Source organism: Nicotiana tabacum, chromosome 1 (genome assembly GCF_000715075.1).
Source record: "Nicotiana tabacum cultivar K326 chromosome 1, ASM71507v2, whole genome shotgun sequence".
Taxonomy (NCBI): Eukaryota; Viridiplantae; Streptophyta; class Magnoliopsida; order Solanales; family Solanaceae; genus Nicotiana; species Nicotiana tabacum.
In genome coordinates, this window is record NC_134080.1 from 184987035 (window position 1) to 185059123 (window position 72089).

Sequence of the window (72089 nt, forward strand, 5' to 3'; positions counted from 1 at the left end):
AACATGTGCCTTGGGTGGCAAGACTGCAACCTCAAATAGTGCGGGTGCATTTGCTGGAGACACGAATTCAACTTCAATTGGTGCTGGTGCCTTTGCGGGTGATGTTGTTTCAAGCTCAAGTGGTACAGACTGTTAATACCCAATTTTTTCATAGGTATTTTTTTATATACCCAAATACTTTCAAAATGGCATGTGTATGCATATATGAGCATGCCCAAGAGTTTTGGTATTTTTCCCTAATTTTTAAGATTTTAAAATTAGTTTATTGTCTATTTCAGCAGTACAAAATCCAGTAATTGCTCTCAAAATTATCATTTTTTGTGAATAATTTATTTCCATTCCCATATTTACACCAAAATATAATTAAGGTGATTTTTGCATATTTTTACAAATTTATTGGGTATTTTTAAGGCCAAATTACATATAATTGCAATTATAACCTATTTTACGATTAACAATATTTTATAATTATAAAATCATTTTCAGTATTTTTATATTAATATTTATATATTATTAATTAGTTCAGTGATTTTAATTTGTTTTTAAAATTATTTTAACTATTTTATATAAAATAAAAGGGGGAAATTGGCTATTTAACACATAGCCCATTATTATTTCAATTTTAGCCCCAATTTAACCCCACCCCCATCATATTTAATTTAACCCAAGACCCAACCAAATTCGCCCCAGCCCAACTCTAAACTAACCCAGCCCAGCTCCGAACTAATCTGAGTCGCTGATCAAATACGATCAACGGCCCAGATCCCTTTTCCTTAATTAAACTCTCACTTACCCCCCCTCCCTGACCCCTCATTTTTCAAAACCGGTCTCTCTATCTATCCGTCTCTTCCTCTCCTCTTTTTTCTGTATAACCAGTTGTTCTTCCTCTCCGATGGCCTTCACCATCTCTCCGGCCACCTCCAACCTCACCTCTTTCAACCACCAGCCGCCTTGAAGCCTTACCTCATCGGTTCCTTTCATTCATGAGACTCTGTGGGTCTTCACCATGCAAGACGGTCACTGAAGACTTGCCTGGGTTTGTTTCCAGCCTTTCTCCGATGGGTTTTTGTTCGATGGTGTTGTAAACACCATTGTTCCTAAGTTTCACAGCCAGGTTTCTCTCACTTCTCCCTCTGGTTTCTTATGAAACCCTAATCACGATCCAAACCTCTTAAATCTCTGTATTTTTTAACGATTTTCAACTCATACCTTTATGTTTTGCACTATTCTCTACTCGATCTTTACGATTATTCAAGTTTTAAACGTTTTTGTTCCCTTTGGAAACTAGGGTTTCTTAACCCGTTTTCGAAAATACTTTATCTTCAGAATTTGAGTACTAAGTCATGATTCTCAGCACTATTTCTAAACATTTTGCTTAAGTCTGATGAAACTCTAGCTTTAGGGTTTATATTTGTATTATTGTCGTGTTTGCTTGTTTGTGTGTTCTTCTGGATTCTTGTCTGAGTTCCGTGCTCTTTGCTTTAATTTTGCCTCTAGTGTTTCATTCCCCTACCCTTCTGTGTTCTTTGCTTAAGATTTCTCTGATTGTTTACGTGGTGATTTTATACTGATTCTTACAAGCTCCCTTTAAGACTGTAATACTTGCCTTAAAATTGTAATTTTGCGTATTTTCCTTATAGTTTGGTACTGATTTCGAATTGCTTCCTTAATTTATGGGATACCTTCCTCAATTAATACTGAGCTCCTAGGTTTTCAATCTCGTTCATTATTTTTGAGACTATTTTCCAGAATTAAGGTAGTATTCGGCCCTATATGTGTGCACAAATATGTTGATTGATTTGTCTGACATATTTCCCTAATTAAGTATCATGTACCTAGTCTTTATTGTATACCTTATGCTATTCTGTTTCCTTATGTGATCATACTATGCTTTATGATTTCTTTCCTTTTAAACAACTGCTTATTACCGTTTGACTTTGATTCCTTAATTAAAGGGGAGTCCTTATACTGATTTGATTATGATTGATACCCAGTTCCTTAAATATGGATTTCTACCTTGTTTGTTTACTCGTCTTCAGTACTATAAGTACCCCCATTCTCTTTTGCATGGGACTCACTAACATATTGCATACCACAAACTCACACAGCAATACACATTGCTCTCTCTCTCTCTCTTGTGCTACTTCTCTCTCTTGCTCTGTTGTTGTTCCCTACTCCTGACTATTATTAGTCGGCTGGAAAGCCAAGGCTAACATTGTGCTCATATTTGGCTCTTGCATTCTGTTATGCTCTCTTATTACTGGCATGTCCTGATTAGTTTCAAAGTTCCAAACCAATGTGGTTATTACTACTTTAGTGTGTTATATTCCTAATTGTTTTCAATCTATGCTTCTGTTGTGCAACATGTAATTGACCCCTTGATTGCCTGTTGATACTTGCATACTCATGACCAGTGTGTGCTCCTAATCTTTCCTGTTATGACTATATTTTGTTACTCCTTACTATTTTGCCTAAATTCGACCATTTCTAGGTCCTTTAAAACTCTTTGATTTTGTGAACTCATGCTACTGAATTTGCACAAGTCTCTGCATCTTTTGGTGATATTATGTGATCTATTTGTCCCCTTTGCCCATTATCCTTGTGTGCAACTCTCCAATTTTTGGAAAAACTCTTTGAACTACAAATTTTCCTCTCCTTCCTGCACTTCACACTACTCCTAGAAATTAGGTCCTACCCCCTTCGTGTGAGTATTGCTTTGAGTACCCCTGAGTACTTACTGAACTTTGACACACAAGAATGGTAACTCCACACAGCACATGTCCAACATTCTGGTAAGTGTTTGGGTGCTGGTATTGGCCAGGGACCTAATTGGGGCCCTAGGGAGCTTTGCCGCACCCTGACCATGTCAAGGCTGTGAAACTTGAAAGGAGTGAGGTTGGAAGAATGGGCCTGATTGAAGGCTCCCTATAGAATAACTTCTTATTTTATTCTTTATTACTGTAATTTGGCTATCATTGGTTTGTAATAATTTGTAAACGAATGATTGGGGTTGAATAGTGAATAGGGGGGGGGTATGCATACTTAGTCTAAGTAATGGGTAGAAAACATGCTTATAGGACTCTATTTATTTATCTACACAATAGATAACCTGTATAGGACATGCATCTCACACATTAGAAATCCTGTTCTAGGTTCTTTACTTTCAGCTTGTTGTTATATTCATTTCATAACTATGATCAATTAATAATAGGCAAACAACTGTTATAATGGCTACTGCTGCATTCTCATAATCATTAGCATTTAGAAATCATGTTTTAGGAACTCCTATGTGCATTAGGCATCCTGTTGTTTAGGGTTTTATACTTGTCTGAGTTGCAATTGTTAAACGCCTCATTAGTATGCTTAATCTAATAATACAAGTATGGTTAACTGTTTGTTTATCCCTCTTACAACTAAAAAATCGATATGCGTGTTCACCCTTTAAGATAATTAGGCAACGCATACGACGCCTAGACAAACTTTAGGCCTAATAAGAATCGATTAATCATGTTACCGGTTTAAGACCAATCAGCCTCTTGTAATTTGAAATCTGTTGCTTCCATTCTTGCTGAAGTTCACTCTGTGTTTTTTTAAAAACTTCCGCTTTATCTGGAAACAAAATCTTGAAATTGTGCATCTATTTACTCTCACTGATTTTCTGATTCTTGTTCTATTATGTTTTCAAACTACTGGGTTACCATTCTCTGCCCAGAATCGTGTTATTTTGAATACTTGTCCAGCACCTCGTTAAGCTACTGTCACTACTTGATTTTCAAAAACCATGCTTTAACAATTTTTTTTATCTGTCGCTAAACTCAACTGTTGTTATCTATTCCTATTTTCTGAAGACTCCCATCTTTGAGACCTTAAATGCGTTTGAGACGTGCTGATTACATGTTCACTTGTGGAGGGATCTGTGAGCCTTTATTTGTCTTTGTATGCTCCCTTATGTGCGGTCCTATTTGTTATGTATGTCGCTTAGCATTTTATCCTTTAAACTTGAGGGTTCAGCCTACTCCTTACCCTGTAGGATTAGTAGTCTCAATGCCTCTGAGACTGATAGGATTGGGGCGGGTTATAGCATGCAATAAGTAATGATACCATTCCGCGCTTTAATACCTTAACGGGGTGGGAAGGGTAGAATATGGATATGATGACCGGTGCGCTAATATCACGTGCGACCCCTCTTCTGAGGAGTGATTGCTGGATATTGCATTGAAGTGATCCATATTAATCATAAACCTAGGACCCCCTTCCCTTTATTTGCTTTCATCTCTTCTTGTAAAACTATTCAAATCCTTTTTCATAAATTTCTGCCCTCTCTACTTGCCTTCAAAAGTTTTCAACCTAATTGCAATGTTATATGCGAGTCCTTATTTGAGCCTTGATTGTTTACTTGTAAAGTCACAATTGTAACATGGCCGGGACCACACTAGTGGATCTTGAGGGATGCCTAACACCTTCCCCTCGAGATAATTTCTAGCCCTTACCCGAACTCTGGTTTTCCAACTCAAACCTTTCTTAAAAGTGTCCTAATGCACTATAATCATTAGGTGGAGACTCTTCAACTTCTAAGACCCAATTCTCGAAAGGGAATAGAGTTGTCCTCCTAATGTCGTATACCTGATTCGACCCACGTATGGAAAAGGGGGGCGTCAACACAGACATATTCACCTCAGTGTCCTCAGACAGTTGAACCTGGACTATGATTGGATTGAGAGTAATTGTTGGTTTCTTTGGGTCATCCCCTTCTACGATCAACCCAATTGACCCCTCGGGATCCTAGTCATCTTCTATTTCAATCATGTGAATACCCCCACCCTTATGGTCTAGCAGGGGGTTGTTGCAGACGTTTGGAGTGGGTTCTTTTGCCACAATGATCTTGTTATCAATCAAAGACTGTATCTTGTCTTTCAAAGAACGATATTCATCGATGGTGTGCCCTTTCATGTTGGAGTGGTATGCACAGGATTTGTTTGGGTTAACCTACTAAGAAGGGTTCTTAGGGGTTGCAGCAGGGATGGGGGTGACATAACCAGCAGCTTTGAGTCTCTCGTACAGCTGATCAATGGGTTCGCCAATGGATGTATATTATTTTGGAGGTCTACGATCAAAATTTGGTTGAGGTCTAGAGAAGTTCTGGCGTGCAGGGGTGATTGATAATAGGACGGTTGAGCATTATAGGTCTGGTAGACATGAGCAGGTTGGGAGTATCTGGGTGAAGTAGGTTGATATGTAGGAGGTGGAGGTGATTGATAAGTTGGTGGCGGAGCTTGGTATGAGGGTGAGGGTGCTTGGTAATTCGGAGTTGGATGGTATATGAGTGGAGGTGTTGGAAAAGTTTGGTATTTGAGGGGAGATTTGGTCCTCTGTGCAACCATCACAACCCTTACGTCCCTTTTCTTGGACACACCACCGTACTGTAAAGCCTTATTTGTAGCTTGCAAGGCCTCGAAGTTTGTAACCATACCACTTTTGATACCTTCTTCAATTCTTTCACCCAATTTGATAATGTCGGAGAACTTGTGGTTCTCAACCATCATCAGACGTTCATAGTACTGTGGGTCCTGAGCCCAGACGAAGAACTTGTTCATTTTCTCTTCTTCTTTGGGAGGCCTGACCTTAGCGGCTTCGGACTTCCAGCGAGTAGCATACTTGCGAAATGTCTCCATTGGCTTCTTCTTCAAATTCTGAATATAGAACACGTCTGGTGCATTCTCTATATTAAACTTGAATATGTCCATAAAGTCAGATTCCATGTCTAGCCAGCTTGACCACTTCTTGGGATCTTGGTTGATGTACTAAGATAATGCATCTCTTTTCAAACTTCTCATGAATAGCTTCATGTGGATTCTTTCATCCTTCCCTACTCCAACCAGCTTGTCACAATATGTCCTCAGATGGACCCTTGGATCACCCGTGCCTTCAAACATCTCGAACTTAAGAGGTTTGTACCCCTCGGGCAATTCGACATCATGTTGTATATAAAGATCCTCATAGTTCAGCCCCTCGATTCCTTGCTTCCTTCAACTCCCTGAACCTCGCTGGTCAGTTTCTTAAGTTCCTCGGCCAAGTTCCTGATAAGCAGATCCTTCTCATCAGACTCAGGTGTGCATGAGATAGGCTGGGTAGAGTGTGGCATGGTTTCCACGTAGATAGGAGTCTTATGGTGGCCTGGTGTATGGGTGTGGAAATGGTCGTTTGTGTAGTTTTGAGGTTCTGGGATGAGTAGTGGAGCGTTGTTTGGGGTATGGCAAGTGTTATATTGGTTCTTTGATGGAGCAACGTGATAGTGAGGAGCGGGATGATTCTGTTGTTTTGGGATATTTTGAGGAGGTGCAGGGTTTTGAGTGTTAGGGAAGTTGATATCTGGGGTGCTAAGGGAAAATGAAAAGTTTGCCAGATTCCGAACCTGATCGAGCTCTTACTGGAACTTCAACAGTTTATGTTCAAACTGCGACACATTCTCGTTTGGAACCCGAATACCCTGGCTATCAGTGACTTCTACCCGTTCAACTATGTTCTCCTTCCTGATGTTGTACAAATCTTCCATTTTGCTTTTGTGCTTGCCTTTGATAGGACTAAGAGGAGGAGTGGGTGGAGGGCCCCTAGATCTTGTGAAATAACATGATGATGCCAGAGTGCACGAACTAACCTTTGGGAAGGGGAATAATAAAAGAAAACAAAATAAAAACAAAAAGGTAATCAAGTCAGTGAGGATTACAAAAAGTGTTGCAATATTTAAACAAATAGTGCGGGAATGTAAAGCGTGTCCTAATTTGGGAACCTCTTTGTGCCCGAGGGAGGCCTAGAAACAAATAGACTTGGAGAACTTAGAATGCTAAATGCCTCATTTTATTGATAAAAAATAGACGAATCCCAAATTACATTAAATAAGCAAGAAATAAAAGTCACTAATGGCTATTGACCTTATTACATTCATAAAGCAAAAAAGTAAACTCTTATCTACTGGGTCCCAGAAGGACCTTCCTCAGGTTGAATGTTCTCGTTGATCAAATCCTTCAGTTCGCGTAGGTTCACCAGTAAAAATGCCTTTGCCAAATGTTCTCCTTCTTTTCCCTCAGCGTTCTGGCAATCAGTGACTCCCTTCCTCACTTTTCCTTCCAATTCCGACAGGCTGTATTCTAGATATTCTAGTTTCTCGCTGGATTTGGTGGCCCTCTCTTTCCATTCGTTGATTTGGTCATTTGATGGAAGATTCTTCCACCAGTCTAGCAAGAGTGAGGGTGTGCTAACCATACCGAAACTAGGGACCTCGTTATTCATATTTCTACAAATTAAACAAGGTTAGGCCCTTACCCCCACCAGACTCGACTATTTAACATCAACAATTAGCATGAAGCATTTAGTTCTCCAAATAAATGCACAGACCGTGATGATGTCCGTTGGGCTTTAGGGAAACCCAATGGACTTTTGGACAAGGCTATCTTAAAGATCATTGTGTGGACTGTCACACCTCCTTTTTCCGTACCCTCCGGATGGGTATAAGGGATTTTTTTCCAACTTAAAGTGACAATCGAAACGGGATTGTATTTATTTATTAAAAATTCAGAGTCGCCACTTGGAATAATTTTATGGTGTCCCAAGTCACCGATTCAAATCCTGAATCGAGGAAAAGATTGACTCTGTATTACAGTCCGCGAACCAGAAATCCGGGTAAGGAATTCTGGTTACCCGGGAGAAGGTGTTAGGCATTCTCGAGTTCCGTGGTTCTAGCACGGTCGCTCAACTGTTATAGTTGGATTATTATTTGATTTTAAAACACTTTTTAACCTATGTGCATTTTAACTTTAAATCGCTTTTAATTATTTTAAGGGAGATTTCAACGCCATCTAAAACATGTCTTTGGACCGCGCCATATGAAATGCACCCGCAATCCGAAACACATTTTATTCAACGTTGTTGAGATTTGGATTTGGGTTACATGAAATTCACACCCGAGTTTAGGAAGGTAATATTATTAAAATAACGCGCCTAAAGCAACTACGAGAGTTCAAGGCATTTTCTTTCTAAGCTAATTCAAGATTATTGCGATGCTAAATGTATGAACAAGATATTATTGGGGCAACTAGGCTAGCTAACATGATCCATCGCTTGGCCCAGATTCCTTATGGTTCAAGACCCACCTCATGGTCCATTTATTTCTTGTCAAGAAAGAAACAACTCCAATTTTTCCATCTACCCAATTAAAAGCATTTATTCAAGAATCAAGACTACGTACATCACAATCGAAATAAAAAAAAAACTAAAACATGCTACTAAAACAACGTAGAATCACAAATCAACCAACACGCGTATCAAACTATCATAACACAATGAAATGAGAATGAAAATTGAGAAATAGACCTTTTATTGATGAACAAAGCCGAAAATTGCAAATCGATCGGGCTAAACAAAGCAATAATCCTTGTACCGAATCACCAAAATTGCGAACCGGAACCTCGAATCGACACCGGAAAACTCAAAACCACTCCTCAAGCTACTGTTTATTGGAAGCTCAACGTGAGAAGGAATTCACGTGGGAAGGAATTTTCTTAAAGTCTGCGAATTCTGGCAAAAATTAGTAGGGTGGTGCTACTATTTTTCTAATCCTCCACCATTTTAATTTCCCTAATCTCATTAATTTCCTGCCTTGTCCAATGTCAAATTCATCAAGAAATGATCAAGCTGTTGCCAAAGCTAATATAGGAATGAAGGATTTGTCCAATTAAATATTCGATTCAATTGATTATTCGGAAGGAAATTTGAGCAGTTAATTGGAAATGCTCCAAACTCCACTCTCATCCTCTCCCTTTTCTATGATACTGCCAATCTTCTTTATCGGGCATATGTACCGATATACTGTATCTTCTTTACCGAGCACAAGTTTTTCTGAATTAACAAAAAATCTCTTTGATTTTTGATCGTTAACAGCAAATTTGTAATCGCTCTTTCCCTTTTCGTGTACGTGGATTTGGAGCAAAATGGATATGGACTCTAAAGTCTTATGGTGTGAGATTGTTCCCCATATTTATGAGTGTGCGTGGGGCAGAGAATTCTCCAGGATGAGGGGTTCTACGCCATTTTTGTTCAAGGAGGGTGCGCCGTTTTTTTCTTAGAGTTGTAGGTCTGATTTTTTGTTGTATTTTCAGCCCTTCCTCTTAGCTCTAGGGGTCTAGGTATTTGTAGGGTTTTCTAGGTTAAGGGGTATGGGCCTAGGAATTATGGATTTGGGAATTATGGGCCTTTATGACTAGCTATGCATAAAATTAGCTTAATTAACTAAATATTTATCCACATAGAAATATTATCAAAAATATTAATTAGCTCTACTTAAGTAAAATAATTATTAAAATAAGACTGAATGTTAAAACAAAACTATTTTTTGGTATTTTTTCTAGATTAAAAAATGACTACAAAATATTAATGAGCTTATTTTTTGTAATTTTCGTTTTCTTGTAATAAAATAAAAGTAAAAGAGTAAAAATGAGTTGAAATAGCTATATTAGGCCTAAATTAAATATTTACGTGCTAAAATATGAAAAATCTTGGGGAGGGTCAAAAATCACATGTCTACAGCTGCCCTCTTTGACTGGAAACGTACAGAGTTTTCAGACAAAGACTGGCTAGACAGGTTTTTGACCCGACCCTTATTTGGAGAGACTAAAACTAAGAGAGAGAGGAATGTGACCGAGCCCTGGTATCTGAGCTGCCTACATATCCTTGGCTATAAAGGAATCAGGCCATGTGTAGTTCAGAGGCGAGTGAGATGATGGAGTACCGAGGTGGAGAGCCAGTCGAGGTGCCGTTCCGCCGAGGTTCCGGTCCGCGGTTTCTGTTATTACATCAAAAATCAAATGAAAAAGACTAACTAGGCCTTTCAACTACGAGTTACAAAATTCCTATCTATAAGTCTTCTGAAGCTTGATCTTGAGTCTTGAATGGTTCTTCATGCAGACTTTAGATTTGAACCTTGGCGCTTGTTAGCTGCAGGTGCTAGCTCGTTCTTCTTCAGCTTTTGGATCAAGACCAGACCTGTAGTGCTTGTGACTTCCACCATGTCTTAAGCAGTTCACATCCTCCATCAACTTCTGCATTTGGATTAACTTCTTGCCTTTCTCTCTTTTTTTCTTTATTGTGACTAACTTCTGTTGATCACCTCAGACTGTTGACTCGCATTCTTGCCGCGAGCTTCTTTGGTTGTTGACTTGAATTGCGATCTGAGATATTTTTCCTTTTCTTCAGGTGGACGCCTGATTGTTGAACTTGAATTGTATTCCCGTGCTCTCCAAGTGGGCGCCTGACTGCTGAACTTGAATTGTATTCCCGTGCTCTCCAGGTGGGCTCCTGACTGCTGAACTTGAATTATATTCCCGTGCTTTCCAGGCGGGCTCCTGATTACTAAACTTGAATGTATTCCCTGCTCTCCAGGTGGGCTCCTGACTACTAACTTGAAATGTATTCCCTGCTCTCCAGGCGGGCTCCTGACTGCTGACTAAATGTATTCCCTGCTCTCCAGGCGGGCTCATGACTACTGACTTGAAATGTATTCCCCGCTCTGCAGGCGGGCTCCTGACTACTGACTCGAAATGTATTCTCTGCTCTCCAGGCGGGCTCCTGACTGCTGAGCTTGAACGTATTCCCTTGCTCTCCAGGTGGGCGCCTGATTACATGAACTTGAATTGTATTCCCTTGCTCTCCAGGTGGGCGACTGACTTCAACAAAATAGACAAAACAAAGAAAAATTTTCGGCCCTAGTTTGGGTATCTGGACACATATGTAAGTGTAAAACGAATCACATTACCAAATATCAATAAGAACTTGAAAGCTAAAACTTGAATTGTACTCCCTTGTTCTCCAGGTGGGCTCCTGATTGCTGAACTTGAATGTATTCCCTGCTCTCCAGGAGGGCTCCTGACTGCTGACTTGAAATGTATTCCCTTCTCTCTAGGAGGGCTCCTGACTGCTGACTTGAAATGTATTCCCTGCTCTCCAGGCGGGCTCCTGATTGCTGACTTGAAATGTATTCCCTGCTCTCCAGGCGGGCTCCTGACTGCTGAACTTGAAATGTATTCCCTACTCTCCAGACGGGCTCCTGACTGCTGAACTTGAAATGCATTCTCTGCTCTCCAGGCGGTCTCTTGACTTCAACAAAATAGACAAAAACAAAAATAAACTTTCTGCCCCAGTTTGGGTATCTGGGCACATAGGTGAGTGTTAAACTGAATCATTCTACCAACTATTATTAAGAATCTGAAAGTTAAGTCCTGTTATCCAGAGAGGTCCTGACAACTCTTAATTAAATGACAATTATAGATCTAAGTTGTATCTTCTAAAGGTATTACTTCCGCTAGGTCCTGTTATCTAAAAGGGTCTTAAACTACATCCTATTCTCCAGGAAGGTCCTAATACTCAAAATCAAGTCTTGACCCAAAAAAAACACTTTTACGATTGAATTATACTACCCTACGACAGAATTTACGACACATCTTGTGATCTAATGGAAATCTTAAAACTAGGTCCCATTTTAACTAAGCCACATTTTCCAAGAAGCTCCTGAGAGTTTACGGTCAAACCTGTCTGGTGCTTGCTTTTCCTTGCGGAGGGTTTCTCCGAAACAAACGAAATTTTCTGCCCCTATTTCAATCAAAGAAAAATCTTGTCAGTTTAAAATGCGGTGGTTGGTTTGTGGACTTAACTTTGAGGGCAATTGCTCCTCCACTTCTCATGATAACTTTGACTTCCACTCGAAGACCTTGCTAACCACTTTCTCTGTCATTCTTATCACAGAAAATACCTCTTCTCTGTTCAGACCCAATACTCTCTATCTGTTGCATTGCTCATGAACTGACATTTACCAAACCTTTGTGTCACACATGAATCCCAAAGTACGTCAATTGCCACCCACTCAGTATGTATGTTGTTCTTTCTTGCTTAAATCACTAGCCTTGGCCTTGAGGTCTATTGCTCCTTCACTTGCCATGATAACTTTGATTTCTTCTTGGAAGACCTTGCTTGTCACTAGTTAACCACTTCCCTTATCAATCTTATCACAGAAAATACCTTTGATCCGTTCACCCTACACCCTCCATTTGTTGCACTGTTAACGAATTGAAATATACCAAACCTTTGTATTTCTCATGGGCCCCAAAGCATGTTGATTGCTACCAACTCAGTGCGCTTGTTGTTCTTTCCTAACTTATGTCACTTTGATGTGCTGGCCAGATCCCGTTTTGTGCAATTGGAAAGCTGGTGGCAAATTTTGAAGTCATTTCTCACTTGTTCTGACCAAACAGACTCAGAAAGAGGAAGCAAACAAGACAAAAGGAACAGAGTAAAGGACAAAGGAAGGAGATGATTCCTAACAACAAAACTACAAAGTAGAAACCTATCAGATGTGGATACCAACTCTAATGACCAATGACATGCACCTATGGCCTATTCTATTGAGCAAGTCTGATGTTCAACTCCTGTTATACCTCTAAACCGTGAAACTGGGCTTCAATGCTCTGATTATCCAATTTGATTCACAATCCTTATTCGACTTGTAGTGCCTGAAGGGTTTTCACCATCAAGCCTCTCTCATTTTGTTCTTTCTCTCAACTTACCTTCGCCTTACGGTGCCCGCGAGGGTTTTCACCAATAAGACTCTCTTATTTTTGACTTCTCTCAGCTTCCGTCGCCTTACGGTGCCCGCGAAGGTTTTCACCAATAAGACTCTCTCATTTTCATTATTTTTCTGGTTGGACTAGAGTGTTGCCCCTGATATGAATTACCTCTCCTTGCTTGACTTGACACCTCTCGAAGACTGATCGAAATGTCTTTCTTTGGACTGTAGCATGGGCTTTTGGATAGGGTTAAAAAAGAAAGGATATCAAAGGCTCAAAACAATTCACATGGGTGCAAAATTACAACTTTCGGAACCAAATTTTCTATAACAACCACAACTTCTGCCCTAGTTTCTTGCTTGGGGACTTTTGGATTTTTAATTTGATGAGACCGAACTGTGAGGCTGCCTACATATCCTTAAAAGAAATCAGGTCGAACGTAGTTCATGACATAGGGATTACTTTGTTGTTGTGATTTTCTCTTTTCTCTTTCTTTTCTTTCTCTTTTTTTTTTGCTTTCTTTTTCTCTTTTTCGTTTTTTCATTCTTTTCTTTCTCTTTCCATTTTTCTCTCTCTTTTTCTTTTTTTTTCTTCTTCCTTTACTTATCTTTTGCGCTCGCGTTTCTAAACTTTACTACTGATTCCAAAAGAGGGGTATGAAAGAAAACAAATGAGGCTCAAAGGGGTAACGAAGGATAAGGTGTTTAGATAGCAGAATAAAATGCCTTCGTCATTCCAATCTTCAAAACATACTAAGTACAAATAACACAATTAAACAAACCAAGGAAAACATTCGTAACATCTTTTGATTGCGCCAGACTTGAGGATCATATTTACATATTTGCCTTCTACATCTGTTACATACAAAGCACCATTGGACAACACTCTCACTCTCACGAACGGCCCCCTACAAATTTGGGGCAAACTTGCCGTTATCTTTACCCGATATAGCATGATGCATATTAATAGTGTATTTTTATGTTCTATCTGCCCCAGTTTCACACAATTCGGACTTGAAGTGATCTCAAAATGTCTTCACTTATTTCCCTCAAATGTCCCTACATCTTCAACATTGTTTCATTGCTTCGTGACTAAACTGACTTTTAAAACCAGGCTGAGAATTATGTGTGCATGTCATGTCACTAAAGTCAATAGGAAAAGAACTATAAAAAGAAAAGAGAACTAAACAAAAATGACTAGAAATTACAGAAAACAGAAAATTGCATTAGACAGATGGTGAAAGGGTTTGGACAACAAAACAAACAAACTAAACTGGGGTTACAAACCTAGACAACACTAGTCAGGCTACTATGACTAAACAAACTAGGCAAAATAAAAGGATAGAAGGGTTTGAGTCACAAGACAATATCCGGATTACAACCCTGAAATAACCCGGACAACAGAAATGACAACAAAATAAACCACCAAAACTCTTCCCTGGCTAACTAAGAAAGGAGCGTCTTTCCAATTGCCAAGCTCGGCATCTTAGCCACTGAATTCCGCATCAACATTACTAGGACATTCACAAACTTCCATCACATTGTTCTTAACAAATTGCTTTTGGGTTCCCTTTGCCGACTCATTCTTAAGATCAACCTCTGATAGCACTGAAAACTTTGCAGCGCATGGACCTTCAAGGATCTCAGAAGAATTCTCATATTCCTTTTCAAAATAAATCATACCCACCATATGCATCTCATTACGAACAGGCGATGGATTTTGGCTAGTGTCTGTTGCATCTGGATTTTGCACGACAATGTCACCTGTATCAATAAGCTTCTGAATTGCTTTCTTCAGATTCCAACACTTCTTTATGTCATGCCCCGGAGCATCTGAGAAATATGCACACCTTGAGAAAAATCAAACTTCTTTGACAGAGGGTTTGGCATTTTTATATGAATTGGCTTCAACATGTCCAATTGCTTCAACTTTTGGAACAAATTGGCATATGATTCTCCAATAGGTGTGAAAGACTTTTCTTTTTTCAGCAACCTCTCATTCTTAAATGCTTGATTGGGCCAGAAACCTGATCCAGAGGGTTTTCGGTAAGCTCGTGGGGGTGGATAGGCATTTTGTGGAGTTGGGTACTGGGAAAGTGATGTACGATTTTGGGAGTTCCGTGGAGAGAAGTGGCATTGGGAGGATCATCTGGTGCACAAGGATATCCACGGGGAGGATGTCGAGGCTGGAAGTATTGATCGGGAAAGCCCATCGGATCATCTTTTCTGTTTCTCTTTCTTCCACCCAAGCTTACTGGGGTGTTCTGAATGTCTTTCGAACAACTCATGATTTTGCCTGACTTGATTCCCTCTTCTACTAGCTCCCCCATTTTTAACACATCTTTGAAAGGCCTTCCCAAGGTCGGGATCAAATGACTGAAGTAGGTGGGCCCCTAGGCTTGTAGGAAAAGCTCAACCATTTCTTCTTCACCAATCGGGGTATTGACTCGAGCAACTTGCTCCCTCCACCTGAGCCCAAACTCCCTAAAGCTTTCATCCAGCTTCTTTTCCATTTTAGATAGGGAGGAGTGGTCTGGGGTAACACCTGATCTGTATTGAAAGTATCGAACAAAATCTTGAGCCATGTCACCCAATATAGGCCACTTACCAACATCTTGACGATTATGCCATTCCAAAGCTGCCCCAGTCAGGCTCTCACTGAAGTACGCCATCAACAAATTATCTTTCTCGCCAACACTTCTCATTTCACTGTAATAAACCTTCAGGCGGGCTACAGGATCCCCACACCCATCATACAAGTTAAATTTTGGCACTTTAAACCCTGCGGGCAGGCAAACGCCAGGGGACACAGACAGTTCTTTGTAAGTCATGCTACCCTGGTCTCTCATTCCTTGCTTGTTCTTTAAGGACTGTTCTATGCCTTTCGGCCTCCTAGGTATCCCATCTCGCCCTTTTCTTCCTGTGAACTTTTCATTTTCAATATGAGGTTCATCCCGCGGGCCCTGCTTGTATGAGTTAGGAACCTTGTGGGCAACCTTTGAGGGGTAATATTGGGCATCGTGAGCTTTGAGTGGGTGTTCATTGTTGGGGATGGTGGATAAGACCGGAGGGCAATTTTTGGGAAAGGTAATTGGAAGATGAGTGATGGAGCTACTAGGCTGGTTGGGAAAGCCATGATGAGCGGGTGCATCTGGAGAGTATGGGGATCATCTGGCACTGTGACCGGTGTTTGGGTAACGGTGGCATTTAGGAGGCTAGGTGGTGGTGGGGTGGTGCCTTCCCAGTTATCCAGGCCTGATACATGTCTTCCATGTGTTGTCTTAACATCCTCACCTCTTCAACCAACCCATTGTCCTGTTCAACCAATTATTTTTGGGCACCTGTATCAACCAACTCAGTTTTGTTGTTGTTTAACATTGCCTTTTGACTTTATGTAGTGGAGATGAGTTACCACTTTAAAAACCACAAACCAACCACCCTTCTGCTATGAGTATAACAAAATGAAGCCATCACGTTAGCATTAGGGCATTTAACATAAGATAATCTCACTTTATGTGCAATGCACCTAGCCACAGTTATCGGTTCTAAAATGACTTCGAGGGTACAAAGGTCAATTGACATCATCCCAATTTGTTCATTTCAGCCTCTCTTTTCTCCGCTTTTCTAGCACCTCTTGGCTTGCCCATTTTCCTTCATTTCTTTTTTTAATCATCACTCTTTTCTTTCTCTCATATCTCACATCCCACAATTTCACCATCTTTTTTTTTCTTCTTTTTTTTTTCTTTTAATAAATAAAAAATGATTCGATCGAACCCTATGTAGGTTGCCTACGTATCATGACCCCACATGAATCAGATCTTTGCGTAGTTCTGGCAGATCGAGAATAAAGGAAACAAACTAACATTCGCTTCTTTTTACCTTCATGACTCTGACAAGAAAAGGGAAATAAAAGAAACAAATCTCTTTTTTGTTTTTGAATTTTCTAGACTTAATGTTCTATAACCTATTGCAAACTCCAGCTTAACGAGCATATATTTTTTGTTTTTTTTCCTTTTCGAAACAAACACTCTATGGGAAATTATTAAGGAAAAACCCTAGAAGAGAAAAAAAATATTTTGATTCTTTTTTTTTAGGAAGAAGATCGAAAGAATAAACCACAGAAAAATATTTTGAATTTTCATTTGATATCCTGACGCAAGATTTCGAAGAAAGCAATGAAAAAGATAAAACAGAATGTTTTTTGGATTTCAATTTTGATTGCCTAAAGGAAATATTCCAATGATAAACAAAAGATAAAGTATGTTTTTTTTCTATGTACAATATCCTAAAGTTCTAATAAAAATAAAAAGAATTCTTTTTTCATCTTTCATTAATTTCCCAAAGAAACACCTCACAAGAAAATCTTTTTGGATTTTGGAATTAATGCCTTAAAGAAAACTTTTAAAGAGGTACTAAAAGAAAATTCCCTTTTTTTTTCTTTTTTTTTCTTGAATTTTGGTCCTAATATACTAAGGGAAGTATAAAAGCAATTTTTTTTTAAAAAAAAACAAAAAATTCTAGATACTAATTTCCTAAAATAAAACCACCTTAAACTTTCTTTCTTTTTCTTCTTGATTTCTAGGAATAGTATTTCTAAAGAAAATTCTAACAGAAATATAAAAATGCAAAATATCGTTTTTTGGATTTTTGAGTTACACCACACCTTTTCAAATACAAAATAAAAGTACAATAACAAAAAACTCGACATTGCTGTACAAAACTAGAAAGTAAAAGACGACATAAAAAACATACTCAAAACATAAAAATAAAATAAAAATAACAAATATAAAAAATCTCCTTAAGCAACTCCTGAATGCGGTGGTCTTGGGGTATCTGTCATGCTCAAACTCCGGTAAGTGGATCTACACCTGTATGAGAAAACTTAAACCAACACTATGTGAGACAATAACATTCCCTACTAGACACATGCAAGACATGATTGAGGCTATTTTTGCAAAACGACTTATTTGGCCAAAAGGTGGTTAGAAGTGCAAAATTTGACTAAGAACCCGCAAAGCAAAGAACCTAAGATTTACTAGGAAGACCGGACCCTATGTGGGTTGCCTACGTATCCCGCCTCGAAAGACGAGAATCAGGTATGCGTAGTTCGGGCAGATTGGATACGGGCGAGAATAAATAATAAAAAAAAACAACTGACATATAGAAAACACATTTTTTTCTTTTTTTTTTCGAAAAATGATGAAATATATACAATCTTTTTGGATTTTCGATTTTTAATTTTTTATTTTTGAAAAATGATAAAAAGTACAAAATCTTTTTGAAGTTTCCATGCTCTTTTTTTCTTAATAAAATGTAACAAAAATATAATTGGGCCCTACTCGCTTCATCGTCTCACATCAGCCTCTCTTTTTTTTCTTTTTTTTCTTTTTTTTTTCATTCGCCCTCAATTATCATTGGTCCGCCAAATGATCCTTTTACCCTTGAAGAAATGCAACATGTAGCACATAGGATGCATCAACATGGTCTGTTATTTTGGGTACACCTGTCCTAAACGGACCCAACCCCTGTGTTGAGTCCCCAAAGTCAAATGCACATGATGCAAACAAACGTGCCTACTAGGGATCCAACATGAGGCTGAGTTATTCTAGGTTCAAAACCTGGGTTTATTGTTCTAGACTTGGCTTACCCGAGCGGACAGCTCGAGCCGGGGGGGGCAGCGTACAGGGAATACAGAAGCTTTGCCAGCTTTGCAACTTGTCCGAACCTCGTTCTAAATTTGGGATATGATTCTAACAGAAAAGAAGTCACACAAAGTGCACACTTCTTCATGATTTAGAAGACTCATAGAGATGAGGGATTTCGCAACAGTTTATATACAGTTCACGGAATATCAAAGCGGTAAAAGCAATCAATTAGCACATTAGGCCCAAATCATGTAACAAAATCAAATAATGGATAAAGTCAACTATAACAATTATTGTAAGCTCGAATTCTTGAACCCTGAACTAGAGATTTTGGGTTCGATCCCCAGCAGAGTCGCCAGAGCTATCACACCTCCTTTTTTCCTACCCTCCGGAAGGGTATAAGGGAGTTTTTTCCAACTTAAAGTGACAATCGAAACGGGATTGTATTTATTTATTAAAAATTCAGAGTTGCCACTTGGAATAATTTTATGGTGTCCCAAGTCACCGATTCAAATCCCGAATCGAGGAAAAGATTGACTCTGTATTACAGTCCGCGAACCAGAAATCCGGGTAAGGAATTCTGTTAACCCGGGAGAAGGTGTTAGGCATTCCCAAGTTCCGTGGTTCTAGCACGGTCGCTCAACTATTATAGTTGGCTTATTATTTGATTTTAAAACAATTTTGAACTTATGTGCATTTTAACTTTAAACCGCTTTTAATTAGTTTAAGGAAGATTTCAACGCCATCTAAAACATGTCTTTGGACCGCGCCACATGAAATGCACCCACAATCCGAAACATATTTTATTCAACGTTGTTGAGATTTGGATTTGGGTCACATGAAATGCACACCCGAGTTTAGGAAGGTAATATTATTAAAATAATGCGCCTAAAGTAACTACGAGAGTTCAAGGCATTTTCTTTCTAAGCTAATTCAAGATTATTGCGATGCTAAATGTATGAACAAGATATTATTGGGGCAACTAGGCTAGCTAACATGATCCATCGCTTGGCCCAGATTCCTTATGGTTCAAGACCCACCTCATGGTCCATTTATTTCTTGTCAAGAAAGAAACAACTCCAATTTTTCAATCTACCCAATTAAAAGCATTTATTCAAGAATCAAGACTACGTACATCACAATCGAAATAAAAAAAAACTAAAACATGCTACTAAAACAACGTAGAATCACAAATCAACCAACACGCGTATCAAACTATCATAACACAATGAAATGAGAATGAAAATTGAGAAATGGACCTTTTATTGATGAACAAAGCCGAAAATTGCAAATCGATCGGGCTAAACAAAGCAATAATCCTTGTACTGAATCACCGAAATTGCGAACCGGAACCTCGAATCGACACCGGAAAACTCAAAACCACTCCTCAAGCTACTGTTTATTGGAAGCTCAACGTGAGAAGGAATTCACGTGGGAAGGAATTTTCTTAAAGTCTGCGAATTCTGGCAAAAATTAGTAGGGTGGTGCTACTATTTTTCTAATCCTCCACCATTTTAATTTCCCTAATCTCATTAATTTCCTGCCTTGTCCAATGTCAAATTCATCAAGAAATGATCAAGCTGTTGCCAAAGCTAATAAAGGAATGAAGGATTTGTCCAATTAAATATTCGATTCAATTGATTATTCGGAAGGAAATTTGAGCAGTTAATTGGAAATGCTCCAAACTCTACTCTCATCCTCTTCCTTTTCTATGATACTGCCAATTTTCTTTATTGGGCACAAGTACCGGTATACTGTATCTTCTTTACCGAGCATAAGTTTTTCTGAATTAACAAAAAATCTCTTTGATTTTTGATCGGTAACAGCAAATTTGTTATCGCTCTTTCCCTTTTCGTGTACGTGGATTTGGAGAAAAATGGATATGGACTCTAAAGTCTTATGGTGTGAGATTGTTCCCCATATTTATGAGTGTGCGTGGGGCAGAGAATTCTCCAGGATGAGGGGGTCTACGTCATTTTTGTTCAAGGAGGGTGTGCCGTTTTTTTCTTAGAGTTGTAGGTCTGATTTTTTGTTGTATTTTCAGCGCTTCCTCTTAGCTCTAGGGGTCTAGGTATTTGTAGGGTTTTCTAGGTTAAGGGGTATGGGTCTAGGAATTATGAATTTGGGAATTATGGGCCTTTATGACTAGCTATGCTTAAAATTAGCTTAATTAACTAAAAATTTATCCACATAAAAATATTATCAAAAATATTAATTAGACTTACTTAAGTAAAATAATTATTAAAATAAGACTGAATGTTAAAACAAAACTATTTTTTGGTATTTTTTCAAGATTAAAAAATGACTACAAAACATTAATGAGCTTATTTTTTGTAATTTTCGTTTTCTTGTAATAAAATAAAAGTAAAAGAGTAAAAATGAGTTGAAATAGCTATATTAGGCCTAAATTAAATATTTACGTGCTAAAATATGAAAACTTTTGGGGAGGGTCAAAAATCACATGTCTACATGGACAACATAACTGGCCCGGCTAGGTTTGACCAGGATGCATGCATAATTTAAACAGAGTAAGGTTTCTATGGGTTTTAGACTGGTACCCTTGAGCGGACAACTCAAGGGGGAAGGCACGGAACTGTCGACTGCACCGCTGATCGACTGGTTTTACCGCAAATATGCCTTTCCGAATTTAGGGGATAATGATATAGGAAGAGCACAACCACTCATCAAGCGTTGCTATAGTATTTGTTTGGCACGAGTGGAGTATAATGTTGAGCATGATTATGCAATAATTAAAAGCATATTGTCATGTATTTGCACGTTAAGAAAGCGATAAATACAGCATTTAAAGGAAGGAAACAAAAAGATGCCTCAGTTTTGCTTTTGAAGAAAAAATTAAATGCTTAAAGAAATTAAACAAGTAATTGCACATAGGGAGGTACAAATTCACAAGAACAATCTGAAGTGGTAAAAGCCTAAAAGTCCCCAGCAGAGTCGACATGCTACCGCACCCCCTTTTTTCCCTCCGCGCGGAAATCGGGTTTATGACATTTTTAGGTATGGGACAACTATTTCCTTTTGGGAAAGGGGATTGCATTTTTTGAAGAACCGCCACCTAATGATTTTTAAGGTGCGTTAGGGCACCTATGAGGTTCATCTATAACTACATTTGCTAACCAGAGATAGGGTGAGGGCTTGAAATTATACTAAGGGAAGGTGTTAGGTACCCCTCAAGATCCACTAGTGTGGTTCCCGGCCAGATAGTTTTTGTGAATTTGTGCAATTAGCAAATAGACAAGTAGGGGTCAAATAATAGGGGATTTAAGTTAAGAAACACAAGAGTTTGGAAACAGTTATTGAAAGGCGAAATTTTGAAAATAGTTACAATCTAAAGCATGCTTATGAATGTAAATGGATGTCCTAGGTTTGTTTGTAATATGGATCAAATCAATGCAATACCCGGTATGACACTCCTCAAAAGAGGGGCTATATGTGGTATTAGCGCACCGATCATCATATCCATATCTACCTTTTCCCGCCCCGTGAAGGTAATTAAGCGAAGATTGGTCTCGACTCTTATTGCATGCTATTACCCGTCCCTTCCTATCAGTCCCGGAGGAATTTAGGACTACTATTCCTGTAAGGAGGGGGTTCTAAGCAGACCCTCAGGTTTAAAGGCAAAATACTAAGGCGACATACAGAAACATATAAAACTGCAATTAGGGGGGAAACATATAAGCAAGTAGAAAGCTCAATTATACCTCCACAAAGAATGCACATAGATAGCATGACTCATACACAGTTAAGGTCTGAATTTAAAAATCCTAAAGCAGGGTATTTAAGTTGTTGAAGTAGAACAAAATTTATTACATGACTCAGATAAGAAGTCCGAATCAGGCCTGCCTACTGGTTGTAACAGTTAATAATTAAATAAAGACAGTTCCAGTTTTATTCAGGTTATTACCTAAGGCTTGCCTAGGTGTAAAAAAATGCAGTACTCAATAGTCATTCAGGATTGCTCAGACAGTCAAACAAAGAAAAAGATTTAAACATAAAGAACTCGGTCGAAACAAGTATACAAAATAAAAGACGGTTTCAGAACCCTGGATAAAACCAAAGATATTTAGGGTTTTCAACATGCTGAATCAGGTAGAAGAAAAGCATAAACAAATCGTTTGAACATAGTAAAAAGAACACTGAAAATCGAGAAGAGATCTTTTAAAAGAGGTTAAGAAAACCCTAATCGTTGAAGACGAAGAGTCGCTTTGAAAAATCGGAAAACCTTCAAGGAAAACACTTAAGAGGTTCATAACATACATAGATCTAAGACAGGTCTGAAAGAAAATCGGAAAGCCTTTAAAGCTAGGGTTTCAGAGAACCCAGAAAAATAAGAAAGACTTCGAAAACTTACCGATCCAGCCGGAAAAGCCATGGATCTGACTCGAATGCCATGGATGGCCGGGGAAAGACCATAGATAGAAGTTGAGTTAAGACTGGACTAGATCTCTTTGAGATCTGTCCATGAAATCATGAAAACAAGCAACCAGAAGATATAGGAGACCGGCACACATCTCAAACAGCCATGGGAGTCCATGGATTAGGCGAGAATCGAAGGGGATTAGGGTTGGTTTGGGTGGCGGCGGCTAGGGTTTGGGTGAGGTTGCAGAGAGAATTGGAGAGGAAGGGGATTCAAGGGCGGCGGGTTGGTGAAAATAAAGTAGGTTAAGGGGGTCGTTTGGGTTTATTTTAGGCAGGTGAAATAGTAGTCGTTGATCTGAATGATCAACGGCCTAGATTAAATAGAGTAGGTAGGGATCCGGGTTTGGGTTGGGTTTAAAGGGTTAGGGTCGGGTTTAAATCAAAACTGGGCTAGGGAATTGGGGATTCAATTTGTGCTAGATTTTAAAGCCAATTTTGGCTATAAGTTAAATAACCATTTTTTCCCTTTTAATTTTATAAAAATAATAAATAATTTCTGAAAACTAATTTAAAAGGCTAAAATGATTTATAACATATGAATAACAATTTAAAAATACAGGATCCAATTTTATGAATATAAACCTTAATTAAACCTTAAAAGGGCTAATATTGCAATTATATGCAATTTAGTTTTAAAAATACTAAATAAAATTATAAAAATGTGTAAAAATTACTTTAGCCATGTTTTGGCATAAATATAAAAATCTAATAGATGAATTATCCAAATAATAATTTTGGAAATAATTATTAGGATTTTATGGATAAAAAAAAGGAAAATAAATCAATCAAAAGACTTTTAAAAAATTATGAAAAAATAATAAAACGCTTAGTCATGCTTATATATGCATATATATGCTATTTTGAAGTTATTTTACATATTAAAAAATATATAGGGAAAAATTGGGTATCAACAAATGCGTGTCCCTTCCTGCGGTCGCGAAAACCAACCTCCAGCCTACCTCACTGCTCCACGAACGCGACACCCAAGGCGCGAAACCGAAGACCAACTAGCCACAAACCATTGCGAACAAGACCATCGGCGTACGAACGCGAAGAAAAAAGCCAACCTGCTCTGAAATCCTTCTCTATAATCGCGAGATTTTCTCCGTGATAAGCACACTAGACACCAGTAAAATCTGCTACAACAAACATGCTCTAGGTGGTCCGAAACTCACCCAAACTATCCGGGACTCCGTCCAATCACATCAACAAGTTCATAAACATAACCAGGACCTCCTCGAGGTCTCAAAACACATAAAATAATATCACAACCATGAACCGCACTCCAAACCAAACTAATCAACTCTCCAAACTTCTAACTTCTCCATATGCGTCTGAACTTTGAATCATACTTAGATATTCCGAATCATCATCAAACTTTACATATAAGTTTCAAACAATAAAATAAACCTATTTCAAGTTCCAAAATACCAGTTGGAGTTTGATAACATCAAAGTCAATTCCCGATCAAACCTATAAACTCTCTAATCCTCTAAATCGCTAACTTTCGTCAAATAGAGGCAAAACCTTTTAGGAACATTCAAATTTAAATACGAACATATGCCCTGGTCCAAAATCTCCATATGAACTTATCAAAACTATAAAATCCCGATTCCGAGGTTGCTTTCTCAAAATTTAAATCTAGGTCAACTCCTCCAACTTAAAGCTTCCAAATAGAGAATTACTCTCCCAAATCAATCTTGAACTTCTCGAACGTCAAAACCAACCATTCACGTTAGTTATAATACATCATATGAAGCTACTCAAAGTCTTAAACTGTCGAAAAGATTGCTAAAGCTTGAAATGACTGATCGGATCGTTACATTTGGGTACACTTCATGTCAATCCCTAAGGTTAGAATTTTGAATTGAAAAGTAAGATGATGGATAACATTTGGAAAACTTGATTATAAGATTTTAAGTTGGCTGGTATTTTATTTTTGTTGAGTTTGAATCATACACATTGGCTCTATTGAGGCAATTGAAAAGTTGAAGTGGATATGAATTAGACAAAATCATTTTAACTCATAGAAATCATAGATATGATTTTTGTACAAAGCGGAGGATTAAATTTTGGAAAAACTTATGGTGGATTATATCACTGAAATTGCATGGTGTGATCTCTCTAAAATTCATTTTATATTTGCTCAAGGACGAGCAAAATATTAAGTGTGGGGGAGTTTGATAGCTCTCCCAGATATATGCATTTGTATGCATAAATTCTATACTTTGGTGGTTGAATTGATTGAATCTATAGTGTTTTCTTATAATTTTGTGTTCTTTTGGTTCTGGAAAGAAGATTGATGAGTTTGAAGAAAGAAGTATCAAAATAATGTATTGCAGAACCAAAGAATGAAAATTGAAAGAAGTTGAAGATAAAAAAGATTTGTCGAGATAAGTTTTGGGCAAATTACTATAATCAGGGTTATTGTTGAATTCGTAGGTGCTATTACTCCAACAATGGGTGAAATTTCTAAAGTGTCAGTTTTTATCCTTCTTGCTGGAGCAACAATTATAGCAAGTTTCTGCTATGTTTTATTGTATTTTAGGGCTAACTCCAAGTGATGTAAATAGAAGACTTTGACTCTTTTAGAAGGACTTTTACCTCCCCTTGCCCTAAAAGAGAAGATTTAAGCTAGAAAAGATTTCACCATTTTTACCCAAGTTCAAGCTACAAGAGAAATAGAGGCTTATAGCCTATTTGGCCAAGCTTCTAAAATCTGCTTATTTTGAGAACTGTTTTTCTCAAAAATACTTTTAAAAAAATATTTTTGGTGAGAAGCAGTTTATGTTTGGCTAATTAATTTGAAAAACACTTTTGAGCAGTAATTAATGTTTGGCCAAGCTTTTGAAAACTGCATCTAAGTGTATTTTTCTCAAAAGTGCTTCTCAAAAAACTGCTTTTGGAGAAAAGCTTCTTTTTCTGCTTCTCAAAAATTGTTTCTGCTTCTCCTTAAAAGCACTTTTTTCCTTCCAAAAGTTTGACCAAACACCTCAACTTTTGGCTTAAAGTGGTTTGGGCCAAAAAAAAAAACTTTTGCCCCCTCCCCCCTAAAAAAAAGCTTGGCCAAACAGGCTATTATATTTGTGAAGCTTACTCTTAACTTTCTCTCCCTTTATTTAATTAATTAATGGCATATGTAAAGCTTGCTTGCATTTTTGACAATTTAAACTATACTGTGGAGTAGACTTTCTATTTGGGAATTTGATGAATCTTTGTACATTAATTTAAGTTTAAATTTTTTTCTACCTCATTTGTTATTCTACCATTAATACTCCCATTTGTTGCTTTTAGAATTTATTGAATCAAGCGGAAGGCCTTCTAACCTTCTTTGATGGGTGTTTATATTTATGAGTTACTGTTGATGAATTTATGCTATTTCTTAGTCGAAAGAAAGGATTAGTTATTTGAATCTACTTAGTTCTTCATATCACTTTTAATACTAGTCTTGATCTTAACCCATAGAGAAGATTTAGGTGATGTGTTAATTAGTTAGTCAAGATAATCGAAATAAGTCTTTCATATTAGTAGATTGAATCACACATGAAATAATTATATGAGTAGTTGCATAACCGAAATGAGTATTTCATGTTAGAAACGGTACAGTAGAATAGTAGATGAATGTTTCCGTGAGAAGCATTTTAACTCGTTGATGATTTGGTGAGGGATAGAATAAATCGATGTCTTAATTCAATCACCAAGCGAAGTCAAGAGTTCCAACATTATTTTAATTGAATCAAATTCGATCTTACTTGTCCTCCTTTCCTTCGCTTTTAAACAAATTTATTTTAATATCATTGTTTAGTTAACCAACTCTCACACCTTTTATGATTTCACAAATAGTAATAAAGTTAAATTAATTTGTTTAATAGAGAAATCAATCCCCAAGGATGCTAACTTTTCTATTCTATAATTTGACTTGCACGAAAGTTAACTTATAAGGTTGTTTAGTACCTGTCAGTTATTATAATCACACCTTAATCCACTTAAGTATGAATCATAAAATTCTTTCTGCTTAAAAACTTTAAAACGTCTAAAATTCATGGTTAAAGGAAACATTTAAGATTTTAAATAATAAAAGGGTCATTATTTAAATAAGGCGAGGTGAGGAGGAGAGGCGAGCGTGCATGGAGGGATATAAGGTAGCTAGAAAGGAAGCTAAACTGTCAGTCACGGAAGCTAAGACTGCGGCTTATGGTCGTATGTACAAGGAACTAGGGGAAAAGGGCGGGGAGAAGAAGTTATTCCGGCTGGCCAAGTTGAGAGAGAGGAAGGCTCGGGATTTGGACCAAGTGAGATGCATCAAGGATGAAGATGGTAAGATATTGATGGAAGATGCCCAGATTAAGAGGAGATGACAGACTTACTTCCATAAACTTCTGAATGAAAAAGGGGATCGGGATATTGTGTTAGGCGAATTGGAGCATTCCGAGAGTCACCGTGACTTCGGGCACTGCAGGCGTATCGAGGTTGAGGAGGTTGTGGGGGCTATGCGTAAGATGAGTAGGGGCAGAGCAACCGGACCAGACGAGATTCCGGTAGAATTTTGGAAGTGTGTAGGGAGAGCAGGTTTGGAGTGGTTGACTAGGTTGTTTAATGTTATTTTTAAGGCGAAGAGGATGCCGGATGAGTGGAGGTGGAGTACGGTGGTTCCCTTGTATAAGAACAAAAGTGATATCCAAAGTTGTAACAATTATAGGGGTATTAAATTACTGAGTCATATCATGGAAGTATGGGAGAGGGTCATTGAAGCGAGGGTGAGGATGATAGTGTCTGTATCCGACAACCAGTTCAGGTTCATGCCGGGTCGTTCTACCACAGAAGCTATACACCTTGTTAGGAGGTTGGTAGAACTGTACTGAGAGAGAAAGAAGGATCTGCACATGGTGTTTATTGACCTAGAGAAAGCGTATGACAAGATTCCTAGAGAAGTTCTCTGGAGATGCTTGGAGACAAAAGGTTTGTCGGTTCCCTATATTATAGCGATTAGGGACATGTATGATGGGGCTAAGACTCGGGTTAGGACAGTAGAAGGCGACTCTGAGCATTTTCCGGTTGAAATGGGGTTACACCAAGGCTCTGCGCTCAGTCCGTTCTTATTCGCCCTGGTGATGGATGCATTAACAAACCATATTCAAGGGGAGGTGCCATGGTGCATGCTATTTGCCGATGACATAGTTCTGATTGATGAGTCACGAGCCGGTGTTAACGAGAGACTAGAAGTTTGGAGACAGACACTTGAGTCTAAAGGTTTCAAGCTGAGCAGAACGAAGACGAAATACATGGAGTGTAAGTTCAACACTGAGCCGGGGGAAGTGGGCATGGATGTGAGCCTTGAATCACAGGTTATCCCAAGTAGAGGCAGCTTCAAGTACCTTGGTTCGGTTATCCACGGGGGAAGGGAGATCGATGAGGATATCGCACACCGTATTGGGGTAGGATGGATGAAGTGGAGGTTAGCATCCGGAGTTTTGTGTGACAAGAGTGTGCCAACGATACTCAGAGGTAAGTTCTATAAAGCGGTGGTTAGATCGGCCATGATGTATGAGGCTGAGTGTTGGTCTGTTAAGAACTCACATATCCAAAAGATGAAAGTAGCAGAAATGAGGATGTTGAGGTGGATGTGCAGGCACACTAGGATGTACAAGATTAGAAATGATGATATTCGGGAGAAGGTGCACGTGGCTCCCATTGATGATAAGATGCGGGAAGCGAGGCTCAGATGGTTCGGACATTTACCGAGGAGAAGCCCAGATGCTCTAGTAAGGAGGTGTGAGCGACTGGTTGTGGAGGGCACGAGAAGAGGTAGAGGGCGGCCTAAGAAGTATTGGGGAGAAGTGATCAGGCAGGATATGGCGATGCTTTAGATTTCCGAGGACATGACACCTGATAGGAAGTTATGGAGGTCGAGTATTATGGTTGTAGGTTATGAGGTAGCTGAGTCTTGCATTACCTTGTACTGTTGTGAGCCTAGTCTGGTAGGGTTTTTGTCTGAAATAGCTCGGGGCATTGTCGTGTCTTACTATTTTCTCTTTTCGGTGCAGGACCTATTTACTAGCCATCATTTTTGTTTTGCATTTTTTCTTCTGCATTTTATGTTCCTATTTTTCCTATGATCTCTGTGGTGAAACTAATATTCTTTCCTTTTTGTTTTTCTTATTATCTTGAGCCGAGGGTCTTCCGAAAATAGCGTCTACTCCTTCGGAATCGGGATAAGGTTTGCGTACATACTACCCTCTCCAGACCCCACTTGTAAAATTTTACTGGGTTGTTGTTGTTATTACTTTTTGGAGTGAAGAAGCACTAAAATTGATAAATAAAAAAAATGTTAAACTACATTAAATGACTCATATTAATAAATGACATTGTTCTAAAACATTGGACAATATACTTCATTTTATATGATTGTAGTTTCTTATTAGCCCGTCTAAAGAAAGTGACATACTTCTATTTGAAAACACTTTAAAATATTGTTCATTCTATTCTTGGTGAGAAGTTTATATAACTATATAAATATTATGACATATTTAAAATTATAAGTCTCAAAAGTCTTATAACTAAAAAAATATTAATTTCAAAACTCTTCTTTTACCCCCACATAAATTAAAACTGATCTAAAAATGATCAAATGACTAAAGTACTAGTCTGTGTTCCGGGTCGGATCAGGACAAATGCCGGGAGGCACAGAATCAATAAAACGACATGATCTTACAAATAAATCAAAATGTTCAATTGAGTCCCCAAGTATTTGATCAAATTTGATTGGCGGGTGTTAAACTCATCCCACAGGTTTAGCCACAGGCGCAGGGTGACCGAGCCTTGTTTGGATTGGGATATTAGATGGAGGATTTGTACGCCTTAGATTTTGACGGAGTTCTCTGTGACAGTTGTGGAGAGAGCTCTCTTTCTGCTGTTAAGGTCATATATCTTTTTACTTGCAAACTCATTGCCTGTTTTGCTTCCCATTATTCAATTCATTGCCCCCTTTTGCCCTTATTTTTTGAAATTTTGTTGGTTTTGCAGGCTGCTAAAGTGAGATGGCCCAGTCTATTCAATGGAGTGGACTCTTCTTTGGAAGATTGGATTGTGGATCAAATGCATGTGGTAAGTTTAAATTTTTCTTTCTTTCTTTCTTTCTTTCTTTCTTTCTTTCTTTCTTTCTTTTCTCTATAGCTCCTATGCTTTTTAGGAGTGGTTTAGCCTTTCAGAGATTTATAACGTTTAGAAATATACATAACCTTTTTTACTTTTTATTTGTATTTGCATAATATTGGCTTGAGATAAGTTTAAATGGAGTAACGTGATCAGGATTCACATAGCCGATCCAAACTCTTGTTTGGGACCGAAGCTTAAGTAGTAGCTGTTGTTGTTGTTGTCGTCGTCTTTCTTTTCTCTTTTTGTGTTAACTTGTCAAAATATTATTCTTTCTTTGTTCATTTCCTTTTTGAGGTACATTGGAACGAGTCTAGTTCATGTTTGTACTTGATCTGGTTTCCATATCTAATTTTGAGACTTAGCTACGTAAGTACTTCTTAGAAAGTCAAAGTATAAGTAAAGTAGCAGAAAGAAAGCTGTTCGTGCAGACGAAGGAGATACATTTCTGGTACTGGTGGTATTGGGCAAGCTCTTTACATTAATTTAGTCTAGACGCGACTATAATGTTGTTACGCTATAGATTGAGTTAAGCATGCTTCTTTGACAGAAAAACAAACTCTCTTTCCATGAGAACTGTCACTAATATAAAGAGCTAAAAAGCGCAAGAATCACACATTGAATATAATGTCATCGCCAGTTCAGTTCACACTTCACATGAGTTTGCCTTTGTCGTAAGTCTATTGTTAAATATTCTCAGCATATCCATCTGGGATGAATGCCTTGGCTAGTAGTTTTGCTGTGTTGGTTTGTCGTGTGTGTGTTTAATCATGTGAACTGTTGAAATCAGTGATGTCGTCAATGGACCGATGATCACTCTGGGTGCTATGTAATAGCAAAAACCAGGTGAAATGCGCATTTCAAACTCATAAGTGTCTCGTCCTTGGAAATGCTGATGGTGCTCCGAATTTTCATGCTTTTGACTCTCAGCAATGGATTTTCCTTTGATTTATTATTTATTTATCTTTTAGTTGGGGGTACCTTGTGAATTAGGGGAGGTAACAGAAGTAGTGAGGAGAAATTAGGTAATATTTGAATTGTCCAAGGGTACTATTTTCTACTAAAGTACCAATCATATTTCAGATCCATATACTGGTGCCAATTGTGTTCAATTTACAGTAATATAGAAGTGATAACCTTCAAACTTTCTGCAGGTTAGGCCTGTGGTGGAAACTGGATATGAAAATCTTTTACTTGTGAGGCTGCTCTTAGAGACGAGAATCCCTTCAATCCGCAAGTCTTCGGTGGGTACGCAAGGAAAAAAAATTTAAAGTGTCTTGGATTTGATAATGCAAATCTATTCATTACAGTTGATGTATCTTAAAATTTGTCGAGGTAATACCTGTCTTAACGTTATAGGTTGCAGAGGGACTAACAGTTGAGGGAATACTTGAGAACTGGGCAAAGATAAAACCCATTATAGTGGCAGAATGGAATGAAGACAGGGATTCTCTTATAGATCTTTTTGGTAAGGTTAGAGATGAATGGATGGACAATGATTTGGCTACTTGGATTGGTACAAACAGGTAAGTCATATCAACCACTTGAATGTCCTGATTAGCCCTAATCTTTTTGCTAATTTATGATCCGTTAATGAACATAAAGAATACAGAATGACAAATGCTATATCAGTTACTTTGAACACGAAACTATAAGTTGGTTGGTGCTCATTTTGTTGTCATTTTTAGAATCACCTATATCATGGCAAAGTTTTTACTGCGTTGAAAAATACTAAATTTTTTGCTGCTTTCTCTACAGGTTTTATCCTGGAGTTCCTGATGCACTGAAATTTGCAAGTTCAAAGCTCTATATAGTAACAACGAAGCAGGTTTGCTAGAATGTGAAGAAAATATATTTCAAACTAATTTATCCTGAAATGTTCACCATGCATAAAAGATATTTATTTTTTAAATCTTTAGCTAGTTCTTGAGGAATGAGGAATTGGGATCATAGGGCGTTGAGTTAAACTGTTGAATCTAATATTTATACTCTGAATCTGACATTGATTCTCCACTTCCATTTGCAGAGCCGCTTTGCAGATGCATTACTTAGAGAGCTTGCTGGGATAACTATTCCAGTTGAAAGGATATATGGTCTGGGCACAGGGTAAGTTTACTTTACGCATGTGAGGTTGGATTAAGTTAATTGCAATAGCAAGAGACATTATCATCCGTGTTGCTTATCTCAAGCATATACTCGTGCTCAGATGATACTTCTTTTTTATCAGCCCTAAAGTGAAAGTGCTTAAGCAACTTCAGGAAATGCCAGAACACCAGGGTCTGACCCTACAGTAAGATTTTTCTAGCATCGGAACTACTTAAACTTCTTTTGGATAGATAGCCATATGGGTTCTACTGCGTGAAATTAAGTGCGTCCACTTTTCTCAATATTGATCAGCTTTGTGGAAGACCGACTTGCTACTTTAAAGAACGTGATTAAAGAGTCCGAGTTGGATGGATGGAACTTGTATTTAGGTGACTTACCATACTCTCTTTGTTTCTTATAGATGCATCGTACTAATTCATTTTTTTTCCTCTTGGGATTCACTTTTATTGGCTAATTGCTATGTTGTACTGATTGCTGGTCTGATTTTCTGGAAGCAGGGGACTGGGGTTACAATACTCAAAAGGAAAGGGAGGAAGCTGCTAGCATTCCCAGAATTCGCCTTCTTGGGCTCTCTGACTTCAGCAATAAGCTGAAATAATCTTGTATTCTTCCAATTAACTTACAATTTTTATTAAATAAGAGGGTCTGCTGCAATATCCTCCGATATCCATAATTTTCTTATAAAATTATGTATTCAGCATCTTGCCCGCTCTGGTCATCCCAATGTATACACAATTTAGTTTGTGGGATGGTTTATGTTATGTTTGAATAAAAATGATTTTATCTTCAGGATTTAGAGAATGCTCTCTCAAGGTCCAAACCCCCATTCATAAATCATACTCTCTCTGTTCCAGTTTATGTGAACCTATTTCCTTTTTGGTCCGTTCCAAAAAGAATCAACCCTTCTAAATTTGGTAACAATTTAGCTTAAAGTTACAACTTTATCTTTAATGAGAAGCTTTTATAACCACACAAATACTCTGGGCTCCATTTGGACTTGTTTAGGACCACAAATTCCAGAAGTTTTTATTTTTTTCTTAAACTCCGTGCCCAGTCAAACAGGTTCACATAAATTGAAACGGAGGGAGTAATGAGTTTCAACTTCTGTGTCACCTAAGAGATAATTATAGGTAGCTGCCTATAATAAGTAGAACTAGCTACCTAGAAAATAAGACTGCTAGAACAGGTTAAATTGCACTAGCCTCTCCTAATTAAGTTCAATCCAATCATAATTTGTGAAAAACATACAGTCCCTTATGAGCTTTCATTACTCCAACAACAGATATTTCCCAGCACAATGTTCATTGATCAAAATCAAAAGAATTCGTTGATATAAATGGACGTGTACAGCTTACTTTTCAAATAGAGCATAAAATTGGTAAGCTCACGGTATCAAATGTTAAGAGGAGGAGATTGTGTAAGATGCCAGCCATGTACACCTGCCTTCTGATAATACACGTTAGAATATAATTGATCAAAATTAGCTGTGAAGAGGTTTTTACTGGTTATTACAACTCATTATGCCTATTCTTCTCTTTTGAGCTGGTATGATCCACTTTACTTTTCTCAGTCTGGATCTTCTCAAATGCTTCTTCGAAAGGAGGATCTCCTGGTCTTCGAAATAGTTGGTCCCCTAATTTAACCTCATATGCTTCTTGTTGGCTTAACAAAAACTCTTTCAACTGCAAAATGGAGGAATACGAGATTCTCAAATTTTCTAGCACACAGAGCTTATTACTCTTTGAAATACCAACTAATGCGTCGTCCCAAAATCAAGAAGAACCGAATAATGTTAAACCGTGCAATAAAGATGCATTTAAGGGCTAAAATTTAAAGCAAAGCTAGAGACTTGATATTATGTTGAATTTGGCAAATCCCACATCGGTGGTTTAGCCATTTGGTAGGGAATTTTTCCCTATAAAAGGAGGCCTAATGTTTAGGATTTAGACACACCTCTCATTTGTCTTCTTATCTTCTTAAGGCATGTGTATCTTCTCTCTTTAGTATTATTTCACTTGTATTTTTGGAGTGGAATAAAATATTAGTTGTGTCCGAGAAAGTAGGCAAAATTGGCCGAACCTTGTAAATCCTGGTGTTCCTTTTGTTGTTGCTTTATTGTCTTATTTATTATTTGGCGGCTGCCATAATTTTTGGTATAGTAGTTGTGACTCATTCACACTATATACATTTGGCTTCCGCAACAATAGGTATTAGAGCCAAGGTACTGTCTAAGTATGCTCTGTGGTTGCAGCATAGTCTGATCTTCCACATCAGAAAAGATTTATCTTGGTAACTGAGTCAAGGTTCTGTCTGAGTATGCTCTGTGGTTGCAGCTTAGTCTGATCTTCCACACCAGAAAGGAAATAATCTTGATTTGTGTCGTCAGCTATTAAATAATATTTGTGTCAAAGATGAGAGACAATAAACAAGAAGAATCTACATCAAGTGTCAATAACACGTCATCATTGGCATCTTCGCTTATGACAAGAATTGTGTCAAATGCGAAATTTACGGTAGAAATTTTTGACAGGTTAGGACATTTTGAGATGTGGCAAGACGAGGTTCTAGATGTCTTTTTTCAACAAGGGCTAGATCTTGCCATTGAAGAAAAAAGACCAGATGTTATTGGAGAAGAAGATTGGAGAATTATCAACCGTGTTGCTTGCGGTACCATTCGATCCTACCTTGCTAGAGAGCAGAAATATCCATACACAAAGGAAACTACTGCAAGTAAATTATGAAAAGCACTGGAGGATAAATTTTTGAAGAAAAACAGTCAAAATAAATTGTACATGAAGAAGAGACTGTTTCGTTTCACCTATATTCCTGGTACCACAATGAACGAACATATCACCAGTTTCAATAAGTTGGTCACAAATTTGCAAAATATGGATGCAACTTTTGATGATGGTGACTTGACCTTGATGTTGTTGGGGTCACTTCCTGATGAGTACGAGCACCTTGAAACTACTCTACTCCACGGGAATGACAAAATTTCTCTCAGAGAAGTTTGTTCGGCTTTGTACAGCTATGAACAAAGAAAGGGAGAAAAACAAAAGGGTGGAGAAGGAGAAACACTTGTTGTGAGGGATCGTCCTCAAAATCAAATGAGGACAAAGAAAGGAAGATCCAAGTCAAGATCTAGACCCAGCAAAGATGAATGTGCCTTTTGTCGAGAAAAGGGGCACTGGAAGAAAGACTGCCCGAAGTTGAAGAATAAGGCCAAACATAACAATGGAAAGACCATTGTGGATTCAAATGTAGCTGATGGTGATGATTCTGATTTCTCATTAGTTACAATAGAGCCATCAACATCATCAGACATATGGTTGATGGACTCGGTTTGTAGCTATCATATGTGTCCCAACAGGGACTGGTTCGTGGATTTTCAAGAAGGAGAATATGGAGTTGTCCACACAGCGGATAACAGCCCTCTTACCTCATATGACATTGGTTCAATACGATTAAGGAACCATGATGGAATGATCAGAACATTAACAGATGTTCGATATGTACTGGGTTTGACGAAAAATCTCATCTCTGTGGGAGCCCTAGAATCAAAAGGGTTCAAAATCATTGCAGAAAATGGAGTGATAAGAGTATGCTCCGGTGTACTAGTGGTAATAAAGGCCAATCGGAAGAACAATAACATGTACTATTATCGCGGTAGTACAGTTATTGGGACAATGACACTAACATCCAGTGACGAAAAAAAGGCAGAAGCAACTAGGCTATGGCACATGCGCTTGGGACATGCTGGAGGAAAATCCTTGAAAACTTTATCAGATCAAGGATTGTTAAAAGGAGTAAAGGTTTGCAACTTGGAGTTTTGCGAGCATTGTGTCAAAAGAAAACAGACAAGGGTTAAATTTGGTACAACGATCCATAATACTAAAGGCATATTAGATTATGTACACTCTGATGTTTGGGGTCCTTCCAAAACACCTTCATTGGGTGGGAAGCACTATTTTGTAACCTTTGTTGATGATTTTTCCCGAAGAGTGTGGGTGTATACAATGAAGAGCAAAGATGAAGTGCTGAAATTTTTTCTCAAATGGAAAATGACGGTGGAGAATCAAACAGGCAGGAGGATCAAGTGTATTCGCACAGACAATGGAGGTGAATACAAAAATGATCATTTTAATAAGGTTTGTGAAAATGATGGCATCGTCAGACACTTCACTGTCAGACATACACCACAACATAATGGAGTGACAGAACGTATGAACCGGATCTTGCTGGAGAATGTACGGTGTATGTTGTCCAATGCTGGCTGGGGCAAAAAATTTTGGGCTGAGGCAGTTACATATGCATGCCACCTCATTAATCGCTTACCATCTGCTGCTATTGATGGCAAGACACCATTTGAAAAATGATATGAAAAGCATGCTGTAGATTATGACTCTTTGCACGTGTTTGGCTCAACTGCATATTATCATGTGACAGAGTCAAAATTGGATCCAAGGGCAAAGAAGGCTATTTTTATGGGGATTACTTCTGGAGTCAAAGGATATCACTTATGGTGTCCTATGACAAAGAAAGTAATATTCAGCAGGGATGTTACCTTTGATGAATCTGCTATGGTAAATAAGGTAACAGAAAATACCAAACAAAATGAGGGTGCTTCTAAGCAGGTGGAGTTTAAGGGAAAATTTATTTTTCCTACACAAGAAGCAGAGGAGGAAACAAATGAAGATTATCCTCTGGAAGAAGAGCCAGTAGAGAGGGAGATTCCAACTCAGGAACCTCAACAACAACTTGAATCAATTGCAACTAGCAGGCCAAAAAGGACAATAACAAAACCCGTTCGTCTTATAGAGACAGTTGCTTGTGCCGCCTCAATTGTAGCTGATGATGTTCCTACCACTTATAAAGACGCAGTCCAAAGTTCAGAAGAAGATAAGTGGAGGATTGCCATGAATGATGAAATACAATTCCTTCATCAGAATCATACATGGAGATTGGGCAATCTCCCGAAGGGAAAGAAAGCAATTGGGTGCAAATCGGTATTTGCAAAGAAAGAAGGATTTCCTAACCAAGAAGATGTTCGCTACAAAGCAAGATTGCCAAAGGATATGCTCAAAAGGAGGGAATTAATTACAATGAAGTATTTTCTCCAGTTGTAAAATATTCCTCCATTAGAATTATGTTGGCTTTAGTAGCACAGTTGGATTTGGAACTAGTTCAGATGGATGTAAAAACTGCGTTTTTACATGAAAACTTGGAGGAGGAAATCTACATGACTCAGCCAGAAGGATTCAAAGTTGCTGGAAAAGAAAATATGGTGTGCAAACTTGAAAAATCATTGTACGGATTGAAACAATCTTCTAGACAATGGTACAAGCGATTTGACGAGTTTATGTTGCGGCAAGGGTACAAGAGAAGCAAATACGATCATTGTGTGTATTTGCGCAAGCTTAAAGATGGTTCCTTTGTATATCTTCTCCTATATGTTGATGATATGTTGATAGCTTCCAAGAATTCGGAAGAAATTGATAAGTTGAAGATTCAACTGAAGAAGGAGTTCGAGATGAAGGATCTGGGTAAGGCAAAGAAAATTCTTGGCATGGAGATAATAAGAGATAGACGTTCAAAGAAACTCTGCTTATCTCAAAAGGAATATTTGAAGAGAGTACTACAACGTTTTGGCATAGATGAGAAGACTAAACCAGTTAATACTCCACTTGCTCCCCATTTTAAGCTAAGTACTACTATGTCGCCAAAAGATGAAGCTGAACGAGAGTATATGTCAAAGGTACCATACACAAATATTGTTGGTAGCTTGATGTATGCAATGGTCTGTACGAGACCTGACATTTCACAAGTTGTTGGAGTTATTAGCAGATATATGCATAATCCAGGAAAGGAGCATTAACAAACTGTGAAGTGGATTCTACGGTATATTCATAATACTGTAGATGTTGGGTTAGTTTTTGAGCAAAAAGGCAATCAGTCTGTAGTTGGATATTGTGACTCGGATTTTGCGGGTAATCTGGACAAACGAAGATCAACTACTTGTTATGTGTTTACTTTTGCAAAGGCACCAGTTAGTTGGAAGTCTACTTTGCAGTCAACAGTTGCTTTGTCTACAACAGAGGCAGAGTACATGGCTATTACAGAGGCTGTGAAAGAGGCAATTTGGCTTCAAGGGTTGCTAAAAGAGTTTGGTGTTGAACAAAAAAGTATCACAATTTTTTGTGATAGTCAAAGTGTTATTCAATTAGCGAAGAACCAAGTTTATCATGCAAGGACGAAGCACATTGATGTTCGGTATCATTTCGTACGAGAAATCATAGAAGAAGGTGGAGTCACGGTGAAGAAAATTCATACTACAGAGAATCCTGCTGATATGCTGACAAAAGTGGTGACTGCGGTCAAGTTTCAACATTGTTTGGATTTGATCAACATTGTTGAACACTGAAGATTGAAGATGAAGACACAACCAAAATTTGTTACTGAGAGAAAATTGAAGATGTGAAATTTTGCCAATGTGGAGATTTGTTGAATTTGGCAAATCTCACATCGGTGGTTTAGCCATTTGGTAGGGAATTTTTCCCTATAAAAGGAGGCCTAATTTTTAGGATTTAGACACACCTCTCATTTGCCTTCTTATCTTCTTAAGACATTTGTATCTTCACTCTTTAGTATTATTTAACTTGTATTTTTGGAGTGAAATAAAATATTAGTTGTGTCCGAGGAAGTAGGCAAAATTGGCCGAACCTCGTAAATTCTGGTGTTCCTTTTATTGTTGTTTTATTGTCTTATTTATTATTTGGTGGCTGCCATAATTTTTGGTATAGTAGTTGTGACTCATTCACACTATATACATTTGGCTTCCGCAACATATTCATCATACGAGTGTTCTGATATTGACGATCGAGTACATTTCTTCACAAAAGCCAAGTATCCATGATATTCTTTAGTCAGTTGATTTTGCAAAATGATACTAACTTCTACCTAATCCCTGATAGTTTTGAGCCATTAGAACAACTCTTTGCTTCAAGGATCAATAGGGAGTTACCAGATAAAGAAGAAGACACCAGATATGGGAGGTTAGACAAACCTCTATAGTGTCTTGACCTTTCTCCATAGTGAACATGATCGTGCTCACATCGACGCCCATGAATTTTGCCTCAATTGCTCCAGTTCTTGCTAGTTTTGTCCATTTCATGGCTATTTCAGAAACCTTCTCCTGTAAACAAGTTTGATCTCAATTAATAATACATTTACTTTGCAATCCTACCTAAGCCTCTGCAAACTAGCTGCCCTTCAGTTCAATTAATTATGCTTCAATCCAAAATAAGTTTGCTATTAATCCGAATAGATCTGAATGGGCAGAGACAGATATAAGATTTTATCTTATGGATTCAAGGTTCAAAATTCTTTAAAAAATGGGTTCTAAACATAATATATTTACCAATTTGTAGAAGTTCTCACAAATATAGCTATGGTCTAAATAGAAAATTGCTGATTGAACCCATCCCGAATACCTGGGGTCGATCCAGTGTTTTGGCATCGGTTTATCCAGACACGATATTTTCTTCAATGCTGAATATAGAATTTTAGGGTTTAGGGTTGTTGTTGTTGTTGCTGAATATAGAATTTTACATGAAAATCCACAAATTAAAATCTGGCCTCTGGAAAAATACATCAGCCACAGCAAAATGGATATAGAATATTTGGATAGTTTACTCCCACCAGCTCGGGATTGAGATGCAGTTGGTAGACAAGGCAATCTCCCTCGGGAATGACCAATATTTAAGATGTAGTTTTTCAACATATTCATATGAGAAGAATTGCAAATTATAAGTAGTATTTTTCATATAATTTTCAAATATTTAAATTTACCTAATAAGCAACCTCCACTTCCAACCAAGAGGTTGTGAGTTCGAGTCTTCCCAAAAGCAAGGTGGGAAGTTCTTGGAGGGAAGGATGTCGGGAGTCTATTTAGAAACAGTCTCTCTACCCCAGGGTAGGGGTAAGGTCTGCGTACACACTACCCTCCCCAAACCCCACTAGGTGGGACTACACTGGGTTGTTGTTGTTTAAATTTACCTAATATTGTACAAATTAACTTTAAAGATTAGTTAAATTAATTCTCGAGAAGCAAAACGTGACAAGTAATTTAGGACCGAGGGAGTATTTTACTAGATTCTATGCTCTAAGTAGGAATATCAATTTAACTCGTCATTACTCGTCACATTATTCCGTACTAATCCGAATTAACAAAAAAGTAACAATGTAGTAATTAAAATTGAGTTTAAGTTTTATGCCGACGGTGAATTAATTATGTGATATGCACAAAATTATAAATAACATGTTATCACTAAAATATTTAAATTGTCTAAGTATATAATTTAAATCCATTGAAATTTAGAGGTAAAGCAAGAGATACCGGAGTCCGAAGAGTTCCAAGTCTGAGTTTGACAAATCCAAAAACCGGACCCGACTGCCGCTTCATCATTTCCGATTGAATTTCCGACGGACTCATCGTGCTAAAATCCATCGGCGGCGGATCGAAATCGGATTCGGCCGATTTCTTTCGTCCCCATTCTCTCCAAGCTTCATCTTCCTCATCGTCAAGGACGTCGTCGAGATCGTCGGAGATTTGGATTCTCCGTTGAGCTCCATGGGCAAATCGGTAAATAATTCCAGTTTCAGTGGCAAGTAATAACAGCACCAAACAAATAACTGTTGATGAATTAATTTGTATTTGCTTTCTCATTGTGCTGATGATTTATTTTTCAGTTAGGGATTTGGTTTATTATAATGCTTTCCGCGTTGTGAATAAATAGGTTTTTGGGAAATTATGTGCTGGAAAGTGGAAGTGTGCATTATTCTGAGCATGTTAAGGCACGATTTGCATGAATGTTCTACTTCACTTTTTTCTTATTTTCTTTTGTTAGAGTGTGGTTTCTAATACTCCTCGGTCTCGTATTATCAATGGTGAATATTAAAATTAGTTGTCTCTGTTATAAATAGAATTCTATTTAAGGTGAATGTCTATATTCTAAAGAGATTCTAGGGTTTATTACTTGATGGCTAAGTTACTCTCTCCTATAAATAGAGGGTTTCATTCCATTGTAAATCATCCCAAAATCAATAAGAGTTCTCTCTTCCTACTTTTTTCTGCAATACTCTTCTTCTTCTTTTATTGTTTCATAACACGTTATCAACACGAGACTCTAACCAATTGAGTAGAAGCTTTGGGATTGAGCATAATGATTGTCAATTGTTCTTTGAACTTCCTTCATGATTAAATTCTGGATTTAAGGTAAGTATTTTACTTTTCTCTTTCAAATTCTTGACATTCTATACTTTAATTTTAAATACAAGCAAAGACGATAAATTTTGATTGCAACTCTAATGGAGTTTGAAAGATATTATAACCACCCAAAGTGGTAAAATTTCTATGTCTTGCCATGATCAAATTCATGTATGATTGTGGGCAAAGAATTGAAAACCCGTCCCATTGAATTTGCTCCATTCTCATTCCCTTTAGATAATGTGATAGCAGTATATGATAAGTCTGAAAGAAGACAAAATTATTACTATGAATGTATCAATGGATGTGGACGTGGCAATAGACGAAATTATAATCGTCATCATTGTGGCAATGAGAACAATAAGGATTATCAAAATAATTATTCACTTTGTGAAAGTAATATTTGTCATCAATTTGACATGAGATTTTATAAAGAACATATAGATGATTATGGTCCATTCATGATGTGAATATAACAACATCTAATTTATGAATACATATTCATTCTTGGAAGAATATGAACGTGCTAGTGGTAGTGAATATACCACACTCACCTCTAGAAGGAGGTTTGAGATGATATAAGAAAATAATGTCATTATTATGGCATGAATGGTCATTGATCACGTACCTATTGCACACCAAAATATTTTGGTAATGCGATTATTAAAGAATAACATTAATGCATGAAACATATCTTGCATATAATTTTGACCATAACTATAATGATATAACTTTCTCTTTAAAAGAGATTCACAATATTAATGTTGATGAATATGTGGTAGTACAAAATTAATTGAGAACTCTGCAAGAGCCAATTATACTATTTTGGAGAAACACAATTAATTACCAATAAGGTATTGTGTTGTAGTAAGTCTCAAAGAAACTTATTCAGTTTCCAAAGTACACGTGAAAGCAGTTGATTATATTGAGACTATAAATAAAGAAAAGATTTAATATCTTCTATTACTACAACTTGTAGCGGGGTAATATGTATGTGAAAAGTTATCCGCTTTATTCTTCAGTTTGTACTACACAAATAAAAGAACATCATACTAAAGTGGATATTTATTGATATAAAAACCCATATCATAATAAACTTGGAGTTTATTGATAATTGCACATGTCATGGTGTAAACTTGAACTTATCAATATTGATAATTTATTTAGTTGGCATAATTGGTTTAGCCATATCAATTTAAGAATGATGTGCAAAATAAAAGAGAGTTCATATGGGTAAATATTAAAGAACTAGAAAGTTCTTTACGAATTCTCTTATATTGCATGTTCTCATTAATTAAATTGACCAACTAAAATTGGGATTGAATCCCATGAATTCTGGAAATATCAAAGGTGAATATGGGCACATTCACCTGCCATGTATACCACATAAGATGCATCTATGAGATGACTACATGTGCGATTATCATTAACCCGCAATATGATGTTTTGCGAGGTAACTTGCTCAGTAATTTAATTTCGAGCATAATTTCCAGATTTTCTATTCAAGAAAGTTTATCTTGATAAGTTGGTTTACATCACAGTTGGTTTAGCAAAATAATTTATTGAGTGCCTCCACTTAATAGCTAAACTATTGTTTATGAGAACAAAGTTATCTATATCAGTTTGTATATTACATTCTCCCCTTACAAGTGGTTCGGGGTCAAGAACCAAATAATTCCATCTTATTATTATTGATATGCGGTGTATATTTTCATTAACACCATAATGCACAAAGATGGATTTCCAAAGTTGAGGAAGCAAGTTAGTTTTTCTAACATGAGGGGGAGACAAGATACAACAGTTGAGAAAAAAGTTACATGGAATGAATTATTATTTATACATATAGATCCTCGAATAGGATAATATGAACCTGAAGTTCATAAAAGGATAATTCATTTGCAATATATTGCAAAGCATGCCAGACGCATTTGCTGACCCAAAAAAGTAACTATATTCACATTGCAAATGCTCATATTAAGTCCTAAAAGGACAAAGTCTATGGTACACTTAAAGCGTATAGACAAATCGGTTGCAAATAGAACTTCTTGATGAAGAAGATGAGCAAATGATCATAATAAAGGAGGCAAGTGATCTAGAAGCTCACATGAAATAATACTTCATAAAATCTCAATAGAGTTTCAGGTACCTGAATATATGAATTAAGAGATCTCTATGTTATGTCTTTATGAAAAATTATTGGAACCGATATAAAATGTTCGTCGACGACATCTGTCATAGCGCTAAGTATAGATGGGGATCTTAAGGCTGTCGAGACAGTAACAAAAATATTGGCCAAATAGACGATACACAATTCAAATAGAATTGGTTTAATATGAAAGACATGTAGTTTTGGACATGTAGTTCAAATACTTGAAAGTATAAAGTCAGTGGTATGTGCAATCAGTTTCCGATATCTTAAGACAAATTAATTATTTTTTTTATTCTTATTAATAATTGTTCTTAAAAATAAATATAACACAACCTTATTACAAACAATGTTTGCTCGTCTTTAAAGAACTATTGAGTGATGTAAACAAGGAGTTTCTTTAAAAAAAAAATACTCTTATACGAAGCCTGTAAACAAACAAGGGGTATATGTACACTTAAACGGAAATGTTAAAATAAATCTTTCATCAATTATCTCCATGCATCTCAAACAGAAAAAGGACAAAGTCAAAAAGAGCCTGTTTATCAAGGAGTTTTTGGCCAGTATTGTCCCTTATTTTTTATGGTAAGTCTATTTTGGTCCCTCAAATATAACCCTGAGCATATTTAGTCCCTTAAGTATGCTAAAGTGGAGCACCTTTAGTCTCATTGACACAATGTATTCAAAAACTAACAGCATTATCTCGTGTTACTCATGTGACACTGTAAGAAGAAGATCAACAGTAAAAGAAAAAAGTCGTTCTCATTTCGGGGTTGGTTTCAGCACTCATCGTCTTTTTAATTTACTTATCGAAAATATTTTATAAACCAACACTCACTAATAGTACAGAGATGATAAATTTAAGATTTTAACGTTGAAACTTTTACTTTTAAAAATTTCGGTTGATTTTTTCCAAAAGAAAAGTTAAAATTTGAAAAAAAATAGAGCTGCCAGGATCACTTCTATGCGTATTATTGAAGCAAATGAATAACCAGGTTGTATATATATATATATATATATATATATATATATATATATATATATATAAATAAATTTTATTATTTTTTCGGCTATTATTTATTTTCCCTATTTGGGAGAATCATTGTCACGCCCCAACCTCAGGAGGCGCGCCCGGCACTCAACTGAGTGAACCCGATTGAGCAAGCATATTAGACACTTTCTAACCAACTTATTATGATCAAGAAAACAAGTTATTATTAATTATACAATAGGAAGATTTTGTAAACATTTCCAAATCGATTCATTTGTTACATGATTGGTAAGTTTTCAAAATTACATACACTTTTCAATTTGAAGTAACAAGGGTCCAAAACATAACATAATTCACTCATCCTTCCAATACCCATATACAACCCATATAGTGTCTACGGAGCCTCTAAAGATACAAAAGAGAATCATAACAATGCCGGCAATAAGGCCCCGGCTATATCTCAAAACGTGGTAAACATATAAATAAAAGGTGTACTACATGACCCCGGGAAGAAATGTGTCACGACCCAAACTGGAGGGCCATGACTAGCACCCGGCCATACTTGCCGAGCACCAACGTACATTTTATCTAACCTTTTTTTTATTATCTTTTAGGGTTGACGAGATCAATATAAATGGTAGACCTGGATCATGGACAACCATCAATAAAATATGATGGCATGAACATACATAGCAGGGGATGACCAGACAATCAAGAAACTACATATAAGGTACGAGCTACCACACTACCATGAAAGACTATACAACAAAAACTAGCCGACAAGGCATACCAAACTATACATGAGTCGACACTTGTCTATGAGCCTCTAAATGAACATAAGTGCTGCAACATAGCCGAAACAGGGCCCCGACATACCCATAATGTCTATAACAAAAATGCATACCAAGACCACGGCAAGTCCGGAGAAGGGATCTCGCCAATCACTACTGAACTGGATAACCTACTATGGTGGGGGAGCTGCACCTGCCTGTCTATTAGGGTCTGCAGCACGACATGCAGCGTCCACAAGCAAAAGGACGTCAGTACGAATAAAGTACTGAGTATGTAAGGCACGGAACCATAAATATGAACAGTAATGTAAGCAGGGATAAAGAATATACAACCTGGAACATCTGAGTACCTCTGAGGGCTACTGACATGAAATGCATGATACATATGTATGTATACATAAACTTTTAAAACATACGCCTCTGTGGGCATCATCATCATCATATCGTACCCAGCCATAATAGGCTTGGTAAAAATGTAACCGGCCATCATAAGGCTCGGTAGAATCGTACCCGGCCACGTGGAGCTCGGTAAAACTCAACTGATCAGTGGTTGCACAATATGTGCCGTACCCGTCCGACTATAGCGCGACTCGGTAGAGCAAAATAGATACATATATATAATGCATGCTCGACTCATGGAATCACATTCTAAACCTTTCGGAGTGACGTAAGGTCGGTATCCTCTGTACACGTTATTAGGACCAACTCTTCATTACGAAACTTATAAGAGTCAGGAAGTACCAACAACATTGATAACATAAGAATAATAGAAGCAACATTAACATCAATCGTTCCATAAGAGGGAAAGCAATGTAAGTACTGCTAGCTTCTAAGAGTAGAGTATCTTTGGAAGCTTGTTCATTACATTATGTACAATCGGAGTCGTGCAAAAGAAGAAAAGGGATAGACTCACATACCTTGTATATACTGCCCCAATCACTAGCTATGCAATTGTCACAACTCCTTAGTCTACAATAAGAGAAACGATATTATCGTTATCATTTAAGAGTCATAACTATTATGTATCGACCACAACCTATTTTATGTTGAAATGGACAGCACCTCCCCTATATATATGACTTCACACCATTCCAAACAATCACCAAACAGCCCAAACAACATCAATAATAAACATATTGAGCCTCCCAAAACAGTCCACGCACAACCTAATTGCATCATACATACGACGACCACCGTAGTCGTGTCAAACGACCCGAAAATGTTACGAATCACTATCAGCCCACAACCCTACATATATATGGTGTTCCTCCACACCCTTCCACCTCCAAAACTCCACAAAATAGTAGTAAAACACGCATCCCAATAGCAACACAAAACAGTACACAAAACAGTCCACTACAAGTGAATAACTCGAACTCACGGCTTCCGATCACCGCCCCATGAGTTCTTACATGTATAGAACAAATTACCATGAATTCCCAGCAGAGAAAAATGTATGGAAGATGGCAGTAACATACCTTACTTGTTGGATAACTCAGCCCTTCCCTTGGTTCTTCAAACTCTAGGTTTTACCTTCAAATAGAACTTGAAAGAGAGGGAAAATCGATTAGGGTTTGTGTGGGATTTTTTGGGGAGGAGTTGCAGGGGTTAACTTTAGTTTTGAGGGTCTGAAATATGGATGAAATAACTGAGATCATATCCCCTTAAAAGTCCTCTCTTGGCCGACTTAGGTCTTTTAATTTTGTCCAATCATTTTGGCAAGTAGGTGATGCACCTACTTGTCATCTACCAATCTGCGCAGGCTTGCGAAAATATGAATATCTCTATACTCCGAGATTGTATTGACAAATGGTTTAATGCGTTGGAAATTGAACTCGTAGATCTTTAATTTGGTGGGTAGATAACCCCGTAATTCCTTGTAAATTAGGAGAAAAGCTTAGAAAAATTTAACCTAATGTTTAAGTAAAATTATGAACCTAAGTTGCGACAACGTTTGTCGACTTTTGTTTCATAACTCGTTTGACTTCAAGACTTATGATGCGGATATTATATGATTCAAACACTTTAATACATGACCTTGAGTGTATTAAGAACCTCTAGGTTTACCTGAAAATACGAGTTACCACATCCTTGATTCGTTTAACTTCTAATACTTGTTAATCACCCTTATACACCCTTGTATCACTTAAGACCAATAAGATTAACTTCTTATCATCTCAAAGGTAATTCCTTCTTGAATTTATGTTAACTAATATATGGCATGAACTAACGCGTGTGGATATGGGTTGTAACACCCTTCCCCCTTAGGAACATTCGTCCTCGAATGCAAGGGTTCATGGGGAGTTTAAATCATCGTGGATTCCGGTCAAGTTTCTCCCATAAATAGAGGACAAACTTGCAAGCGGTTAACTCAACGTATGGCCTTACAAGAGTATGCAAAGAATTATGGACATGTACATTATCTGCATATCGCCATTTTGTATTAAGGAAGAGTATTCTCAAGTTATTGCTTACCTCATAGAGCCATTTCACCTTCCAATGTATCATGTGTTCCACCAACATCCTTGTTATCTTCATTCTGGAATAGGTACGGGTATTTAGACTTCATCTCCTCTTCTGCTTCCCATGTTATTTCTTCCATATTCTTGTTCCTCCACAATACTTTGATGGAAGCTACATCTTTTGTTCTCAACTTGCGGACTTGTCGATCTAATATAGCCACTGGCACTTCTTCATATGATAGGTCCTCTGTAACCTGTACATCTTTGATAAGGACGACTCGAGAAGGGTCTCCAATACATTTCCTCAACATAGATACATGGAATACCGGGTGGACAAATTCCAATTCGGATGGCAATTCTAACTCATAAGCAACCTGTCCAATCCGTCGAAGAATTTTATACGGCCCAATATACCTTGGACTCAGCTTACCTTTCTTCCCAAAACGCATAATACCCTTTATTGGTGAGATCCTCAGGAAAACCCAATCACTAACCTTAAACTCTAGATCTTGACGTCGGACATCAGAATAAGATTTTTGCCTGCTTTGTACCATCCTCAATCGCTCATGTATCACTTTCACCTTCTCAATAGCTTGGTGAATCAAATCTGGCCCATATAATTCTGTTTTACCGACTTCGAACCATCCAACTGGTGATCTACATCTTCTCCCGTATAGTGCCTCGTATGGGGCCATTTTAATACTGGAATGGTAGCTATTATTGTAGGCGAATTCTATGAGTGGAAGATGGTCATCCCAATTTCCCTTAAAATCTAGAACACATGCTCGTAGCATATCTTCCAGTGTCTGAATGGTACGTTCAGCCTGTCCGTCAGTCTGCGGATGAAATGCAGTGCTGAGATTCACTTGTGTGCCTAAACCCTTCTGAAAAGACCTCCAAAAGTTAGCTATAAATTGAGCTCCTCGGTCTGATATAATAGATACCGGCACACCATGAAGCCTAACAATCTCCTTGATATACAACTTCGCATAATCTTCAGCCGTGTAAGTTGTCTTAACTGGCAGAAAATGGGCACATTTTGTAAGTTGATCAATTATCACCCAGATGGAGTCAAACTTATGATAAGAGCGAGGTAATCCAATAATGAAGTTCATATTAATCACCCCCCATTCCCAGGTCGGAATCTCTATATTCTGAAGCAATCCACCGAGTTTTTGATGTTCTATTTTTACTTGTTGACAATTGGGACACTGGGATACAAATTCTGCAATAGACTTCTTCATGTTATCCCACCAATACTGCTTCTTGACATCATGATACATCTTTGTCGAGCCGGGATGGATGGAATATTGGGATTGATGAATCTCATTCATAATCTTCTCTCGCAACCCTGCCACATTAGGCACACATAATCGGCCCTAGTATCTCAGTGCCCCATCTCTTCCGATCTCAAAAGCCATACTTTTATGCTGCTGAATGCTCTCTCTTAATCGTACTAAGATAGGATCTTCATATTTCCGTGCTTTTACCTCGGCTACCAAAGATGATTCTGATGTATTTTGTACAGTAACACCTCCGTCATCAGAGTCTAACAATCTGATTCTCATAATTGCTAGCTGATGAAGCTCTTTAGTCAACCCCCATCTACCCGCCTCAATATGTACTAAGCTTCCCATTGATTTACGGCTGAGAGCGTCTGCCACAACATTGGCTTTACCGGGATGATACAATATCTCGACGTCGTAGTCTTTCAATAATTCAAGCCACCTACGCTGCCTCAAATTCAACTCTTTCTGCTTGAAGATGTATTGTAAACTTTTGTGATCTGTGTAGATGTCAACATGGACGCCGTATAAGTAGTGCCACCATATCTTCAAAGCATATATTACTGCACCCAATTCCAAATCATGGGTTGGATAATTCTTTTCATGCTTCTTCAATTGTCTTGATGCATACAATCACCTTCCCACGCTGCATCAATACGCACCCCAAACCTATACCTGAGGCATCACAATATACCACATAACCTTCTGTTCCTTCAGGAAGAGTGAGCACTGGTGCGGATGTCAATTGATTCTTCAGCTCCTGAAAACTACTTTCACAAGTATCAGACCACTGGAACTTGGTATCTTTCTGTGTTAACTTAGTCAATGGTGATGATATAGAGGAAAACCCTTCCACAAACCGCCTATAATATCCTGCTAGCCCTAGGAAGCTGCGGACTTCTGATGGTGTTGTAGGTCTCGGCCAATTCTTTACTGCATCGATCTTCTGAGTGTCGACACTAATACCCTCGTCAGATATCACATGGCCAAGGAACGCTACTGAGTTCAGCCAAAATTCACATTTGGAGAGCTTAGCATATAACTTACGATCCTGAAGCATTTGTAATACTATCCGCAAGTGGCCCGCATGTTCCGCCTCCGAACGAGAATATACTAGAATGTCATCAATGAATACAATCACGAACACATCAAGATAGGGCCTAAATATAGTATTCATGAGATCCATAAAAGCTGCTGGGGCATTTGTTAGCCCGAACGACATCACCAAGAACTCAAAGTGCCTGTATCTTGTCTGGAAAGCCGTCTTTGGAATATCCTTCTCCTTAACCCTTACCTGATGATACCCTGAACGTAAATCAATCTTGGAGAAATATTTAGCACCCTGGAGTTGGTCAAATAGGTTATATTCTTGGAAGTGGATACTTGTTCTTTATAGTAGACTTATTCAACTATCGATAGTCGATACACATCCGTAATGACCCGTCTTTCTTCCGCACGAATAGGACTGGTGCACCCCAAGGTGAAGTGCTAGGTCTAATGAAGCCCTTATCCAGCAAGTCCTTCAACTGCACCTTCAACTCTCGCAACTCTGCCGGGGCCATTCTGTATGGAGGGATACAGATCGGTTGAGTGTCAGGCAACACATCAATGCTAAACTCAATCTCCCTTTCAGGAGGAAGGCCTGGGAGTTCATCTGGGAAAACATCTGGGAATTCGTTGACCACGGGGATTGATTGTAAAGTAGGCGGTTTCGCCTCCGCATCCCTAACACGAACAAAATGATAAATGTAACCTTTTGAGATCATTTTCCTTGCCTTAAGATAGGAAATAAACCTACCTTTTGGTGTAGCAATATTCCCTTTCCATTCAATGATGGGTTCACCAGGAAATTGAAACCTAACCATATTCGTACGACAATCAGGATTTGCATAGCATGAGGCCAACCAGTCCATTCCCATTATCACATCAAAATTAACCATTTCTAACTCAAATAAATTTGCCGAGGTTTGACGACTACAAATCATCACAGTGCAACCTCTATATACCCTTCTAGCAATCACAGAATCTCCTATTAGAGTAGATACCACAAGGGGTTTACTTATCAATTCAGGTTCAATGCCAAACCTATTAGCCACAAAGGGTGTAACATATGATAATGTAGATCCCGGATCAATCAGCGCATATACATCATAAGAAAACACAGATAACATACCTGTAACAACATCTGGAGACGACTCGAGATCCTGTCGACCTACTAGAGCATAGGTTCGATTTTGACCACCCCTCGAAATCGGCACTGCACCTCTACCTCTACCACGTCCTGTCGACTGCTGAAAACCCCGTGCTGGAGGTCGAACTGATGAGGAAGAAGCAGACACAGGTCCAGTCGGCTGAGCCATACCATCACCTCCCCTGTTAGGACAATCCCGCATCATATGGCCAGGTTGTGCACAAGAATAACATGCATCAGAACCTCGACAGCACAGTCCAAAGTGGGCCTTGCCGCACTGATCACAACGTGGTGTTGTGGGTCTCGTCTGACTAGTATCCCTGTGATGTTGCGAGCCTGATGCCTGCGAACTCTAACCTGGACCAGAATGGGTAAATCGATCATATTGAGGCCTCTGAAACTGTGGGGGAGCACTAGCTATAGGTGGCGCCGAACTCCTCGAAGACTGGGGCCTGACGCTGCCTCTGAAGTCATTAGAATACCTTGCAAATCTCGCCCTCTTATGCTGGCCCCTATCCTGCGCCCTATCTTCCCTCTGCTGGCGCTTACGATCCTCTAGGGTCTGGGCATAAGCCTGAATACTGGAAATATCCATGCCCTCCACCAAGGAGGCTGTCGTGCACTCATTTATCAGATGTGGTCCCAATCCATTCACGAACAAATGCACCCTATCACTCATCTCGGCCACCATATGGGGAGCATACCTTGCTAAGAATCGAACTGCATACTGTACTCTCGCACACTCATATTACCTTGTCTAAGGTTCAAGAACTTATCAGCTCTAGCTCGTCGTATCTCAACTGGAAAGTAGTGACGAAGAAAGGCCTCTGAAAATTCCTTCCACACAGCTAGAGGAGCGTTTGAACCCCTGGATCTCTCCCAACTATCATACCAGAGAGCCGCTAAATCCCGTAGCCGATACGAAGCCAACTCTACTGCCTCTGTATCATTAACATGCATAACCCGAAGTGTACGATGAACCTGGTTAATAAAAGTCTGCGGGTCCTCTTTGGGGTCTGATCCGGTAAACACTAGAGGGTCTAAATTAATAAAATTACGAACTCTCGTACTAACTAGTTTCTCAGCAGCACCTGTATTCTACCTCTGAGCCTGAGCAGCTACCAAGCTAGTCAATAACTGCAAAGCACTCCATATATACTGGTCTGTAGTGCCAGACGGAGGAACTGGAGGTGCTGGGTGCCTCCTAATATTCTCTGGAGGAGACGGGGTAGCTGAGGTATGAGACGGCATCTCACTCTGAGCCTCACTTTGGCCTGCTCTGGCTTGGGGCACCTGACTGGTACCCTCTCCCGTAGCTGTATCAAGTCGTCTACTAATTGTTTGCTTCCTAGTCGAAGGCATCACTGGAAGAAAACAAGGTGAATATTAGAGATAAACACTTACGACTAAACTTTACGCACGATCTAGATTCAGGAAGAAGGTAACAACCCTAGATGTCATGTAGCCTCCTGATTATAAATGTGGCGCGCTACACATCCATAATCAAGACTTTACTAGACACGACTCATAGACAATCCCTAGGACAGACTTGCTCTGATACCAAGTTTGTCACGACCCAAACTGGAGGGCCATGACTAGCACCCGACCATACTTGCCGAGCACCAACGTACATTTTATCTAACCTTTTTTTATTATCTTTTAGGGTTGACGAGATCAATATAAATGGTAGACCTAGATCATGGACAACCAGCAATAAAATATGATGGCATGAACATACATAGCAGGGGATGACCAGACAATCAAGAAACTACATATAAGGTACGAGCTACCACGCTACCATGAAAGACTATACAACAAAAACCAGCCGACAAGGCATACCAAACTATACATGAGTCGACACTTGTCTATGAGCCTCTAAATGAACATAAGTGCTGCAACATAGCCGGAACAGGGCCCCGACATACCCATAATGTCTATAACAAAAATGCATACCAAGACCACGACAAGTCCGGAGAAGGGATCTCGCCAATCACTGCTGAACTGGACAACCTACTGTGGTGGGGGAGCTGCACCTGCCTGTCTATTAGGGCCTGTAGCATGACATGCAGCATCCACAAACAAAAGGACGTCAGTACGAATAAAGTACTGAGTATGTAAGGCACGGAACCATAAATATGAACAGTAATGTAAGCAGGGATAGAGAATATACAACCTGGAACATCTGAGTACCTCTGAGGGCTACTGACATGAAATGCATGATACATATATATGTATACATAAACTTTTAAAACATATGCCTCTGTGGGCATCATCATCATCATCATATCGTACCCAGCCATAATAGGCTTGGTAAAAACATACCCGGCCATCATAAGGCTCGGTAGAATTGTACCCGGCCATGTGGAGCTCGGTAAAACCCAACTGATCAGTGGTTGCACAATATGTGTCGTACCCGGCCGACTATAGTGCGGCTCGCTAGAGCAAAATAGATACATATATATAATGCATGCTCGACTCATGGAATCACATTATAAACCTTTCGGAGTGACGTAAGGTCGGTATCCTCTGTACACGTTATTAGGACCAACTCTTCATTACGAACCTTATAAGAGTGAGGAAGTACCAACAACATTGATAACATAAGAATAAGAGAAGCAACATTAACATCAATCGTTCCATAAGAGGGAAAGCAATGTAAGTACTGCTAGTTTCTAAGAGTAGAGTATCTTTGGAAGCTTGTTCATTACATTATGTACAATCAGAGTCGTGCAAAAGAAGAAAAGGGATAGACTCACATACCTTGTATATACTGCCCCAATCAGAAGCTATGCAATTGTCACAACTCCTTAGTCTACAATAAGAGAAACGATACTATCGTTATTATTTAAGAGTCATAACTATTATGTATCGACCACAACCTATTTTATGTTGAAACGGACAGCACCTCCCCTATATATATGACTTCACACCATTCCAAACAATCACCAAACAGCCCAAACAACATCAATAATAAACATATTGAGCCTCCCAAAATAGTCCACGCACAACCTAATTACATCATACATACGCCGACCACCGTAGACGTGTCAAACGACCCGGAAATGTTACGAATCACTATCAGCCCACAACCCTACATATATATGGTGTTCCTCCACACCCTTCCACCTCCAAAACTCCACAAAATAGTAGTAAAACACGCAGCCCAATAGCAACACAAAACAGTCCACAAAACAGTCCGCTACAAGTGAATAACTCGAACTCACGGCTTCTGATCACCGTCCCGTGAGTTCTTACATGTATAGAACGAATTACCATGAATTCACAGCAGAGAAAAATGTGCAAAAGATGGCAGTTGTAGGGGGAGCACTAGCTACAGGTGGCGCCGAACTCCTCGAAGACTGGGTCCTGACGCTACCTCTGAAGTCATTAGAATACCTTGCAAATCTCGCCCTCTTATGCTGGCCCCTATCATGCTCCCTATCTACCCTCTGCTGGCGCTTACGATCCTCTAGGGTCTGGGCATAAGCCTGAATACGGGAAATATCCATGCCCTCCACCAAGGAGGCTATCGTGCACTCATTTATCAGATGTGGTCCCAATCCGTTCACGAACAAATGCACCCTATCACTCATCTCGGCCACCATATGGGGAGCATACCTTGCTAAAGAATCGAATTGCATATTGTACTTTCGCACACTCATATTACCTTGTCTAAGGTTCAAGAACTTATCAGCTCTAGCTCGTCGTATCTCAACTGGCAAGTAATGACGAAGAAAGGGCTCAGAAAATTCCTTCCATACAGCTGGTGGAGCGTTCGAACCCCTAGATCTCTCCCAACTATCATACCAGAAAACCGCTAAATCCCGTAGCCGATACGAAGCCAACTCTACTGCCTCTGTATCACTAACATGCATAACCCGAAGTGTACGATGAACCTGGTCAATAAAAGTCTGCGGGTCCTCTTCGGGGTCTGATCCGGTAAACACTGGAGGGTCTAAATTAATAAAATCACGAACTCTCGTACTAACTGGTTTCTCAGCAGCACCTGTATTCTGCCTCTGAGCCTGTGCAGCTACCAAGCTAGTCAATAACTGCAAAACACTCTGCATATACTGGTCTGTAGTGCCAGACGGAGGAACTGGAGGTGCTGGGTGCCTCCTAATATTCTCTGGAGGAGACGGGGTAGCTGAGGTATGAGACGGCATCTCACTCTGAGCCTCACTTTGGCCTGCTCTGGCTTGGGGCACCTGACTGGTACCCTCTCCCGTAGCTGTATCAAGTCGTCTACTAATTGTTTGCTTCCTAGTCGAAGGCATCACTGAAAGAAAACAAGGTGAATATTAGAGACAAACACTTATGACTAAACTTTACGCACGATCTAGATTCAGGAAGAAGGTAACAACCCTAGATGTCATGTAGCCTCCTGATTATAAATGTGGCGCGCTACACATCCATAATCAAGACTCTACTAGACACGGCTCATAGACAATCCCTAGGACAAACTTGCTCTGATACCAAGTTTGTCACGACCCAAACTGGAGGGCCATGACTAGCACCCGACCATACTTGCCGAGCACCAACGTACATTTTATCTAACCTTTTTTTTAATTATCTTTTAGGGTTGACGAGATCAATATAAATGGTAGACCTGGATCATGGACAACCAGCAATAAAATATGATGGCATGAACATACATAGCAGGGGATGACCAGACAATCAAGAAACTACATATAAGGTACGAGCTACCACGCTACCATGAAAGACTATACAACAAAAACCAGCCGACAAGGCATACCAAACTATACATGAGTCGACACTTGTCTATGAGCCTCTAAATGAACATAAGTGCTGCAACATAGCCGGAACAGGGCCCCGACATACCCATAATGTCTATAACAACTATGCATACCAAGACCACGGCAAGTCCGAAGAAGGGATCTCGCCAATCACAGCTGAACTGGACAACCTACTGCGGTGGGGGAGCTACACCTGCCTGTCTATTAGGGCCTGCAGCATGACATGCAGCGTCCACAAGCAAAAGGACGTCAGTACGAATAAAGTACTGAGTATGTAAGGCACGGAACCATAAATATGAACAGTAATGTAAGCAGGGATAAAGAATATACAACCTGGAACATCTGAGTACCTCTGAGGGCTACTGACATGAAATGCATGATACATATGTATGTATACATAAACTTTTAAAACATACGCCTCTGTGGGCATTATCATCATCATATCGTACCCAGCCATAATAGGCTTGGTAAAAACGTACCTGGCCGTCATAAGGCTCGGTAGAATTATACCCGGCCACGTGGAGCTCGGTAAAACCTAACTGATCAGTGGTAGCACAATATGTGTCGTACCCGGCCGACTATAGTGCGGCTCGGTAGAGCAAAATAGATACATATATATAATGCATGCTCGACTCATGGAATCACATTCTAAACCTTTCGGAGTGACGTAAGGTCGGTATCCTCTGTACACGTTATTAGGACCAACTCTTCATTACGAACCTTATAAGAGTCAGGAAGTACTAACAACATTGATAACATAAGAATAAGAGAAGCAACATTAACATCAATCGTTCCATAAGAGGGAAAGCAATGTAAGTACTGCTAGCTTCTAAGAGTAGAGTATCTTTGGAAGCTCGTTCATTACATTATGTACAATCGGAGTCGTGCAAAAGAAGAAAAGGGATAGACTCACATACCTTGTATATACTGCCCCAATCACAAGCTATGCAATTGTCATAACTCCTTAGTCTACAATAAGAGAAACGATACTATCGTTATCATTTAAGCGTCATAACTATTATGTATCGACCACAACCTATTTTACGTTGAAACGGACAGCACCTCCCCTATATATATGACTTCACACCATTCCAAACAATCACCAAACAGCCCAAACAACATCAATAATAAACATATTGAGCCTCCCAAAACAGTCCACGCACAACCTAATTACATCATACATACGACGACCACCGTAGTCGTGTCAAACGACCCGGAAATGTTACGAATCACTATCAGCCCACAACCCTACATATATATGGTGTTCCTCCACACCCTTCCACCTCCAAAACTCCACAAAATAGTAGTAAAACATGCATCCCAATAGCAACACAAAACAGTCCACAAAATAGTCCGCTACAAGTGAATAACTCGAACTCACGGCTTCCGATCACCGCCCCGTGAGTTCTTACATGTATAGAACGAATTACCATGAATTCACAGCAGAGAAAAATATATGAAAGATGGCAATAACTTACCTTACTTGTTGGATAACTCAGCCCTTCCCTTGGTTCTTCAAACTCTAGGTTTTACCTTCAAATAGAACTTGAAAGGGAGGGAAACGCGATTAGGGTTTGTGTGGGATTTTTTGGGGAGGAGTTGCAGGGGTTAACTTTGGTTTTGAGGGTCTGAAATATGGATGAAATAACTGAGTTCATAACCCCTTAAAATTCCTCTCTTGACCGACTTAGGTCTTTTAATTTTGTCCAATCATTTTGGCAAGTAGGTGATGCACCTACTTGTCATCTACCAATCTGCGCAGGCTTGCAAAAATATGAATATCTCTATACTCCGAGATTGTATTGACAAATGGTTTAATGCGTTGGAAACTAGACTCGTAGATCTTTAATTTGGTGGGTAGATAACCCCGTAATTCCTTGTAAATTAGGAGAAATGCTTAGAAACATTTAACCTAATGTTTAAGTAAAATTATGAACCTAAGTTGCGACAACGTTTGTCGACTTTTGTTTCATAACTCGTTTGACTTCAAGACTTATGATACGGATATTATATGATTCAAACACTTTAATACATGACCTTGAGTGTATTAAGAACCTCTAGGTTTACCTAAAAATACGAGTTACAACATCCTTGATTCGTTTAACTTCTAATACTTGTTAATCACCCTTATACACCCTTGTATCACTTAAGACCAATAGGATTAACTTCTTATCATCTCAAAGGTAATTCCTTCTTGAATTTATGTTAACTAATATATGGCATGAACTAACGCGTGTGGATATGGGTTGTAACACCCTTCCCCCCTTAGGAACATTCGTCCTCGAATGTAAGGGTTCATGGGGAGTTTAAATCATCGTGGATTCCGGTCAAGTTTCTCCCATAAATAGAGGACAAACTTGCAAGCGGTTAACTCAACGTATGGCCTTACAAGAGTATGCAAAGCATTATGGACATGTACATTATCTGCATATCGCCATTTTGTATTAAGGAAGAGTATTCTCAAGTTATTGCTTACCTCATAGAGCCATTTCACCTTCCAATGTATCATGTGTTCCACCAGCATCCTTGTTATCTTCATTCTGGAATAGGGGGTTTTAGCCATACATACCTCAATAGAGCTTTCCTTAAGTTCTACAATAAATTCCGAAACTCTTAGCACCTTCAATCTATTTTAGGAATGTCACAAGTTGATTCAAGAATTAGAAGGATGATTAAGACTCTAGATCATTTGAGCACATTATCAAGCACTAGGTGTGCATTATGCTTGAAAGACCTTTTTGTGAAAGATTCTATCAACCCACAACCATCCTTTACCATTTTCTGCCCACATTCATTCACCACCCATGTATGCAAAACAAACAACCCTCAATCCCATGAACCATCTTGCTAATTACCCATTTTAATAGGAATTTTAAAATTATGAGCTGGGGCATAGATTCTTACCTTTAAGGTGAAGATTTAGTGAACTTTACTTGTCAATCTTCAAGATCTTAAGCAAGAATTGAGAAGAAATTAGTTGAGGATCACTTTCTTACTCTAGGACTCCTTCTCTCACTCTAAAGCATAAGAAATATGCTCAAAAGGAGCCTTAGCATATGTTTTAATGACATGGGATCGGGTTTAAAAATTAAAAATCTGGAGCCCCGACACGGATCTGCGGTCGCATATAATGACTATGCGGTCCGCGAAATAACCGCAAAAAGTGGCCCTCAGTGACTTGAATTTTTTGCTCCGGTCTGCGGCCAATATGCGGTCCGCAGACCTGTTCTGCGGTAGCATAATGTGTCACAGAACCTCCCTTCGCAAAAGTTCAAGGATGATTATGCGACCAAAGTGCGACCCGCGAATTGGTTATGCGGTCGCATAATTGGCCGCGAAACTGACCTCAAGATTGGCCAAAAGACTGCCTCACTCTGTGGCCAAAATGTGGCCCGCAGAGATTATGCGGCCGCAGAAATGCACACTTCTGCAAAATATTTTCCTTTAACTCCGTAATAATTTCCTTATAATAATTTTTTATTGAAAACTGGCACAGAAGGGGATATTTTCAATGTCAAAATTTTAGAAGACATTATCTAAAAATAAGGAATTAAAGTTATAATTTGCGTTATCCAGTAAAAGGAGAGGAAACGTTTTGCTTCAGAGCAGAAGATTTATTTCATGAATCAGAGTTAGGTAATACCGTTAGTTTGAACACATCGTGTTAGTGAGATTAAATGTGCTCCACTTTAGCATACTTAAGGGACTAAATATGCTCAGGGTTATATTTGAGGGACCAAAATAGACATACTCTAAAAATAAGGGACAATATTGGTCAAAAACTCGCTATAAAAAATGACTTATTTTGAGAAGCATTTCTATTAAAATAGTTTTTTAGAGAAGTACTTTTAAGAAAAAGCAATTTGTACTTGGCCATTCATTAAGAAATGCTTTTTTCACTACAACAAGAAGTCCAGTATAATTTCACAAGTGGAGTCTGAGAGGGTAGTGTATACGCTAACCTTACATCTATCCTGTGAAGGTAGAAAGGCTATTTCCGGTAGACAAATGCCTTTTCCACTAGTTGATAAAATATTATGCTTGGTATATCTTTTCAAAAAGTGTTTTTCGAAGATCAAATTACGGAAAAGAACAAGTATCAATGTTCATTACAAACATGAAGAAATAATTTTAAGTATTTATTATTAAAGACTTTAATTAAATTTTTATTTTTATTTAATTAAAATAAAAGACATTAAATTTTTTTAATCAATATAAAATATAGTTAAACTAATAGAATAATATTGGGGTATATCCCATATGATGACTTGCTTTTGATGAGTATTTGAATATAGGCCAAATGCATAGACAACCCCTTAAACTTGTCCTTATTTTTCACCTAGACACTTTATCTAAGCACGTGACCTATTGGGCCCCTGAAGTTAATTGAAAATGTACTAATTAAACACAAATTGCTGACATGGTAATGTGTGTGTTTCACACCTCTTTTAAGGGCGTGAATAACTACATAAGCTACTGACATGAGACACACGTCAGCGTGAGAAACAAACCAAAAGGTTTAAGCAATATTTTATTAAAATTATTATCTTTCTTTCTCCTCTTTGCCGCAGCATCAAACCCATAATGCCCACCATAGCCACTGCCTCGGCGTCTTTCACCATACCCACTGCAAATCTGCAATTATGTTCACCTTTTATATTTTGTTCATAATTTACATTTCCCTTTACTAACTTGCAGGTTAATTAATTCCAGGTATGAGCTTTGTTTTATCGGAGAAAAATTAATGACTACTTCAGCATCACATAAGCCTGAAACGAATAGTGACAAACCTCAAGCTCACAACTCATATGTGGCTTTCACTTCCATCATCACTTCGAAAATACCCATCCTCATTCCTCTGAATAAACTCGTAACGATTACCACCACCACCACGGTTGTTAGGCCAACTACCACCACCGTTGTTATGGTCGTCGTCGCAGGGTGCTCCCCTGTTAAGATTTATTTTAACTTGAAATTTTGGATCAGTTCCATTTTTAAGATTTTAGAAAGTTCATGATTTCTTGATCCATGTTTAATTTTTTAAGAGATGCACTGAAATACTGAAAATCGAAAATGTGGGGGTGGAAAACGGTGATTTTCAGATAGAGGAGAAGCTGGCCCATGGAAGAGTAATGGAGTAGGGTCTCCGAAATTTGGAGGTTCAATTGTGGAGGAATATTCAGATTGTGACGTTAATAAAAAAAAAGTGGAGAAGAGTCCGATAGGAAGCTTCAAACTCTATTTGGGGAAGAAACAAAAATGGGGGTTGAGATTTTAAAATAGTTTGGTATTTATCTTTAGTTTTTTCCAATTGATTATTTGTAATTAAATGGGCCATGTTTTTGCTTCTCATTGGCTTATGTGCCACGTCATTGCGAGTGAGATACACACATTTTATGTTCTTATATCTTGTGTCTAATTGGTGCACTTTCAATTAATTTCAAGTGCTTAATAGGTCATGTGCTTAGATAAAGTGTCTAGGTGGAAAATAAGGACAAGTATAAGGGGTTGTCTATGCATTTGGCCTTGAATATACTAATCTACAACAATTATCATATATTAAAAATTCATTCCATAACTTACAAGTACATGTTGATAACACTACAGTCAATTTGACAAATGATCATCAATTACTAAGACGTACAACAGGAATAAGGTCAACACTTAAAAATGACAATAAAAAAGATTGAAAAAACATAAGTGAAAATCTGAATAAAGTCAAAAGCAATAAAAAAGTTATAATATCAAAGAAATATGGCACTTCTTAGATTCTTTTTGTACATATCAAACCAAAATGCAATAACTGTTGAACAAGATACTAAGTTCTAAAGAGGAAGAGGATAAATAGATAAGAGATGGTTTAAATTAAAAAAAATGGAATAATTGTATTTAGCTGACAGATAGATGTGTTAAATTAATGAGAGATAGTTTGAGTAAATATAAATTTTATGGTAAGAATATTTTTCTAGATAAAAATAATTTTCTACTTCTGCTTTTCGAAAAAAGCAATTCTTCTAAACAACAGAAAAACTGTTTTTCTGTAGCTCAAAAGGGAGTACTTTTTTCTGTTGGCCAAATATCCCAAATTTTTTTAAAAAAATTATTTTGGCTATAACTCTTTTGATGAAAAGAAAGGAAAATCTCTAATGCTGAATAAAATTGCTAGCGTGAGGACTGAGGAGTGCGACTTATAATATGTATGGATAGTGATTAACCCAAACTTTAGATTTAAGTTTAACCATTAGATTTAATAAAATAGAGTCAAATTTAGATAATATTAATGTCCAAAAGATATATTAGCCGATTTTATAGTAAGATAATACGTATATTATCTAAATAGCAATATATGATAATAATACTGGCAATATTCGATGACCCAAAAAGGAAGGAGATAGCATTAAATAACAATATAGCAATGAATGTCATTTAAGTAAATAAGAATATATGAATTACTCGAAAAGGGTGAGATTCGCGGATATTCTTTCTTGTCGCGACCCTTTTTTCCCCTTCTTGACGGGGAAGTCCGGGTTTCAACATTCATGGGAGAAATAACTCGTTTCCTTTTGGGAATTGGGTATTTGAAAAGTCGCCACCTAACGGATTATGGTGCGTTAGGGCACCAAGAGCGATTAACTCATGGACTAGCTTGCATTACCAGAGATTTAGGGTAAGGGATCGAAATAACCTTGAGGGGAAGGTGTTAGGCACCCCTCGCGGTTCATAACGGTGGGTCCCATCCGAACTTAAACTATGTGAATTAGTCATTTTAATAAATAAACAGTTTTAACACGTACTTGCAAGTAAAGGCATGTTCTGACATTCTAAGCACATGTATGATTCAAGTAATGAAACAAGGGAGAAAGGTTGGAACAAGTTGAACATATAAAAAGAAAAGTAAATTCATTTAAACAGCGAGAGTTAGGAAAGAGGGGTCCGAGATTGGTTAGCCTACAGGATCATACCCACACAATGCCTGGTAATCACTCCTCAATGAGGGGCTACACGTGACATTAGCGTGTAGTCATCATATCCTTACTACCCAGTTCCCTCCCCTTGGTCATAGCCTAAAGCATTCTAGCAACCTTGAAAGATATCTTATGCTTGCACTACCCGTCCCTTTCTTGTGGCCCTGGAGGTATTTGTGACCTCTAATTTAGGTAGTTCTAGACCATCCTAAGATATTTAAAGGAGAAAAGTCTAAGCGTCAATCAAAACAATTAGGACTGCATTTAAGAGAATAATTAAAGGCTCACATTTACCTCCACAAACATAACAAATAAGTGCACGTCTCAAACAACAGTTTTAAATATTTAAGAGAAAACCTTAGAACATGATATCTAGGTGAGCAGAGATTATACAGTATTGAATTAGGACCAAAGTGTCAAAGGCCTATTCAGCTTGCCTACTGATTTTAAATCTGTTTGAATATAAGCAGTCACAGATAGTAGAAAATAGTTTTACAGTTGCAAGATTTTTAATCATCATATAGGCTAGCCTAGGAGTATAACAGCGATGTCCTAGGAGCATGGTATCTATTACTGATTAGGAATGTAGTAAAACAGTAAATAATTTTTAAACGGGCAATTTGGGATCCTATAGGCATGCTTTCTGGCAATATTTTTTAGGGCAGCGTTGAAAACTTATTAAAGAAACAGATAGATTAGTTACTTAAACCGATTCAGAATAAACATGAATTAAACTGATTTTCTAACTAAACTGATTTTAAGTCCTATAGGCATGATTTCTAATTAAACATAAGGTGAATCAAACTGAATTCATTCGACCAAAGTGAAACCCCTATAGGCATGATTTCTATTAAGGCTGATTTTAACTCCTATAGGCATGGTATCTAATTATTAAAAGCTGATTTAGATCCTATAGGCATGGTCTCTATTATTAAAGCGGATTTAGATCATATATGCATGGCTTCTAATACTGTGGAAGTAATGCAAACAGAACTTATTTAAACCAAAGCAGGTCCTATATGCATATTATCTCACAAACACATTTGAATTAATAAGGACCCTATAGCCATGATATCTACCCAATTTTACCCACAATATACAACTACCCTCCCTTTTCACTAATCACCCTACTGTTTATTTACAATTAATTATTACAGACCAAGAATTGAATGAATTACATAAATAGAACAAAAATTAAGCTATAGGGAGCCTGAAGTAGGCCCAAAATAGTCATGGTGTACCAAGCCTTTACTGATCTCAAATTCCCAAATTTCCATAGCGCAATTTATGTCTAGGTGTGTCAAAGTTCCCTAAGGACCTCAAGGATCCCGGGCAATGCTCACACTCAGGATTTCCTCAAATAAAGATTGATTATGTGCAGTGTGGAAGTGTCAGCCCTGATATGCCAGAGTTCATAAAGATCTCAAGGGCCTCAAAGCAGTACACATATCAGAGGGGCATGACTTAGCAACCTAAGAGTAATGTGAGAGTGCATAATGATTTGAAAGAGTTTGGTAAGCAGTAGCAAGAAGGTCTTAGGAATGGAAAGAATTTTCTGAAAACCAGTACATAGTTAGGGTAAAAATAGTTTGAGAAAACATGAAGAACACTTTTTTTTAGGATCAGAGAGCAAGTCACAGAACACACAATTTTAGAACAGACTTCACACAAGGGAAAGGGGTAGAGGACACCTAGAATGCACCTTAGTGATGGCAAACAAAATACACAGATTGTTAGTTGCAAAGTTAAGTTGAGAACACATAGGTCTTAGACACAAATAGGATCTCATTAGTGAAGTAGAGCAAGTTGGACTTAGATGAACAAACTATACAAACACTTCATGAAGCATTCAAGGTTTTAGAAATACTAATCGTATACAGAGCAGGCATAATTTGGTCATGCTGGGTAAAACTATAAACACACAATGCAATTTGGACATGCTATTGAACCAATTATTTAAAGCAGGATTGGCATGCTAAACAGTATACTAGCTATAGCTTTTAATAGATTAAACTTAAACATGTTGTGTGATACAGTAATCTAGGCATGCTGGTTGCATATTGAGTAGAATGACAAATAGAACTGGAAATCACAACTGATGAACTGCAGCAACAAAGAAAACACATAGTTTTGGAATGTGAATTGAATAAGAACATACCAATTAAGGAAAGAATACAGAGTATAGAGCAAAGATGGTGCAAGTAGCCAGTCTTGGCTTACAACCAGCTGGATTAATAAGAATTGCAAGTAACAGAAAAGAGTAGAGAGCTTTTGAGAGTGTGAGAGTGTAGATGAACTAGTGTTCGTGTCTAGAAGTAAAGAGTAAAGGAAAGTATATATAGTAGTTAAGAGCAAGGGAAAATAAGGTAAATGGAATCAACCCTTCTGCAATTAAGGAAGCCACATAATCAATTATACATCAGTTAGTATAATTTTCCATTAATTAAGGGTAATCCACCAACGGTAAAGGCAGAACACATTTAATGAAAGAAAATCAAACGAGCAATTATGGGTAAGTAGACAGATTTTTAATTAAGGAAATGATTGGTAAAATATCAGTAAATATCATTGTTAATCGAACAAGATAAGAAAACTATTCAAGATTGTAAATAAAGGAAATAGCCAGTAATAGGTCTTAACAAAACAAGCGGATAAATCAGGAATCCAAATCAATTACCGATTTAAGGAGAAAAATATAGGTTTACCATGATTAGGTAAAGAAATGAACATAGACATATAGAATCAGTAAAAGAGTCAAACCAAGAACATCAATAGAGGCACATTAGGATCAAAAGTTGTCGAATTAGGCTAAGAAGAATTACAGAAACCAAAGCATAGTACAAAGTCAGTACCCAAGTAACCTAAACAAACTCAGAATCCAAACAATAATGTCGAGAAATAAGGCTTTTAGCATAAACAAGTCAGGGTTAAAACAATCTTCATCAAATCGGTCAAAACACACAAGAAACAGAAGATTAAACATTCAAAATCATTAAATGTTTTAGAGAAAGAAAATTTCGGGAAACCCTAGTCATAAAAGTCAAAAACCTGAGGTATTATAGTGTTTAAAATCGGTTAGTAGTAGAGGAATAAGAGAAACTTAAAGAAAAATCACAGAAACTCGAAAACATTTTCAAGTATGTAGAGATTCAAGCAGTAGATAGCAAAGGACCTAAGATATAGTGCTAAAATCGGTTAACAGTAAAGAAATAAGAGATCTTTAAAGAAAAGTCGTTGACAAACTCAGAATCCTTCCAGATCTACAAAGATTGGGGCGGATTCATGGCCAAAGATTAGGGTTTTGAGGAGAAAGGGGAGTGGTAAAGAGAACTTGGTTTTGAACCATGGAACTTCAATATAAATCACTCGCAAACCATGGACGAACCCTTGAAAGCTTTGAACGAGATCTGGATGAGATCTCTTCGAGGCTTTTCCACAAAAACCACATAATCGAACAACCAAGGGGATATGAGACAAGTAGAGGCTTCGTACAGCCATAGGACGCCATAGATTGGACAGGAATTCCAAGGTTTGGGGTTGATTTTGGGTGACGGCGATTAGGGTAAGGGGTTGGTTTTAGAGAGAACTAGAGAGGAAGGGATTCAAGGGCAGCTGTGTGTGAGAAATGGTTAAGGTTCTGTGGTCGTTTGAAACTAAAAAAGGAAAGGGTGGATTGTGGCCGTTGATCTCTGTGATCAACGACCGAGATTGAAAGAGTTTGGGGCCGGATCAGGTATTAGATTTGGGCTGGGTATATTTGGGTTAAAATTGGGCTGGGTATTGGGTCACATTAGGACCAGAATTAAAATAAAAATAGGGCCAGATTTTAAATAACCAATTTTAATAACTAAATAATTTATAAAAATAATAATAAATGAGTATCAAAAATATTTTTGTGCACTAAAATGATTTAAAATAGTTATTTAATATTTTAAAAATATAAAATATCATTTTTTGCATAAATAATATAATTATACATTAGTATGGGCTATTTTTGCAAAAATGTGTAATTTAGCTTAAAAATATAAATGTAATTACAAAAAATGTACTAAAAATATTTAGACACCATGTTGGCATAAATAATGAATTTAGATGGCTAAATCACAACAAAAGTAAAATGAAAGATAATTATTGGATATTTATATAATAAAAAGAGATGAAATAAATTGATTTGGAGCTTTTTCTTAAAACTATAGAAAATTTATGAAAATAATTATGCATGCTTATAACTGCATACTGCTATTGTGAAAGTATGTATATGTATTAAAATATATAAGAAAAAATTTGGTATCAACAACTGCCCCTCTTTTCCCGGGAAAGATGAAAGAGTTTTCGGGTAAAGAAATGATGACCAATTTTGACCGAATGGGGTATTTTGAAAGATAGAGGCTGGACTCTGGTCTTGATTTTCCTACACATCCCTGGTTTTACAGGAATCAGGCCATGTGTAGTTCTGGATTCATTGGCGGAATATACCGATGAAGTCATTGCAAGAACGGACACGAGATGCAAGAGCGATTATGGTGAATGGTTAAGGTTTGAGATAGTTGGAGGAACTGGAGCGAGGTCGATCCTTCTAGGATAGTGGTTGCTCGCCGGTTTCCTGCAGATAAAGAGATGCTACAGACATCTATTTGTGCGGAAATTTAAATATGCAGATTCCCTTTGGACCATGAAAGTTGTCTTTGGACGGTTAAGGATGACGCCCTTAGACTATGATGTCCTGGGCCATGAATTGTAAGATACGAGATTCGCAGGCCATGAAATGGTGTTCTCGGGCCATGAAGATGGTTCCTCCGAACCATGACGCATTTGAATAATGGTATGCAAATTTAAAGGATCCTCAGGCCATGGCATGATGTCTTCCGACTATGAGGATTATGCCTTTTAGACTATGACGCCTTTGGATAAATTAGCGATATTTGAGCCCATGAGATGCAATAATACGATGCTACCAAGAGAAGGCTTAGTCTTGTGAAATGCATGGCAGAGCTTAGCTCGATCGAAAACAAACGGATAGTACCAGAATAGAGCGATATTTATGTAAGGAGGGATAGTGCTTAGTCCCATGCAAGTTTGAAGGCAAGGATTAGCGTCATGCAGGTATGGAGGCAAGGATTAGCATCATGCATATATGGAGGCAGGGGTTAGCCTCATGCAGGTATGGAGGCAGGGGTTAGCCTCATGCAATCATGGAGGTAGGGATTAGCCTCATGCAAATATAGAGGCAGGGGTTATCCTCATGCAAATATGGAGGAAAGGATTAGCCTCATGCAAAAATGGATGCAAGGATTAGCCTCATACAAAAATGGAGGCAAGGATTAACCTCATGCAAATATGGAGTCAAGGATTAGTCTCATGCAAATATGGAGGCGAGGATTAGCCTCATGAAAATATGGAGGCAAGGATTAGCCTCATGCAGGTGTGGAGGCAGGGATTAGCCTCATGCAAATATAGAGGAAGGGATTAGCCTCATGCAGATAGGGAGGCAAGTATTAGCCTCATGCAGGTGTGGAGGCAGGGATTAGCCTCATGCAAATAGGGAGGCAGGGATTAGCCTCATGCAGGTGTGGATGCAGGGATTAGCCTCATGTAAATATGGAGGCAGGGATTAGCCTCATGCAGATAGAGAGGCAGGGATTAAACTCATGCAAATATGGAGGCAGGGGTTAGATTCATGCAGATTGGGAGGCAAGGATTAGCCTTATGCAGGTGTGGAGGCAGGGATTAGCTTCATGCAAATATAGAGGCAGAGATTAGCCTCATGCAGATAGGGAGGCAAGGATTAGCCTCATGCAGGTGTGGAGGCAGGGATTAGCCTCATGCAAATATGGAGGCAAGGATTAGCCTCATGCAAGTCTTGAGGCAAGGATTAGCCTCATGCAAATATGGAGGCAAGGATTAGCCTCATGCAAATATAGAGGCAAGGATTAGCCTCATGCAAGTATGTGTGAGGGACAAGGCTTAGTCCCATGCAAAGAGCGAGTAGCAAATAAGAGTGGTATATTTCTTAGCTGGAGATATATTCGGTGTCTAATGGCCGGATTGATAGTGAATTTGCTTTTTGTATACATATTTGTGAATGCTATTGCTACGTCAAATGTGCCTGCGTTCCAAGAAAAATTGTAAGTTTTGTGAGGGGGAGGTTGGTTCATGCTTCTGTCCGCTGGCCTTGCTTTGCTCCATTCTAGAGGCCCTTTCGAGTTTCTCTGGGTAACACCTGACTATTACGAAAATAGAGTTTTCGAAAATATGCAATTATTGATAAAAATAGAGTCATTTTAGAAACATATTAATATATCAAGTGAGTTTTATATGAACTAATGACTGTAACACATTTCTGAGACATTGCAGCTTTCTCATGTTAGAATTTTAAGGGTCCTCCTCAAAATTCTACCCCGGTTTTGTAGATGATCCTTCGGCTGTTTGCGGGTAATGAGCCTTGTTGAACCTTCTTCGGAATTTTGAGAATCCATCTCAAAATGTTGTAGTTTCTTAACCGATTTCTGATTTTTTGGCATTCAATTTCATTGGCTGGACTTGCTCCAGAATTTTGAGGGTCCTCTTCAAAATTCTACCCCAGTTTCTGATCTTGGGGGAAAATGGGAATTTTATTATGATATGACTGAACCCATAAGGCTACCTACGTATCCCCTCTTAAACGGGAATCAGGTTAAGCGTAGTTCAATTACATCAGATGAGGAAATGTAAATAATCTAAGCATAGTATCTATTGACTGCATCTGAATTGATTGGTTTTGGTTAAATTTGTCTGTCCATTTCTGCAAGTATGAGTGCTCCTCCTGTCAGCACCCTATGAACCATGTACGGACCTTGCCAGTTGGGAGAGAATTTCCCTTTGGCTTCATCTTGGTGTGGGAAAATCTTCTTCAGCACTAGCTGTCCTGGTGCAAATTGTCTTGTTTTAACCCTTTTGTTAAAAGCTCTAGACATTATGTTCTAGTAAAGCTGACCGTGGCATACTGCATTTATCTTTTTTCCATCTATGAGGGCCAATTGTTCATAGCGGTTCCTTATCCATTCTGTATCGCTGAGTTCAGCTTCCTGTATGATTCTTAAAGAAGGAATCTCCACCTCGGCTGGGATGACAGCCTCGGTACCATAAACCAGCATGTAGGGAGTTGCTCCGGTTGATGTGCGAACTGTGGTGCAATATCCCAACAACACAAAGGATAGCTTCTCGTGCCATTGTTTGTGGTTTTCTACCATCTTCCTTAGTATCTTTTTGATGTTTTTGTTGGCGGCTTCTACGACTCCATTCATCTGAGGTTTATAGGCTGTGGAATTCTTGTGTTTGATTTTTAAAGTTTCACATATGGCTTTAATCAGATCACTATTGATATTGGCAGCATTATTGGTAACAATGGACTCGGGTACTCCGAATCGGCAAACTATACGATCTTTGACAAAGTCTGCGATGACCTTCTTGGTTACAACTTTGTAAGATGCAGCCTCTACCCATTTTGTGAAGTAATCAATGGCTACCAGAATAAACTTGTGTCCGTTTGAAGCAGTGCTCTCAATTGGACCAATGACATCCATTCCCCAGGCGGCGAATGGCCAAGGTGAGCTTTTTGCATTGAGCTCGTTTGGCGGTACTTTTATCATATCGGCATGCACTTGGCATTGGTAGCATTTGCAGACGTACTGGACACAATCTATCTCCATGGTCATCCAAAAGTAACCGGCCCTAAGTATCTTCTTAACCAGGACAAAACCATTCATGTGTGGGCCGCAGGTCACAACATGTATCTCCTCAAGTAGCTTAGAAGCTTCTCTTGCGTCGACACATCATAGCAATCCCAAATCGGGAGTTATCCTATATAGGTTTCCTCCGCTATGGAAGAAGTGATTGGACAATCTCCGGAGTATGCATTTCTGAGTGTGGTTCGCATGCTCCGGATATTCCCCTCTTGCCAAATACTCCTTGATGTCATGGAACCAAGGCTTTCCATCTGTTTCTTCTTCAACATGGGCACAATATGCTGGCTAATTATGAATTCTCACCGGAATGGGATCAATATAATTCTTATCTGGATGTTGTATCATGGATGATAAAGTGGCCAATGGATCGACAAACTCATTCTGAATTCTGGGCACATGTCGGAATTCAATCTTCGTGAACCTCTTTCTCAATTCCTACATATGGTGCAGATATGGCAATATCTTGGATTTTTGGTAGCCCATTCTCCTTGTACCTGGTGCACGAGCAAATCTGAATCACCGATTACCAGTAGCTCCTGAATATTCATGTCAATTGCCATGTTGAGTCCTAGTATGTAGGCTTCATATTCTGCCATGTTGTTGGTGCAGGGAAATATGAGTTTAGTAGATACCGGATAATGTTGACCTATTTCTGATACCAAAACTGCTCCAATGTCCACTCCTTTGAAATTTGCATCTCCGTCAAAGAACATCCTCCAACAGTCGTATGCTTTGGTAATATCTTCCCCTACGAACGACACTTCTTCATCAGAAAAATATGTTTTCAAGTGTTCGTATTCTCCTCCCACTGTATTTTCAGCAAGATAATCTGCCAATGCTTTCCCTTTGACTACCTTTTGAGTTACATAGACGATATCGAACTCACTCAACAGTATCTGCCACTTAGCCCAGTTGGCATGGGTTTCTGAAATGTGTATTTCAAATGATCCATCCTGGATATGAGGTATGTAGTATAGGCACAGAAGTAATGCCTCAACTTCTGGGCTATCCAAGTTAAAGCACAGCAAGTGCGCTCTAGTAGAGAGTATCGTGCTTCGTAAGGCGTGAACTTCTTACTCAAGTAATGTATGGCTTGCTCTTTTCTTCCTGTCTCATCATGTTTTCTCAGAACACATCCGAAGTCTCCATCTAATACAGATAGATAGAGTAGCAAAGGCCGTCCCATCTCTCGCTGGACCAAAACTGGTGGTGTGGATAGGTACTCCTTGATCTTGTCAAAAGCTTTCTGACAATCCTCGGTCCAGCTTGTTTCGGCGTCTTTCCTTAATATCCTAAAGATGGGTTCACATATAATTGTGGACTGTGCTATGAAGCGACTGATATAGTTGAGACTTCCCAGGAAGCTCAGCACGTCCTTTTTGCTCCTAGGTGGTGGTAACTCCTGAATAGCCTTGACTTTAGATGGATCTAACTCGATCCCTCGACGGCTGATGATGAATCCCAATAACTTTCCTGCGGGAACCCTAAATGCACACTTTAAGGGGTTCAGCTTCCAGATTGTACCTTCTTAACCTGTCAAAGAATTTTCTCAAGTCTTCTATGT

General features: G+C 38.4%; 2 protein-coding genes across 3 annotated transcripts; one reads left to right on the forward strand and one right to left on the reverse strand.

Annotated features, from left to right (window-relative positions):
- The first annotated feature begins 29406 nt into the window (after positions 1–29406).
- LOC107809854 (uncharacterized) lies at positions 29407–32736 on the forward strand. The gene is made up of 9 exons (XM_016634548.2): positions 29407–29607; positions 29713–29793; positions 30996–31085; positions 31201–31367; positions 31600–31669; positions 31868–31947; positions 32069–32131; positions 32239–32315; positions 32445–32736. Exons 1-9 carry the CDS (start codon positions 29530–29532, stop codon positions 32543–32545), a joined length of 807 nt encoding a protein of 268 aa, XP_016490034.1. The 5' UTR covers positions 29407–29529; the 3' UTR covers positions 32546–32736.
- A 566-nt stretch (positions 32737–33302) lies between these two features.
- LOC107797475 (uncharacterized) lies at positions 33303–41035 on the reverse strand. Of its 2 annotated transcripts, none has more exons than XM_075255217.1 (3): positions 40343–41035; positions 39011–39139; positions 33303–33629 (listed from the first exon to the last, which is right to left on the reverse strand). In XM_075255217.1, exons 1-3 carry the CDS (start codon positions 40670–40672, stop codon positions 33456–33458), a joined length of 633 nt encoding a protein of 210 aa, XP_075111318.1. In that variant the 5' UTR covers positions 40673–41035; the 3' UTR covers positions 33303–33455. The 2 variants fall into 2 exon arrangements, with proteins under 2 accessions (XP_075111318.1, XP_075111315.1); XM_075255214.1 differs by having other exon boundaries at positions 38969–39139.
- Positions 41036–72089: the final 31054 nt, after the last annotated feature.

What these genes read in the sequence shown, in the direction of transcription:
- LOC107809854 (XM_016634548.2), top strand. Translation starts at nt 29,530, where the DNA reads ATGGAGGATTTGTACGCCTTAGATTTTGACGGAGTTCTCTGTGACAGT. An exon ending in ACTTGGATTGGTACAAACAG is followed by an intron (nt 31,368 to 31,599) that starts GTAAGTCATATC and finishes CTTTCTCTACAG; the next exon opens with GTTTTATCCTGGAGTTCCTG. An exon ending in ATATAGTAACAACGAAGCAG is followed by an intron (nt 31,670 to 31,867) that starts GTTTGCTAGAAT and finishes TTCCATTTGCAG; the next exon opens with AGCCGCTTTGCAGATGCATT.
- LOC107797475 (XM_075255214.1), bottom strand. Translation starts at nt 40,672, where the DNA reads ATGAGAAAGCAAATACAAATTAATTCATCAACAGTTATTTGTTTGGTG. An exon ending in TTGGAACTCTTCGGACTCCG is followed by an intron (nt 39,140 to 40,342) that starts GTATCTCTTGCT and finishes ACTTGTTTACAG; the next exon opens with GAGAAGGTTTCTGAAATAGC. An exon ending in GGTGTCTTCTTCTTTATCTG is followed by an intron (nt 33,630 to 38,968) that starts GTAACTCCCTAT and finishes TCCATTTTGCAG; the next exon opens with TTGAAAGAGTTTTTGTTAAG.